This window comes from Heterodontus francisci, chromosome 12, assembly GCF_036365525.1.
Source record: "Heterodontus francisci isolate sHetFra1 chromosome 12, sHetFra1.hap1, whole genome shotgun sequence".
Taxonomy (NCBI): Eukaryota; Metazoa; Chordata; class Chondrichthyes; order Heterodontiformes; family Heterodontidae; genus Heterodontus; species Heterodontus francisci.
Genome location: NC_090382.1, coordinates 14,385,649 through 14,457,737, shown reverse-complemented (window position 1 = coordinate 14,457,737; position 72,089 = coordinate 14,385,649). Strand labels below are relative to the sequence as shown.

The following is a 72,089-nucleotide window of genomic DNA, read 5'->3' as shown; positions in this document are numbered from 1 at the left end:
CACGCACCGCTGAGCCACCATGATCTACCGTATGGCGGCTCATTTAAATACGCGGGTTGGCCCCCCCCCCAATCAGGTGGAGGGGGTGGGGTCTCCGATACCGGGAATGGTATCAACTGCCTATGCGCAGGCGCTGGCGCAATTTTAAAGGGCAGCCAGCCCCCTGCTGGTATACTTAAATTTTTAAAGAGATACCCCACCTCCACTGTCTAATGCCCCTTTCCCATCCCCTGTTAACAATAATGTTAAGAATCTGGTCTCCGCCCCCCCCCCCCAAACACATCTAAATCTATAACAAGGCTTGATCGACCTATTACTATATAAACTAAACACTAAAGCAGATTTTATAAGCTATAATACAGAGTGAGTGAGAGAGACTAGGAGGGGGTGTATCAGTTCAAATAGGACAACTTAATACATTAGCTGCACTAAGTATTATTGGGTTTATCAGTATTTGTAAGGTTTACTAATCGTAGTAAGGTTCATTAGTATTGGCAAAGCTTTGTTATCATTGGTAAGTTATTTTTGACTCACGGTGTGCAGATTCCAAGCTGATTGTGGAGATTTGAGTTTGGTGAGTAGTGAGTTCAGTGACTGGGGAGGAGGTGCTCCATTTTTCTTTTTTTATACTTTTTAACCCTCCAGGATTTGGTTTCTGCTTTGGTAGAGTGGATGGAGCTGATTGGTGAGTACCTGGTAAGCTATTGCATTTATAATAATTTGTAAACTTAAGGTATGGCAGGTCAGCTCGGCCGAGTGGAATGTACAGCCTGTGGCATGTGGGAAGTCATGGACGCACTATATGCCTGAGACAAACACATCTGCAGGAACTGTCACCGGCTGCAGAAGCTTGAGCTCCGGGTTTCGGAACTCGAGCGATGGCTGGAGTCGCTGTTGTGCATCCGCGAGGTGGAGGACTACATTGATAGCATGTTTAGGGAGGTGGTCACACCACAGGTTAGATAGGGCAGGCAGATAGGGAATGGGTGAGCACCAGGCTGAGGTCTAAAGTCTAAGGCAGGTAGTGCAGGAGTCCCCTGATATGATCTCACTCGCTAATCGGTTTTCCATTTTGGATACTGGTGAGGGTGATGGTTACTCAGAGGAGTGCAGTCAGACCCAAGTTTGTAGCACCACAAGTGGCTCAGCTACACAGGAGGGGAGGAAGAAGAGTGGAAGAGTAGCAGTGAAAGGGGATTCATTATTCGGAGGAACAGACAGAAGTTTCTGCGGCAGTAAACGTGATTCCAGGATGGTGTGTTACCTCCCTGGTGCCAGGGTCAAGGATGTCACGGAATGGCTGCAGGACATTCTTCTGGGGGAGGGTGAACAGCCAGAGGTCGTGGTCCACATTGGTACCAATGACACAGGTAAGAAAGGGGATGAGGTCCTGAAAGCAGATTTTGGGGGACTAGGAAGGAGATTAAAAAACAGGACATCAAAAGCAGTAATCTCATGATTTGCTCCCAGTCACACGTGTGAGTGAGCATAGGAATAGGAGAATTGAGCGATTGAACACGACGCTGGAGAACTGGTGTAGGAGAGAGGGCATCAGATTTCTGAGACATTGGGACCAGTTCCGGGGCTGGTGGGACCTGGACAAGATGGACGGGTTGCATCTTAGCAGGACTGGGACAAATGTCCTTGCAGGGAGATTTGCTCGTGCTATTGGGGAGGGTTTAAACTAAATTGTCAGGTGGATGGGAACCTGAGAGAGAGATCAGATTGGAGGGAAGCAAAACTGATAACTAGCCAGAGGTGTGGGAACCAGGAGCAAGTATTAGAGAGGAATACCAAGCAGCACGGAATATTGGGGGAAAGCGTGAGAGTAGGGAATAGTATGATATTAGGTGGAGTCAGAGTAAGGGAGAAAGTAATAAAGACTAAATCAGCGTTAATAGAGTCATAGAGTTGTACAGCATAGAAACAGACTATCTATACTAATCCCACCTGCCTGCATTAATTCCATATCCCTCTATGCCTTGCTCATTCAAGTACCTGTCCAGATGCCTCTTAAATGTCACTACTGTTCCTGCCTCCACCACCTCCTCAGGCAGCTCATTCCAGATACCCACTATTCTTTGTGTGAAAAATGTACCCCTTTGATCCCCTTTAAACCTCCTCCCTCTCACCTTAAATCTATGCCCTCTAGTTTTAGTCACCCCTACCATGGGAAGCAGACTCTGACTATCTACCCTATCTATGCCTCTCATAATTTTATATACCTCTATCATGTCCCCTCTCAGCCTCCTTCGCTCCAGGGAAAACAGACCCAGCCTATCCAATCTCTCTTTATAACTCAAACCCTCCAAACCAGGCAACATCCTTGTGAATCTTTTCTGCACCCTCTCTAGCTTAATCACATCTTTCCTGTCGTGCGGCGACCAGAACTGCACACAGTACTCCACATGCAGCATCACCAACGTTATGTACAACTGTAACATGACGTCCCAACTCTTGTACTCAATGCCTTGGTCGATGAAGGCAAGCATGCCATACGCTTTCTTCACCACCCTGTCTACCTGTGTTGCCACTTTCAGGGAACTATGTACTTGCACCCCATGGTCTCTCTGCTCAACAACACTCCCCAGGGCCCTGCCATTCATTGTATATGTCCTGCCCTGGTTTAACTTCCCAAAATGCATCACTTCACACTTGTCTGCATTAAATTCCATTTGCCAATCCCTTGCCCACTTTCCCAGTTGATCTATATCCTGTTGTAACCTTAGACAACCTTCTTCACTGTCCACTATGCCACCAATTTTGGTGTCATCTGCAAACTTACTAATCATGCCCCTTACATTCACATCCAAGTCATGAATATATATTAGAAACAACAGAGGGCCCAGCACCGATCCCTGCGGCACACCACTGGTCACATGACTCCAATCTGAAAAACAACCCTCCACTACCACCCTCTGCCTCCTATCACCAAGCCAATTTTGGATCCAATTTGCCAGCTCACCCTGAATCCCATGTGTTTGAATCTTCTCGACCAGCCTACCTTGCGGGACCTTGTCAAAGGCCTTGCTAAAGTCCATGTAGACAACGTCCATCGCCCTGCCCTCATCAATCCTCTTGGTCACCTCCTCGAAAAACTCAATCAACTTCGTGAGACATGATTTCCCACGCACAAAGCCACGCTAACTATCCCTAATCAGACCATGCCTTTCCAAATGCATATAAATCCTGTCTCTCAGAATCCCTTCCAATAACTTTCCCACCACTGATGTAAGGCTCACCGGCCTGTAGTTCCGTGGCTTATCCCTGCTGCCCTTCTTAAATAAAGGCACAACATTAGCTATCCTCCAGTCTCCCGGTACCTCACCTGTGGCTAACGATGATACAAAAATCTCTGCCAGGGCCCCAGCAATCTCCTCCCTCGCTTTCCAGAGCATCCTAGGATACACCTGGTCAGGCCCTGGGGATTTATCCACCTTAATGCGCTTCAAGACCTCCAACACCTCCTCCATTGTAATGGTGATATGCTCCAGGATATCGCTGTTCCCTCCCTTGAACTCACTAGCTTCCATGACCTTGGATGTGCATGTATGTGAATGCACAGAGTGTTAAGACTGGTGAGGTACAGGCGCAGATTGCTCTGTGGAAATATAATGTTGTGGCTATAACAGAGACCTGGCTCAAAGAAGGCCAGGACTGGGTGTTAAATATTCCTTGATACAAGGTGTTCAGGAAAGATAGGAAAGGGAAAAAAGGTGGAGGAGTGGCGGTATTGATTTAGGAGAGCATTGCAGTTCTGGAGAAAAAGAATTTCCCAGAGGGGCCGAGGACAGAATCTATTTGGCTAGAACTAAGGAACAAAAAATGTGCGGTTACATTGCTCGGTGTTGTCTATAGGCCACCAGCTAGTCGGAAGGACGTGGAGGAACAAATTTGCAAGGAAATTACAGAGAGGTGCAAAAGGTATGGGGTAGTTATAATGGGGGACTTTAATTATCCAAACATAGACTGGGATAATAGCGGTGTAAAGGGCAGTGAGCAGCAAGAGTTCCTAGAGTGTGCTCAGGAAAATTTTCTACAACCAGTATGTTGCGAGTCCAACAAGAAAGGAGGCACTGCTAGACCTGGTTCTCGGGAATGAGGTGAGCCAGGTGGATCAAGTATCAGTAGGAGAGCATTTAGGGGATACTGATCATTGTATCATAAGGTTTAGGCTGACTATGGAAAAAGACAAAGAACAATCCAGAGTAAGAATAATTAACTGGAGGAAGGCCAACTTCAATGGGGTAAGAATGGAGCTGGGGTGAATAAATTGGAGTCAAAAGCTGGCAGGAAAACCGGTAGCTGAACAATGGGCTACCTTTCAAGAGAAGATAGTTTGGACACAGTCAAAGTATGTTCCCTCGAAGGGGAAAAGTAAAGCAAACAAATCCAGAGCTCTCTGGATGACATAAGAAGTAGAGATTAAGATAAAGAAGAAAAAGTGTGCTTATGATAGATGCTATATAGAAAATACTATTGAAAACCGGACAGAATATAGAAGGTCCAGTGGGGAAGTAAAAAAACAAATAAGAGAAGCAAAGAGAGAGCATGAGAGGAGACTGACAGCTAGAATTAAAAGAAACCCCCAAATTTTCTATTGGCATATAAACAGAAAAAGGGTGGTAAAAGGAGGAGTGGGGCCGATTAGAGATCAGAAAGGGGATTTACACATGGAGGTAGAGGGCATAGCTGAGGTATTAAATTTATACTTTGCATCTGTCTTTACCAAAGAAGAAGATGCAACCCAGGCAATGATGAAAGAGGAGGTAAGTCAGACACTAGAGGGGTTTAAAATTGATAAAGAGGAAATATTCGATAGGCTGTCAGAACTTAAAGAGGATAAAGCACCAGGGCCGGATGAAATGCATCCAAGGATACTGAAGGAAGTGAGGGTGGAAATCGTGGAGGCACAGGCCATAATTTTTCAGTCTTCCTTAGACTCAGGGGTGGTGCCAGAGGACTGGAGAATTGAAGACGTTACACCCTTGTTCAAAAAAGGGCGTAAAGATAAGCTCAGCAACTACAGGCCAATCAGTTTAACTTTGGTGGTGGGGAAACTTCTAGAAAAGATAATTCAGGACAAAATCAATAGTCACATGGTCAAATGCAGGTTAAAAAAGAAAGCCAGCATGGATTTTTTAAGGGAAAATCATGTTTAACTAACTTGCTGGAGTTTTTTGAAGTGGTAACAGAGAGGGTTTTTGAGGGCAATGCTGTTGCTGTGGACTTTAAAAAGGCATTTGATACAGTGCCATACAACAGACCTGTGTGCAAACTTGTAGCTCATGGAATAAAAGGGACAGTAGCAACATGGATAATGAATTGATGGAGTGACAGGAAACAAAGAGTAGTGGTTAGTAGATGTTTTTCGGGCTGGAGGAAGGTTTGTACTGGAGTTCCCCAGGGGTCAGTATTGGGACCCTCGCTTTTCCTGAGATCTATTAATGACCTAGACCTTGGTGTACAGGGTGCAATTTCAAAGTTTGCAGATGATATGAAACTTGGAAGCATTGTGAACTGTGAGGAGGATAGTGTAGAACTTCAAAAGGACATAGAGAAGTTGGTGGAATGGGCAGACAGGTGGCAGATAAAGTTCAATGCAGAGAAATGTGAAGAGACAATATAAAATAAAGGGAACAATTCTAAAGTCGGTGCAGGAGCAGAGGGAACTAGGTGTATACGTGCATTCAGTCATTGAAGGTGGCAGGACAGGTTGAGAGAGCAGTTAATAAAGCATACAGTATCCTGGGTACAAGAGCAAGGAAGTTATGTTGAACTTGTATATGGTCGATGGTGGGAACTGAGGAAATGGCTTATTACCTGCACCCCCTTTTCCCCCATTCCCCTTCCTCCCTTCCACCCCCGCCTTCCCCTTCCCAGCTCCACTCCCTCAGCTCACCCCCCCCCTGCACCCCCCCTCCCCCCTCACAACCCCTTCCCCTTCCCAGCACCCCCCCTCGCACCATCTTCCCCCTGCACCCCCTTCCCCTGCACCCCTCCCACCCCGTTACAGCCCCCTTCCCAGCTCCCCCTCGCACCCACTTCCCTCCACCCCTCTCCCTCGCACTCCCTCCTCCCACTGGAATCCTCCTACACCTGTGTAGGGGCCCTAACAACCCCACTGCCTTGTGGCGTCTCGGGAGAGACCAAGGCTAAGGGAGTAAACCCTAACAGAAAATCCGGAGCGGAACCCCGTAGGCGGTCATGTGTCACCCTTGGCATGTTTCCGGCAGTTCCTGCAGCCATACCGGTGCCAAACGTCGTGCTCTGCACTCCTTTGGACCCCACCAGAAAGGCCAAGAGGGGGGTTTTGACGACTGGGCAACTCACAACCTCCATACATTCGCCCAGGCATGCGCCATGGAGAGGTCACTTCGTAGTTGCCTCACAGCGACTGAAACAACACGGAAGGCAGCAGTTACGGGTATTAAGTCCAGCTCAATTGGTGTAGAGATTGGGCGCCACGGGTTACCTTTGTCGGTGGGAGAGGTCATCGCACCTCACTGGACAGCTACTGCCCGCCTCAAATCAGGCAGCCCCCGGTCAATAAGGTTCTGTCCCGCCACAGTCCACCTGCTTCAATGGGTGCTTGGAGCTCAGGGTCATTGCCTGAAAAGCGGACTGCAACGCAGCACCAAACAAAATGAAAAAAGGAAAGAAGGTACCAGCCCTTCGTTTTGCAAGCTGGAACGTCAGAACTATGTGTCCCAGCCTGTCGGAAGACCTTACACAAATCAACGATTCTCGGAAGACCGCCATCATTAACAACGAGCTCAGTAGACTCAATGTGGACATTGCAGCACTTCAGGAGACACGCCTCCCTGCGAGTGGATCTCTAGCAGAGCAAGACTACTGGCAGGGTAGGGATCCTGAAGAACCAAGACAGCATGAAGTGGGCTTCGCCATCAGAAACGCCTTGCTCAGCATGATAGAGCCACCTTCAAATGGCTCAGAACACATACTGTCCATCCGACTGCTCACCACCTCTGGTCCAGTACACCTACTCAGCATCTATGCTCCAACACTCTGCTCCCCACCTGAAGCTAAAGACCAGTTCTACCAGGAACTACATAAGATCATTAGTAGCATCCCCAACACCGAACACCTGTTCCTGCTGGGGGACTTTAACACCAGGGTTGGGGCCGACCATGACTCATGGCCCTCCTGCCTTGGGCGCTATGGCGATGGAAGGATGAATGAGAAAGGACAGAGACTGCTTGAGTTGTTTACCTATCATAACCTCTGCATCACCAACTCGTTCTTTCACACTAAACCCTGTCATCAGGTTTCATGGAGGCCCCCAAGATCGCGTCGTTGGCACCAGCTAGACCTCATCGTCACAAGGCGAGCCTCCTTAAACAGTGTTCAAATCACACGCAGCTTCCACAGTGCGGACTGCGACACCGACCACTCCCTGGTGTGCAGCAAGGTTAGACTCAGACCAATGTAGCTGCATCATTCCAAGCAGAAGGGCCACCCGCGCATCAACACGAGCAGAATTTCTCATCCACAGCTGTTACAAAAATTTCTAAATTCACTTGAAAAAGCCCTTCAAAACACTCCCACAGGGGATGCTGAGACCAAGTGGGCCCACATCAGAGACACCATCTATGAGTCAGCTTTGACCACCAATGGCAAACGTGCGAAGAGGAATGCAGACTGGTTTCAATCTCATAATGAAGAGCTGGAACCTGTCATAGCCGCTAAGCGCATTGCACTGTTGAACTACAAGAAAGCCCCCAGCGATTTAACATCCGCAGCACTTAAAGCAGCCAGAAGTACTGCACAAAGAACAGCCAGGCGCTGCGCAAATGACTACTGGCAACACCTATGCAGTCATATTCAGCTGGCCTCCGACACCGGAAACATCAGAGGAATGTATGATGGCATTAAGAGAGCTTTTGGGCCAACCATCAAGAAGATCGCCCCCCCTCAAATCTAAATCAGGGGACAAAATCACTGACCAACGCAAGCAAATGGACCGCTGGGTTGAGCACTACCTCGAACTGTACTCCAGGGAGAATGTTGTCACTGAGACTGCCCTCAATGCAGCCCAGCCTCTACCAGTCATGGATGAGCTGGACATGCAGCCAACCAAATCGGAACTCAGTGATGCCATTGATTCTCTAGCCAGCGGAAAAGCCCCTGGAAAGGACAGCATTACCCCTGAAATAATCAAGAGTGCCAAGCCTACTATACTCTCAGCACTACATGAACTGCTATGCCTGTGCTGGGACGAGGGAGCAGTACCCCAGGACATGCGCGATGCCAATATCATCACCCTCTATAAAAACAAAGGTGACCGCGGTGACTGCAACAACTACCGTGGAATCTCCCTGCTCAGCATAGTGGGGAAAGTCTTTGCTCGAGTCGCTTTAAACAGTCTCCAGAAGCTGGCCGAGCGCGTCTACCCTGAGGCACAGTGTGGCTTTCGTGCAGAGAGATCGACCATTGACATGCTGTTCTCCCTTCGTCAGATACAGGAGAAATGCTGCGAACAACAGATGCCCCTCTATATTGCTTTCTTTGATCTTACCAAAGCCTTTGACATCGTCAGCAGACGTGGTCTCTTCAGACTACTAGAAAAGATTGGATGTCCACCAAAGCTACTAAGAATCATCACCTCATTCCATGACAATATGAAAGGCACAATTCAACATAGAGGCACCTCATCAGACCCCTTTCCTATCCTGAGTGGCGTGAAACAGGGCTGTGTTCTCGCACCCGCACTTTTTGGGATTTTCTTCTCCCTGCTGCTTTCACATGCGTTCAAATCCTCTGAAGAAGGAATTTTCCTCCACACAAGATCAGGGGGCAGGTTGTTCAACCTTGCCCGTCAAAGAGCGAAGTCCAAAGTACGGAAAGTTCTCATCAGGGAACTCCTCTTTGCTGACGATGCTGCATTAACATCTCACACTGAAGAGTGCCTGCAGAGTCTCATCGACAGGTTTGCGGCTGCCTGCAATGAATTTGGCCTAACCATCAGCCTCAAGAAAACGAACATCATGGGACAGGACGTCAGAAATGCTCCATCCATCAATATTGGCGACCACGCACTGGAAGTGGTTCAAGAGTTCACCTACCTAGGCTCAACTATCACCAGTAACCTGTCTCCAGATGCAGAAATAAACAAGCGCATGGGAAAGGCTTCCACTGCTATGTCCAGACTGGCCAAGAGAGTGTGGGAAAATGGCGCACTGACACGGAACACAAAAGTCCGAGTGTATCAAGCCTGTGTCCTCAGTACCTTGCTCTATGGCAGCGAGGCCTGGACAACGTATGTCAGCCAAGAGCGACGTCTCAATTCATTCCATTGTCGCTGCCTCCGGAGAACACTTGGCATCAGGTGGCAGGACCGTATCTCCAACACAGAAGTCCTCGAGGCGGCCAACACCCCCAGCTTATACACACTACTGAGTCAGCGGCGCTTGAGATGGCTTGGCCATGTGAGCCGCATGGAAGATGGCAGGATCCCCAAAGACACATTGTACAGCAAGCTCGCCACTGGTATCAGACCCATCGGCCGTCCATGCCTCCACTTCAAAGACGTCTGCAAACGCGACATGAGGTCCTGTGACATTGATCACAAGTTGTGGGAGTCAGTTGCCAGCGTTCGCCAGAGCTGGCGGACAGCCATAAAGGTGGGGCTAAAGTGTGGCGAGTCGAAGAGACTTAGTAGTTGGCAGGAAAAAAGACAGAGGTGCAAGGGGAGAGCCAACTGTGTAACAGCCCCGACAATCAAATTTTTCTGCAGCACCTGTGGAAGAGCCTGTCACTCTAGAATTGGCCTTTATAGCCACTCCAGGCGCTGCTCCACACACCACTGACCACCTCCAGGCGCGTATCCATTGTCTCTCGAGATAAGGAGACCAAAGAAAAAAAAAATAAGACACTAGTTTGTTCTCAGCTGGAGATTGTATGTCCATAGTGAAGAGGAGGCAGTTAGGGCCAGGAAATTGGAAATTGTCAAATGACATAGGGCATCAGAAGAGTCACGGATGTAGGTGGGAAGAGACTGGACCAGCGGAGAAAGGATAGAATCAAGATAGGAAGAAATAAGTTCAGTGGGGCAGGAGCAGGCTGAAACAATGGGTCTGCCAGGACTGTCCTGTTAGTGGATTTTGGGAAGGAAGTAGAAATGGGCTGTCTGGGGTTGCGGGACTATGAAGTTGGAAGCTGTTGAGGGAAGATCGCCAGAGGAGATGAGGTCAGTGACAGTCCTGGAGACAGTAGCTTGATGTTCGGTGGTGGTGTCATATCCTGACTCCACATCCAAAGGATCATCCTTTGCCACCTACGGTGTTATGCCACCACCAAACACATCTTCCCCTCCCCTCCCCTGTCAGCATTCCGAGGCATCGTGCCTGAAAGAAAGAAGGGCACGATGAAGGACCTGCAGCTTGTTGGGTTCTGAGGTACGTTTGTGAGGTCGCAGATCCAGTTCTTTCAGGACCTGGACCATGGATCCCCTTTCTTCTACTCACTGGAAAAAGGCAGGGGAACCATAAACAGCTCTCAGAGCTGGCCGATGATGGAACCCAGGTCTCTGATCCAGAGAGCATCAGTGCTCAGACGTGAGCCTATTACGGGGCTCTGTTCTCTCCAGATGTATCCAACAAGGATGACCATAGAGATTTATGGGACGACCTGCCGAAGGTCAGCCCTGTGGGTGCCAAGCAGCTTGATGGTCCGGTCACCTGGCAGAGCTGACCAGTGCCCTTGTCCAGCTGTCGAGGAGCAATTCCCGGGGCTGGATGGGCTGACCGCGGAATTTCACAGGCAATTCTGGAACATCCAAGGGTGGGGACAACTGTGCGCGCATCCTGGGGGAATGTCTGGCAACCAGAGAGATGCTCCTGTCTTGGCGCAGGGCCATCATTGCCCTGCTGCCCAAGGGGGATGATCTCCACTTGCTTATGAATTGGTGTCTGGTCTCCCTCCTCAGCACGGACTACAAGATCATGCCAAGGCCATGTCTGTTCATACTGACAGCTTGCTGCACACATGATCCATCCTGACCAGTTCTACACGGTCCCAGGCAGAATATCCATGACAACAACCCTGGTCCACCATTCTCAGAGGGCTGGACTACTTCTGAGACAAAAGGATATTCTGGGTCTCTGCCGCATTGCCAAGTCTCCTGCTTAGGGATGGCAGTCAGGGGTTGGTGTGCCTTAGCTCCCAGGCTGTGACTTTCTGTCCTCAGACATTGCAGATCCTCCTAAATGTGGTGAGACCGCTGGCGATTTATTTCTTCCACGAGCTGCATGACCTCAGTTATACCTCACAGCTCCTGTTTGTAAACCTGTGGAGTCACAGTACCGCCTTGTGGGAGTTGCCTGTCTTTTACCAGGAACTGATCAGGATCTGGAACGTGGTCACCTCCAGCCCATTGGAAGTGGTGGCTATTCCTCTGGGAACTGCTGCTCAGGAATCCACAAACTCCATCAATATCGCTTCATATGGCATGTGGAGGAGAGCGCTCTGGCTGCCAAGGTGACTGGAGTCGGGGACATACTGGATGGTGCTGAGCAGCTGGTTGGATCGTGCCGGACATACGAACATATGAATTAGGAGCAGAAGTAGGCCATTTGGCCCCTCTAGCCTGCTCTGCCATTCAATAAGATCATGGCTATCTGTGTGTCTGGAGTTCCACACTCCCATCTACCCCCAATAACCTTTGATTCTCCTGCCGAACAAGAATCTATCTATCCCTGCCATAAAATTATTCAATGACCCCGCCTCCACCAACTTCTGAGGCAGAGAGTTCCAAAGTCGCATAACCCTCAGAGAAAAAAATTCTCCTCATCTCTGTCCTAAAAGGGCGACCCCTAATTTTAAAAGACTGCCCCCTAGTTCTGGACTCACCCATAAGAGAAAATATCCTCTCCACATTCACCTTGTCAAGACCGTTCAGGATCTTATAAACTTCAATCAAGCCTCCCCTCACTCTTCTAAACTCCAGTGAAACAGGTCCAATCTGTAAAACCTTTCCTCATAAGACAACCCACTCATTCCTGGTATCAATCTTATAAACATCCTCGGAACCGCCTCCAATGCATTTACATCCTTCCTTAAATAAGGAGACCAAAACTACACACAGTATGCGAGATTAGGTCTCACCAATGCCCTGTATAACTGAAGCATAACATCCTTACTTTTATTTTCAATTCCTCTCGTAATAAAGGATAGCATTCCATTAGCCTTCTTTATTACTTGCTGTACCTGCATACTAACGTTTTGTGACTCCTGCACTAGAACATCTAGATCCCTCTGCACCTCAGAATTCTGCAGTCATTCTCCATTTACTCTGCTTTTTTATTCTTCCTGCCAAAGTGAACAACTTCACATTTTCCCACATTATACTCCAACTGCCAGATTTTTGCCCACTCATTCAACCTATCTATATCAGTCTGCAACCTCCTTATGTCCTCTTCACAACATACATTCCTACCTATCTTTGTGTCATCTGCAAATTTAGTTGCCATGCCATCGCTCCCCTCATCTAAGTCATTGATATAAATTGTAAAAGTTGAGGCCCCAGCACAGAACCCTGCAGGACTCCACTCATCACATCCTGCCAATCAGAAAAGGACCCATTTAAGCATACTCTCTGTTTTCTGCCAGCCAGCCAAGAGTTGGCTGGATTGTGCCAGAGGTTCTGGCATTGTATGTGCCCTTAGATGACGTCCAGCTCTCAGCCAAAGTCATTGTAACACTGAAAGTGGCCCTCAGCTTGATGTATTGATATGGCTTAAGCGAGAGGAGAGGTCCTGTTGGAGTTGACCCCATTCGGATGGATCTTCACATCAGCACCAGGCCCTGGAAGCTTCCTCGGGAGCCTCAGCCCCAGAACTTGAGCTGCCACTCGGAAATTCCCTCCATTGCACTCTGTGTTGATGGGTTTCCTGTATGGGCTGCTCCTGCACACCCTCCACTTCCTCACCCTTGTCTGCCGTCTTGACACTCTGTGTCGTTCTGTCCTGCCATCCGGAGGAGGTGGGAGGCTCTCTACAGGGCAGCCCTCCCCATGTCCATTGGGGAATTGGTGTGGAGGGTGTTGCACAGAACACCCACATACCCAGGCCACCTGTAATTTCTGAGGCCTGGAGGAGTCCGTGTTTCACGTTTATGTTGATTGTGTGAGGTTGCAGCCACTCTTCCATTATTTGAAGGGGTTGTTCCTTAATGTTTTGCTGCCCTCAGTCCCACACTCCTGATCTTTGGCCAGCCGGTGTGGAGGCAAGCGGGCGGATTGGGGGACCTCCTTGTGGGACTGCTCCTTGGCCTGGCCAAGGTGACCATCAACAGGTCCAGGCAGTGGGTGGTCAAGGGGGTCATTCGGCCTGACTGCCTGCTTCTCTTCTGTGGCTACATCCTTGCTCAGGGCTCCCCGGAGAGGGAACAGATGGTATCCGCTAGTACGCTTCAGGCCTTTCGCGACTAGTGAACACCGGGGGGGGGGGCCTGGAGTGAATCATTAACCCCATGATGTTATTTTAATTTGATTTGTTAAGTTTCCCTTAAAATTTTCCATTTTGGTTCTGTTTATTAGTTGTGTTCATTTCAGAAGGGGGAACTTATATACCTCTTTTAATTGACAAAAGTTTTGATTGATTGAATCTAAGAAGTAGGAATGTGTTTCCATAGTAACTGATCATATTCCAGTGTCTGCCCTGAGTCTCGATAACAATTATCAATAATTAATCTTTACCCATCAGCCTGTTTCTTGAAGCATTTTCTCCTCACAACAACTTTACTTTCTGACACTTGCTGTGAGGTTTAAACCCCTCTCTTTTCATTCTAACTTTGGAGAAAGGGAGGGGTGAACTGATTCAGAATACAGGTGGATATTGACATCAGGACACCAGTTGACAGTCCCAGATTACTGTATCTGTCCCTGCTGGTTCCAACCTGAAAACCATCCCACATTCCAAACTCTGTCTGCACCTCGCTGGATTTATCACAGTGTTGAGCACTGGATCAAGACTGGGCAGGTTATAAAGAACACACGGACCATTAGGATCCATTTTGACTTAGACTCCTCATCAAAGGGAATCAAGGACACTTGAAATGCATCTCCGTATCTGACTGTGTTCAACTCAAATCGTGATGTTTAGGAACAAGGATGAGTTTCTCTAAACTCTTATCTGGTTTAGAGTTTGATAACAGACATGGCAGAATAATTTACTGTAACCCAGCAGTGTTAAAAATCAAGAGAAATATAGGTCACCATCCTAAAATCTCTGTCCTAACAAATATACCAACTCTTTTCCCCCTTGATCGAAGCTGCCAACTATTTGTGAATGGATGTTCTTCCACAAATTCATATGTTATTCCACAGGAAAATAGGGTTTAAAGACATTTACTGGCTTTGACAGAAATTAAACATAAAATAAGCACACACATACAATGATAGCTGTTCAGAATCACACAAATAATTAATCACATAATGATAGCTATTATGAATAACAATCACAGATAATGATTATGAACAATAATCACACATTACTGTTACACATATAAAATGGCAGCTATAATTGATACTAATTACCCACATGATTGAGAATTCACTGGGTCACAGGTTTCGAGCTCGAGGGGATCAGCTGGCCAAACCTTGTCGAATTCTGAAGTATCTATTCTAACAGGCTCTTTTTATACTTTCACAGTGCGAAGAGAAATGCAGACTGGTTTCAATCTCATAATGAAGAGCTGGAACCTGTCATAGCCGCTAAGCGCACTGCACTGTTGAACTACAAGAAAGCCCCCAGCGATTTAACATCCGCAGCACTTAAAGCAGCCAGAAGTACTGCACAAAGAACAGCTAGGCGTTGCGCAAACGACTACTGGCAACACCTATGCAGTCATATTCAGCTGGCCTCAGACACCGGAAACATCAGAGGAATGTATGATGGCATGAAGAGAGCTCTTGGGCCAACCATCAAGAAGATCGCCCCCCTCAAATCTAAATCGGGGGACATAATCACTGACCAACGCAAACAGATGGACCGCTGGGTTGAGCACTACCAAGAACTGTACTCCAGGGAGAATGCTGTCACTGAGACTGCCCTCAATGCAGCCCAGCCTCTACCAGTCATGGATGAGCTGGACATACAGCCAACCAAATCGGAACTCAGTGATGCCATTGATTCTCTAGCCAGCGGAAAAGCCCCTGGGAAGGACAGCATTACCCCTGAAATAATCAAGAGTGCCAAGCCTGCTATACCCTCAGCACTACATGAACTGCGATGCCTGTGCTGGGACGAGGGAGCAGTACCTCAGGACATGCGCGATGCCAACATCATCACCCTCTACAAAAACAAAGGTGACCGCGGTGACTGCAACAACTACCGTGGAATCTCCCTGCTCAGCATAGTGGGGAAAGTCTTTGCTCAAGTCGCTCTGAACAGGCTCCAGAAGCTGGCCGAGCGCGTCTACCCTGAGGCACAGTGTGGCTTTCGTGCAGAGAGATCGACTATTGACATGCTGTTCTCCCTTCGTCAGATACAGGAGAAATGCCGTGAACAACAGATGCCCCTCTACATTGCTTTCATTGATCTCACCAAAGCCTTTGACCTCGTCAGCAGACGTGGTCTCTTCAGACTACTAGAAAAGATCGGATGTCCACCAAAGCTACTAAGTATCATCACCTCATTCCATGACAATATGAAAGGCACAATTCAACATGGTGGCTCCTCATCAGAGCCCTTTCCTATCCTGAGTGGTGTGAAACAGGGCTGTGTTCTCGCACCCACACTTTTTGGGATTTTCTTCTCCCTGCTGCTTTCACATGCATTCAAATCCTCTGAAGAAGGAATTTTCCTCCACACAAGATCAGGGGGCAGGTTGTTCAACCTTGCCCGTCTAAGAGCGAAGTCCAAAGTACGGAAAGTCCTCATCAGAGAACTCCTCTTTGCTGACGATGCTGCTTTAACATCTCACACTGAAGAGTGCCTGCAGAGTCTCATCGACAGGTTTGCGTCTGCCTGCAATGAATTTGGCCTAACCATCAGCCTCAAGAAAACGAACATCATGGGGCAGGACGTCAGAAATGCTCCATCCATCAATATTGGCGACCACGCTCTGGAAGTGGTTCAAGAGTTCACCTACCTAGGCTCAACTATCACCAGTAACCTGTCTCTAGATGCAGAAATCAACAAGCGCATGGGTAAGGCTTCCACTGCTATGTCCAGACTGGCCAAGAGAGTGTGGGAAAATGGCGCACTGACACGGAACACAAAAGTCCGAGTGTATCAGGCCTGTGTCCTCAGTATCTTGCTCTACGGCAGCGAGGCCTGGACAACGTATGCCAGCCAAGAGCGACGTCTCAATTCATTCCATCTTCGCTGCCTTCGGAGAATACTTGGCATCAGGTGGCAGGACTATATCTCCAACACAGAAGTCCTTGAAGCGGCCAACACCCCCAGCTTATACACACTACTGAGTCAGCGGCGCTTGAGATGGCTTGGCCATGTGAGCCGCATGGAAGATGGCAGGATCCCCAAAGACACATTGTACAGCGAGCTCACCACTGGTATCAGACCCACCGGCTGTCCATGTCTCCGCTATAAAGACGTCTGCAAACGCGACATGAAATCGTGTGACATTGATCACAAGTCGTGGGAGTCAGTTGCCAGCATTCGCCAGAGCTGGCGGGCAGCCATAAAGACAGGGCTAAATTGTGGCGAGTCGAAGAGACTTAGTAGTTGGCAGGAAAAAAGACAGAGGCGCAAGGGGAGAGCCAACTGTGCAACAGCCCCGACAAACAAATTTCTCTGCAGCACCTGTGGAAGAGCCTGTCACTCCAGAATTGGCCTTTACAGCCACTCCAGGCGCTGCTTCACAAACCACTGACCACCTCCAGGCACGTATCCATTGTCTCTCGAGATAAGGAGGCCCAAAAGAAAGAAAGAACTATCACTACATGAGGATCTGCATATTTCTGGGAATTTAGAATAGAGGGAATGGAAGTTAAGGCAGTTGTATGTTCCTCCTGCAGAATGTGGGAGGTAAGGGTCGCCAAGAGTGTCCCTGCTGACTGCATCTGCGGGAAGTGCACCCAACTCCAGCTCCTCGAGAAGCGCGTTAGGGAACTGGAGCTGGAGCTGGATGAACTTCGGATCATTCGGGAGGCGGAGGGGGTTATTGAGAGGAGTTATAGGGAGGTAGTCACACCTCAGGTAAAAGAAGTAGGTAGATGGGAAGGGAAGGGAACCAGCAGGCAGTGCAGGGATCCCCTGTGGCCGTTTCCCTCAACAACAGGTGTACCGTTTTGGATACTGTTGCGGGGGATGACTTACCAGGGGTAAGCAATGGGGTACAGGTATCTGGCACAGAGTCTGTCCCTGTTGCTCAGAAGGGAAGGGGGAAGAGGAGCAGAGCATTAGTCATTGGGGACTCCATAGTTAGGGGAACAGATAGGAGGTTCTGTGGGAACGAGAGAGACTCACGGTTGGTGTGTTGCCTCCCAGGTGCCAGGGTTCGTGATGTCTCGGATCGTGTTTTTGGGATCCTTAAGGGGGAGGGGGAGCAGCCCCAAGTCGTGGTCCACATAGGCACCAATGACATAGGTAGGAAGAGAGATGGGTATTTAAGACAGAAATTCAGGGAGCAAGGGTGGAAGCTTAGAGCGAGAACAAACAGAGTTGTTATCTCTGGGTTGTTGCCCGTGCCACGTGATAGCGAAGCGAGGAATAGGGAGAGAGAGGAGTTGAACACGTGGCTGCAGGGATGGTGCAGGAGGGAGGGTTTTGGTTTCCTGGATAATTGGGACTCTTTCTGGGGTAGGTGGGACCTCTACAAACAGGATGGTCTTCACCTGAACCAGAGGGGTACCAATATCCTGGGGGGGAGATTTGCTAGTGCTCTTCGGGGGGGTTTAAACTAATTCAGCAGGGGAATGGGAACCTAAATTGTAGTGCCAGTGTACAGGATGTTGAGAGTAGTGAGGTCAGGGATAAGGTTACAAGGACGCAAGAGGGCACTGGCAAGCAAGAACCTGGTTTAAAGTGTGTCTACTTCAAGGCCAGGAGCATCCGGAATAAGGTGGGTGAGCTTGCAGCATGGGTTGGTACCTGGGATCTCGATGTAGTGGCCATTTCGGAGACATGGGTAGAGCAGGGGCAGGAATGGATGTTGCAGGTTCCGGGATTTAGATGTTTCAGTAAGAACAGAGAAGATGGTAAAAGAGGGGGGGGGGGGTGGCATTGTTAATCAAGGAGAGTATTACAGCGACAGAAAGGACGTTTGAGGACTCGTCTACTGAGGTAGTATGGGCCGAGGTTCGAAACAGGAGAGGAGAGGTCACCCTGTTGGGAGTCTTCTATAGACCGAGTACTTTAGATGGGTCAGTTTTTGTTCAGTGTGTGCAGGAGGGTTTTCGGACACAGTATGTAGACAGGCCAACCAGGGGCGATGCCACATTGGATTTGGTACTGGGTAATGAACCTGGCCAGGTGTTAGATTTAGATGTAGGTGAGCACTTTGGTGATAGTGATCACAATTCGGTTAGGTTTACCTTAGCGATGGGCAGGGACAGGTATATACCGCAGGGCAAGAATTATAGCTGGGGGAAAGGAAATTATGATGCGATTAGGCAAGATTTAGGATGCGTAGGATGGGGAAGGAAACTGCAGGGGATGGGAACAATCGAAATGTGGAGCTTATTCAAGGAGCAGCTACTGCGTGTCCTTGATAAGTATGTACCTGTCAGGCAGGGAGGAAGTTGTCGAGCGAGGGAGCCATGGTTTACTAAAGAAGTTGAAGCGCTTGTCAAGAGGAAGAAGAAGGCTTATGTTAGGATGAGACGTGAAGGCTCAGTTAGGGCGCTTGAGAGTTACAAGCTACCCAGGAAGGATCTAAAGGGAGAGCTAAGAAGAGCAAGGAGAGGACACGAGAAGTCATTGGCGGATAGGATCAGGGAAAACCCTAAGGCTTTCTATAGGTATATCAGGAATAAAAGAATGACTAGAGTTAGATTAGGGCCAATCAAGGATAGTAGTGGGAAGTTGTGTGTGGAATCAGAGGAGATGGGGAAGCGTTAAATGAATTTTTTGCGTCAGTATTTACAGTAGAGAAAGAAAATGTTGTCGAGGAGAATACTGAGATTCAGGCTACTAGGCTAGATGGGATTGAGGTTCACAAGGAGGAGATGTTATCAATTTTGGAAAGTGTGAAAATAGATAAGTCCCCTGGGCCAGATGGGATTTATCCTAGGATTCTCTGGGAAGCTAGGGAGGATATTGCAGAGCCTTTGTCCTTGATCTTTATGTCGTCATTGTCGACAGGAATAGTGCCGGAAGACTGGAGGATAGCAAATGTTGTCCCCTTGTTCAAGAAGGGGAGCAGAGACAGCCCTGGTAATTATAGACCTGTGAGCCTTACTTCGGTTGTGGGTAAAATGTACAGAGGGACATAGATAGGCTGCAGAGCTGGGCTGAGAGATGGCAAATGGAGTTTAATGCGGAAAAGTGTGAGGTGATTCACTTTGGAAGGAGTAACAGGAATGCAGAGTACTGGGCCAATGGGAAGATTCTTGGTAGTGTAGATGAACAGAGAGATCTTGGTGTCCAGGTACATAAATCCCTGAAGGTTGCTACCCAGGTTAATAGGGCTGTTAAGAAGGCATATGGTGTGTTAGCTTTTATTAGTAGGGGGATCGAGTTTCGGAGCCACGAGGTCATGCTGCAGCTGTACAAAACTCTGGTGAGACCGCACCTGGAGTATTGCGTGCAGTTCTGGTCACCGCATTATAGGAAGGATGTGGAAGCTTTGGAAAGGGTGCAGAGGAGATTTACTAGGATGTTGCCTGGTATGGAGGGAAGGTCTTACGAGGAAAGGCTGAGGGACTTGAGGTTGTTTTTGTTGGAGAGAAGGAGGAGGAGAGGTGACTTAATAGAGACATATAAGATAATCAGAGGGTTAGATAGGGTGGATAGTGAGAGTCTTTTTCCTCGGATGGTGATGGCAAACATGAGGGGACATAGCTTTAAGTTGAGGGGTGATAGATATAGGACAGATGTCAGAGGTAGTTTCTTTACTCAGAGAGTAGTAGGGGCGTGGAACGCCCTGCCTGCAGCAGTAGTAGACTCGCCAAGTTTAAGGGCATTTAAGTGGTCATTGGATAGACATATGGATGAAAATGGGATAGTGTAGGTCAGATGGTTTCACAGATCGGCGCAACATCGAGGGCCGAAGGGCCTGTACTGCGCTGTAATGTTCTAATTCTAATTCTAATTTCAGAGTTTTACTTCATCTAATTAGCTGCAATAACTGCGGTTTGAACAAGAATAATTCCCCATTACTTGACTCACTCTGTAATTTTCCAGATCTATGGCAGGTACATTTACAAGACTGGAGCAACAGAGACAGTTTTGTGGCCTCTCCTTATCAGTGAAAACACTGTCTGACTGGAATCCCTTTTTACTAACTGAACATTGCTAACAAAAACTCATTGAAAAACAAAAGTTAACATGAAGTATTTCATTTTGAGTGATGCATTCATACCTGCCACCACTATGATTCACTACTGAGATTAATACAGGCCTGTCTGCTACTACAACAATTTAGATAACTGCATTAATTTAACAGTTTTAATAATTTTCCCCCACAATAAAATGCTGGAAATATGCATTCAGTGAATGTGGTTTGAAATGTGTGTAAATGTGCCAGTGAGTCAGTGACCTGGTAAAATGACACAGTCTCAGCCTCATAGTCCAACTGAACTCGAATTCTACTCTTAGGCTGGATCTGTGGAAGGCTAATGAACCGGGAACTGTGCCAAGCATAGGGATAACCAAAATAACAATATAAACACCAGGATTTACAGCTGTTCCCAAGATAAGAGTTTTCCCCCTCCCTCTCCACACTTCCACACACAATTCCTATTCCCCAGTGATTCCCATCAGTCTCAACTTCCCAGGAATGGGATCCTGAGGAGAAGCCCTGGGAGCAGAGAACTTGGGGATAGTGTTGAAACCTCTCTGGGTGAGGTGGGTAGGGCCGTTCCTGTTCAGTCCATGTCACTGATCTCAGATCATCAGACAGAACCAAGTTCCAATTTGCTGTCTTTGGATCCAGGCTCATCGGTGACCTTTTCCCTAGAGAGGAGAGAAGAGATTGGTCAGACAGGGATATTCCACTCAGATCAATGATTGACAGCTGCAGGGTCGGAGTGTCAGTATTTCCCAGACAGTGTCAGTCCCATATTACCAGTTAGACTGTCTTCTTCCCATGTTAAATAAATGGCCTTCAATCAGAATCCCTGTTAAATAGCAGTGTGTGGGTTGCAGTGCTGTACACTGGGGAGAAGGTGGCATAGTGGTATTGTCACTGGACTAATAACCCAGACACCCAGGGTATTGCTCTGGGGACATGGGTTCAAATCCCACCAAAGCAGAAGGTGGAATTTGAATTCAATTAATAAATCTGGGATTAAAAGCTAGTCTAATGATGGTCATGAAACAATTGTTGTAAAATGCCCTTTAGGGAAGGAAATCTGCTGTCCTTACCTGGTCTGGCCTACCTGTGACTCCAGAACCACAGCAATGTGGTTGACTCTTACATGCCCTCTGAAATGTCCTAGCAAGCCACTCAGTTCTATCAAACCATTACAAAATCAATAAGGAATGAAACTGGACAGTCACCCAGCATCGACCTAGGCACTGGAAGCAACAACTGCAAAGTCCTTCTTACTAACATCTGGGGGCTTGTCCCACAGACTAGTCAAGCAGCAGCCTGACATAGTCATACTTACAGACAATATCCCCGTCACTGCCATCACCATCCCTGGGGAGGTGGCGGCACAGTGGTATACAGTCGGGAGGGAGTTGCCCTGGGAGTTCTTAACATTGACTCCGGACCCCATGAAGTCTCATGGCATCAGGTTGAACATGGGCAAGGAAACCTCCTGCTGATTACCACCTACTGTTCACCACCAACCCCCCCTGCCCCCCTCAGCTAATGAATCAGTGCACCTCCATGTTGAACACTACTTGGAGGAAGGACTGAGGGTGGTAAGGGTGCAGAGTGTACTCTGGGTGGGGGATTTCAATGTCCATCAACAAGAGTGGCTCGGTAGCACCATTACTGACATAGCTGCTAGACTGGGTCTGCAGCAGGTGGTGAGGGAACCAACAAAAGGGAAAAATACATATGACCTCATTCTCAGCAATCTGCCTGTCACAGATGCATCTGTCCATGCCTGTAGGAGTGACCACTGCACAGTCCTGTGGAGACCAAGTCCCCTCTTCACATTGAGGATACCCTCCATTGTGTTGTGTGGTACTACCACTGTGCTAAATGGGATAGATTGCAAACAGATCTAGCAATTCAAAACTGGGCATCCATGAGGCGCTGTGCAGCTACAGCAGATGGACTCAGCTACAATCTTTAACCTCATGGCCCAGCATATCTCCCACTATATCATTAACATCAAGCCAGGACACCAACCCTGGTTCAATGAAGAGTGCAGGAGGGCATGCCAGGAGCAGCACCAGGCATACCTCAAAATGAGGTGTCAACCTGGTGAAGCTACAACCCAGGGAGGGCTACCTGCGTGTCAAACAGCATAAACAGCATGCGATAGACAGAGCTAAGTGATCCCACAACCAATGGAACCGATCTAAGCTCTGCAGTCCTGCCGCATCCAGTCGTGAATGGTGTTGGAGAATTAAACAACTAACTGGAGAAGGTGGTTCCACAAATATCCCCATCCTCAATGATGGGGGAGCCCAGCACATCAGTGCGAAAGATAAGGCTGAAGCATTTGCAACAATCTTCAGCCAGAAGTGCTGAGTGGATGATCCATCTCGGCCTCCTCCTGAAGTCCCCAGCATCACAGATGCCAGACTTCAGACAATTCGATTCACTCCGCGTGATATCAAGAAATGACTGAAGGCACTGGATACTGCAAAGGCTATGGGCCCTGACAATATTCCAGCAATAGTATTGAAGACCTGTGCCCCGAGCCAAGCTGTTCCAGCACAGCTACAACACTGGCATCTACTGGGCAATGTGGAAAATTGCCGAGGTATGTCCTGTACACAAAAAGCAGGACAAGTCCAACCCAGTCAATTACCACCCTAACAGTCTACTCTCAATCATTAGTAAAGTGATGGAAGATGTCATTGACAGTGCCATCAACAACAGCAGCATTTGCTTAGCAGTAACCTGCTCAGTGATGCACAGATTGGGTTCCGCCAGGGCCACTCAGCTCCCGACCTCATTACAACCTTGGTTCAAACATGCATAAAAGAGCTGAATTCAAGAGGTGAGGTGAGAGTGACTGCCCTTGACATCAAGGCAGCATTTGACCGAGTTTGGCATCAAGGAGCCCTAGCAAAACTGGAGACAATGGGAATCAGGGAAAACTCTCCACTGGTTGGTGTCGTACCTAGCACAAAGGAAGATGGTTGTGGTTGTTGGAGGTCAATCATCTGAGCTCCAGGACAAATGTCAGAAGTTCCTCAGGGTAATGTTCTAGGCCCAACCATCTTCAGCTGCTTCATCAATGACTTTCACAAAAATCATAAGGTCAGAAGTGGGGATGTTCGCTGATGATTGCACAATGTTCAGCACCATTCGCGACTCCTCAGGTACGGAACTGAACTGGAGTAGCCATATAAATACCGTGGCTACAAGAGCAGATCAGAGACTGGGAATCCTGTGGCAAGTAACTCACTGCCTGAATCCCCAAAGCCTGTCCACCATTGACAAGGCACAAGTCTGAAATGTGATAGAATACTTTTCAGTTGCCTGGATGGGTGCAGCTCCAACAACATTCAAGAAGCTTGACGCAATCCAGAACAAAGCAGCCTGCTTTATTGGCATCCCATCCAGAAACACTCACTCCCTCCACCATCAACGGACATTGGCAGCAGTGTTTACCATCTACAAGATGCACTGTAGTAACACACCAAGGCTCCTTAGAGAGCACCTTCCAAACCAGCGACCTCTACCATCTAGAAGGACAAGGGCAGCGGATGCATGGGAACACCACCACCTGCAAGTTCTCCTCCAAGCCACACACCATCCTGACTTGGAATTATATTGCTGTTCCACCACTGTCGCTGGGTCAAAATCCTGGAACTCCCTTCCTAACAGCACTGTGCTTTACCTACCCCACATAAACTGTAGCGGTTCAAGAAGGTGGCTCACCGCCACCTTCTCAAGGGCAATTAGGGATGGGCAATAAATGTTGGCCTAAGCAGTGATGCCCACAGCCCATGAATGAATAAAAAAAGCACAGAGCGCAGTCACTGCAGTGAGACACACAGTAGCATCAGTTTAATTACACAAGCCCCAGGTACTGTGCACACATTCTCCCAGACACAATGGAGGGGATTCACAGGAACACAAACACACCCCATAGCCTCACAGTTACCGACCCACAATCTCAGCACTGGCTGTACTGGGAACATACATAAGAAGATAAGAATAGGTGCAGGAATAGGCCATTCGACCCCTTGAGCCTGCTTCACCATTTAATAAGATCAGGGTTCACATGAGTGTTTTGGCCTCTATCCCTCCTGTTACTGTCCCGTTCTGAATACAGCCTGATTAAAGCCTCCATCAGTTTATACACAGCAGTGAGGATTCAGTTGTGAATTGAGATGAATCTGTTGTCCTTCTGTACATTAAACTGTTGCTCTCTGTTCACTCTGAATTCACCAACACCCCGTCCGACCCTGGCTCTGAGACTTGGACAAATTCCAAGCTGTGAGGAGGGAACAGGTGCAGGAACTCAAAGCTGGAATCCCTCGCACTGAACCCAGGCTGAAGAAACATCACAGAAAAAGAAAGGGTAAAATGGACATTAAAAAAGTTTATGATTATAAATGCACCTTGGAATATTCCTGGTCCTCCCGATCCCAGTGGACTGCTCGATGGTGAAGGGTGGGATCCGGGCTGCCCCAGTGGAGTTGGATCTGCCCCTCTCCAGAGCACAGATACTGACAGCCCTGTGAGGGACCTTGTCCCTTTAAGAGACACTGTGATTGACAGTGTGTAACCTCGCCCCTCCCTGACCCATGGTGGGTGAAGCTCTGGCCCATTCCAGTGAGGAATGTTTAAAGCAGGTCTCACTGGAGACTGAGGATTAATCTCAGGCTCCTGATCTACAGACACAGGGAGCTGATATTAATGTTCAGGGATATTCCCAGCTGTCTGAACACAACTAACCCGACCTGCTCTCAGTCCCTTATCATGGAGAAAAGCTGCACGTTCTTACTGATGATTCCCAATATGTCTGAGTGATACTTTTCCCATCCATTCAGCCTCTTCTGGATAAGTTGAGATATATTGGACAGGTTCAGGGTGAGTGCTGGAACATCCGAGTCTGTCACTCTCTGAGTCTCAGTCATTCTGTAATGAAAGAGGAGAGAATGTTTTTATCAGTGAGGACATTTCAGATCAGAAACCCAAAGGGGAACGAGTGATCAGTGCAACAACCTGCACCCCTTCTAATGCTCGTACTAACACCCTGCAGCTACCCATCCTGAAAATGGCATAATTCTGTGAATTTTCCATTATTATTAATGTTTATTATCCTGAAGGTCTCCAGTCTGTGCTCCCCTCTCTCTGCAGGAACACACTCACCACTGTTGTGGGAGCATTCTCACCAGATGAAGTGATGTCGCATCACACCTGACCAGGGAGTTGTGGGTGTAACCTGTGTGTAAGATGTGTGTCGATGTGGCTCCTGTAGTAGCTGTGTATATGTTCTAGTTTATTATAATAAAAACCCACGTATTCTTTGGATATTACTTGTAGTCCTGTTAATCTTACAACACAGACCAAAGGAACAGGTAATATTACATTAGGTAATATTACATGGTGGCAACTATGGGATATATTTTTCTGAAGACCACCAAATATTACATTGTGGCAAAGCTTGTGTTTTTCTTCTGAAGAACACACCCACAAATTACAAGCAACAGCAGCCTGTTAAAAAGGAGTGCAGTTGGCAGGATACCCCACAACAGTGCAGCAAGCTTGGACTGCATACAGGACCCCAGGAGGTGTTGGAACTCTGAGTAAAGCAGGCAAATTGCCAGGAGATTGGAGCTTTCAGCTAATCTGTTAGTGGGCTAAAAAATTTGAAAAGTAGTAGTGCAGCCATTACTGCTTTAGTTTCCCGGTTTTTTACTAGGTGAATGGTGTGCTACAGTATTATGACCTGACCAAAGAGACCACGCTTGAGGTCCCAGAAGTGATTAGGCACCTGCATCTTGCAGGAAGGGAAGCCAATTGCCTTCACATAGAAGAGTTTGTCACAAACCCAATCCAATTATTCTAACATTGAACGTGAAACCTTAGCTCTGGTTTTTGGTTTGGCTACGTTTCACACCTACTTGCTGGGAAAGCATTTAACCATGGAGACTGACCACAGCCACTTGAAAACACATGGTACAAATCACAAATCACGTGGTTGCAGAAACCTTTGTTGTAGGTCTGATATAACTGGGCAGCGAAATGGTAACATCAGACACCCTGAGCAGGTTATGAAAAACAGAAAGTCCTGGAAATACTTAGCACATCAGGCAGCATCTGATGAAAGGTCACAGACCTGAATCGTTAACTCTGCTTCTCTCTCCATGGATACTGACTGACCTGCTGAGTATTTCCAGCAACTTCCTGTTTTATTTAAGATTTCCAGCATCTGCAGTATTTTGCCTTTATTACCCTTAGCAGGTTGCCTAACCCGAATAAAGGTGCAGATGTCTCGCTAGATTTGCACGTCCACAGTGTAGATACTGAGATTGAAGATGTCTTGAAGATCGATCTCATGAGTTAAGCACCCTACAAATGTAAGCAACTAAGAGTTGAGATATCACGTGACCCTATCGTTGTTGTGGAAGGTGATTGTGGAAGGATGGCCTGACAGCATACAGGAAGTAACTGAATGTCTACGCTGTTTCTGGCCGTATCGAGATGAGCTCGATGGATAACAATGGGTGATTTTCAAAGGGAAACGAGACCTGATACCCAAAGCACTGCATTCTGATATTCGAAATCAACTCCAATCAAGAGCATTTAGGAATAGAACGTACCAGACTCCTTGCCAGAGAGATGGTCAACAGGCCAGGAATCAACAATGATGTTGAGATGGTGGTGAAATCCGATGAGGCATGCCAAAGTTGTCAGCCAAATCAACAGAAGGAATCCTTGATTCCACATGAAACGTCTTCATGGGTGAAGATTAACACAGATTTATTTCATGTTCAAGGTAATGATTTCCTCCTTGTTACAGATTACTTCATCAAGTTTCCAATCATCAGGTGGCTATGAGATATATCAAGTGCAGTGGTTGCTAACACTGTTCAGCCTATTTGGCATGCCGAAGGAAATCATCTCTGATAATGGGCTGCAATATAGAGGAAGACCATTCCAAGACATGTGTGCCAGATGGAGAGACCATCACGTGACATCATCACCATATTATCCAAAGTCTAACGGCATGGCTGAATACAAGGTGTGCACCATCAAATCACTAATTTTAAAATGTAGGCCGACAGGACAAGATCTCAAGGTTGCAATGCTGCACCTCCGAGCTACTGGCCTTTATAGCCACTCCAGGCACTGCTCCACACACCACTGACCACCTCCAGGCGCTTACCCATTGTCTCTCGAGATAAGGAGGCCAAAGAAAAAAAAAGACATTGATGTTTGGAAGACAGGTAAGAACTACCCTGCCCAGTCATCATCTCTCTAAGATTTCCACAGGAAAGGATATTGTTACTACCAGGTGAGAAAGATGTCTAGGGGTCTCTTTCAGCCTTCACCTGATCTTATTGTAACAGGATTTAATTTTTAAACACACTGTATTTTGAGCTCCTCCTTGGTGAATCCTTGTTCACCACTTTCCAATTATAAGGTAAAGAAATGAGCATAAACACGTTCTTAGGCTTAAAGAAGAAAAGTGAAATTTTTTAAAACTTAAACTTAATCTCTAATTCGGTTAATGCCTATGGATGCACGTTACGCCCAGACTAGCATGCATATGCAATATGCACATGCAAATCGAGACAGAAAAGAGCAGAAGGAAAATAGAGGAGAAGTTTGAGGCAATCTCTGAAGAGTTTCTTGTTACTGTGCTTCAAGCTCACTGCAGTCCTTTTGTAGGTAATTCTTGCTTGTAGGTAATTCTTGCTTTTCGTTGGGGCCCAGTATTCTTCTTAAACCTTGTTCACTGCAGCAGACATTTTTTTCAAGTGTCTTCAATGGGTCTTCAGTTCTGTGAGAAAGAGATGGGAGCAGACAATAGAGAGACGCTCTCAGTCCAGGAGCGAAGAGCTTTCTGTCTCAGTTCAAAACTCTGTGGCAAGTTCAAATTCCTTCAGCAGCCAGTTAGTCATGTGACTAAACTGGTCTGACCGCGTCTTCTGTGTATTGGGGAAGTAGGGACTGGTTCCTTTGTTCCAACACTGTCTGCTAGTATGCAAAAAAAGTCTTTCCGGCGAGGGGCCTGGCAATTCCTTGTAATAGGCCTTCTTTTCTTCCCAGCAACAATTTTAAGTTTAATGTCCATGTGGTGAAATTATGTGCCTCATTCTTGGCAGGTGGGGGGGCCTGTATGACAATATACTTCTGTCTAAACAAGCCAAGATGAAGGCATCATATGACAGGCAAGCAGGAACAGAATTAGCTCGATTGCGAGTAGGACAGATGGTCAGAGTCCTCACTCTTGCATCGGAAACTTGTTACCCTGCAGAGGTTGCTAGGATATGTGACCAGCCCAGATCATACGAGGTCCAGACACCCAATGGTGCAATTCTCAGGTGGAACCGAAGTCAACTCAGAGAGCTGTACAACAACACTACATGTGACAACCCTGTGGCATCACGGACACGTTCAAAGACAAAGTCTGAAGATGAACATACAGCGGCTCCGAGCACAGAGGAAGAGCATCCGAACCAGAGTTCTGAATCACCAGTGTCTCAGAGGAGTGAGAAAGACGAGCACAGCTCTGGGAAGAGATTTATGATAACAAGATCTGGATGAATAAACAAGCCTCTCCTATGTTTTAGAGAGTGTGAAAGTTGCTTACTTGTAAATTATATTTTGTTTTATTCATGTTTAGTTAGTACGCACCACAACATCATTATATATTGTCCATATGCTTTTTATCTTTGGAAGGAAGGGGGATGTTGTGGGAGCAATTTAAGAGGCTAGAAGTGAAGATCACCAGAGGAAATCATGTCATATCACACGTGACAGGTTAGTTGTGGGTGGAGCCCAACAGAAGGAGATTGTTCAGATAAAAGCAAAATACTGCGGATGCTGGAAATCTGAAATCAAAACAAGAGATGCTGGAAATACTCAGCAGGTCTGGCAGCATCTGTGGAAAGAGAAGCAGAGTTAACGTTTCAGGTCAGTGACCCTTCTTCAGAACTGCTTAGGTGTGTTTAGAATTGTTTAGATGTGCTCGTGCTGTAACTCTTTGTATATACATGTTCTAGTTTATGTTATCATAAAAACTAAGATATTCTTTGGATATTACTTGTAGTCCTGTGAATCTTACAACAGTTCACATACCAAAGGACCGGGTAATACTGCAACTACAATCCATATGAACTGAGGAGAGGAGAAGCAACAGCCTCCCAGGGATCTGGGATCAGTGGGATTCCCTCACAAAGATTCCTATTTTAAATCCCCTCCCACTGACAGGACAGAGAGGGTTGGGGGTGAAAACATTGGGATCGAGAAACCTAACCCAAATCTGACCCCATTCCCACCCGTTCCAATTTTAACAAGGATAAATGAGGCCATCAATGGTGCTTTTGTGAAAGGTAGTCAGGGCCTAATTAACATTGGAAAGTCACGGCCTGATGATATATTGAGGGCGGTGACTGAAATGTGAGTGTAGGTCAGAGGGAGGCCTGCACTGTCGGCTGCCCGGCAGCAGATCCGAGGTGGGAGGAGCCAACTGGCCAAGGTCAGTGCTAAAGATTTGCTCCTTTTAGCACTCCTTGTGGGCCAGGAGGAGCAGGAGACTCCCAGGCCTCACAAGGAAGTCTTCAGCCTCCCCCAGCCCCGATCTTTCAGCCTTCATTCCCAACTGCACAACTTCCTGCTGGGATCGATGGAGTTTCTGCTTCCCTCTGAGTGACAGTGGCGTCCCCACAGGTTAACAGCTGCGTCTCCTATGAGACCTCATTACAGCCTTGGTTCAAACATGGACAAAAGAGCCAAACTCAAGAGGTGAAGTGAGAGTAACTGCCCTTGACATTAAGACAGCAATTGACCGAGCGTGGCATCAAGGACCCCTCGCAAAACTGAAGTCAATGGGAATGAGGGGGAAAACTCTCCACTGGTTGGAGTCATACCAAGCACAAAGGAAGATGGTTGTGGTTGTTTCAGATCAATCTTTTCAGTCCCAGGATATCACTGCAGGAGTTCCTCAAGGTAGTGTCCGAGACCCAACCATCTTCAGCTGCTTCATCAATGACCTTCCCTCCATCATAAGGTCAGAAGTGGGGATGTTCGCTGATGATTGCACAATGTTCAGCACCATTTGCGACTCCTCAGATACTGAAGCAGCCCATGTCCATATGCAGCGAGACGCGGACAACAACCAGGCTTGGGCTCATAAGTGGCAAGTAACATTCGTGCCACACAAGTGCCAGGCAATGATGATCTCCTAGAAGAGAGAATCTAACCATCTCCCCTTGACAGTCAAAGGCAATACCATCACTGAATCCCCCACTGTCAACATCCTGAGGTTACCATTGATCAAAAACTGAACTGGACCAGCCACATAAATATTGTGGTTACAAGAGCAGGTTGGAGGCTGGGAATTCTGCAGTGAATAACTCACCTCCTGACTCCACAATGCCTGTCCACCATCTTCAAAGCACAGTCAGAAATGTGATGGAATACTCTCCACTTACCTGGATGGGTGCAGCTCCAACAACACTCAAGAAGCTCGACATCCAAGACAAAACAGTCCACTTGATTGGCACCCCATCCACCACCTTCAATATTCACTCCCTTCACCACCGATGCACAATGGCAGCAGTGTGTACCATCTACAAGATGCACTGCAGCAATTCACCAAGACTCCTTCGACATCACCTTCCAAACCTACGACCTCGGCCAACTAGAAGGACAAGGGCAATAAATGCATGGGAACACCACCACCTGCAAGTTCCCCTCCAAGTCACAAACCATCCTGACTTGGAACTATATCGCCATTCCTTCACTGTCGCTGGGTCAAAATCCTGGAACTCCCTTCCTAACAGCACTGTGGGTGTATCTACACCAGATGTACTGCAGTGATCCGAGAAGGCAGCTCACCACCACCATATCTCTGGGGCAATTAGGGATCGGCAATAAATACTAGCCTTTCCAGTGGCACCCACATCTCATGAAAGAGTAAAAAACTTGGATTGCTCCCATCAGCTGGCCAGGCCGTCAATCACTTGCTGTCAGGCACAGGTCTGAAGGTTCTTTAAATGAGACCCAGGCGTTAAGATCGACAGGGCCTCCACATCGCCGGCCTTGCCGGGATCTTCCCATGTTAACGGCTTCTCCCGCACCCTTCCCACCTCCCCGTTAGTATCGGGGTCAGAGTGTCCAGTGACACTGACATTACTGGGAAATCTCAGCACCCACTCATTTCTCTGTTAGTGGATAGAATGAGCCAATCACAACACATTTTACTGTCACTCTGACACTGGGAGCTGCCCCTCTCCTCATTTCTCCATGGGCTGGTTGATAGAACAGGCCAATCACACAGCACTTACTGAGCCAATGGAATAAAGCTCTCACTGACACACATGGAGCCTTTAGGAAGCCTCGGTTAGATACAGCTCACTGCAGCTTTCTCTCTCTCTCACTTCCTGTCTAACAGCTTCCTGAGAAACTCTACACACCAATGGAACAGCCCATGTCACTGCCATTTCCCACAGGCTGCCTGAGTCAATAACCCCTCAAACCACAGTTAAACATCACTCAATATTCCCACCATTTCAAAGCACCTTATCTGGGAAGGTTTCCAAGCCGTGATTCTACTTTCACTCTTCTCCCAGATACAGGTGAAGGTTCCCTATCAGCAGCAGGTTCTGTATGACTGAGAGGAACTTACCTGGAAAGGAGCTGCTTCCAGTTCTGTGAATAAAGAGAGGAGATCAAATCAGTCAACAAACAAACCGACACCCAATGGAAGCAAACAGTGAATTTGGGATTGAGAGTAAAGAGTTCAGTGTGTAACAGTAGGTGGGACCCCAGTCACAGGAATGGGGAATAATCCCACATTTCACTGCACTCCATCCTGGGGCAGCAGCAACACTCCGAGTGCAGGGCTGAGGAGGCAACACCAACAGTCCGAGGGTAGGGCAGAGAGGGCAACACCAACACTCCAAGGGCAGGGCTGAGGGGGCAGCACCAACATTCCGAGGGTAGGACTGAGGGGGCAGCACCGACACTCCGAGGGCAGGACTGAGGAGGCAGCACCAATGCTCGGCCCCACCAACAGTCTTCAGACAATTTAGCCTCACACAAGCCTCACTTAAACATCCCATTCCCCAGCCATGGCCCGGTTTATATTGAAGATATACCTGAATAAAGGAGAGAGGGTCCCTCTGTACCAGACTCTGGATTTCTCCATCTATTAATGTAATCTGTTCCATCCTCTTGTTTAATGCTTCAGAACAGTTTCTAATCTGTGAGAGAGCTCGGAGACCCTCCTCATCGATCAGTTTCAGTGTGTATTCTTCATCTTCTTCCAGCTGTCTCCTCCATTCATAGAAGCTGTTCGATAACTTTCCTTTCAGCTCATTGATTTGTGTCTGAAACCCAAACCAACTCTCATTACAAACGGCCCTTCCACACAGCTGTTACCCTGAGCACACGGCACTTTCCAGGGATGGGACAGTTTGTTTAGATCACTACTCCATCACCCATTAAAGATAGACAAGCAGTGGAGGGTGTCTACTGGGAGAGAAAACACACTTTAACCAGGAATCAAAACAAGAAATGCTGGAAATACTCAGCAGGTCTGGCAGCATCTGTGGAGAGAGAAGCAGAGTTGACATTTCAGGTCAGTGACTCTTCATCAGAACCAGTGTTGCCTTTAGCATTGAAGCTACCAGGAGCAGTTGATCAGGCTGTTAAAAAGCAGACGGATGCTTTGGCTTTATAAATAGAGACACAGAGTTAAAGACAGGAAGTGATGTTTACATTTTGGGGGGAATTTTAACACCCAGAAACGGGTGGGTTTGGGTTGGGTGGAAAGCAAAAAGTCAAAATTCTCAAACCCAAACCTGCCCAATCCCTGTTTTAATGGAAGTGGGACAGGGGGTCAGGCTACCAATCTGCTCGGAGGAAGCGGGCCGCTCATTTAAATATTTTAATGAGGCTGAGTACCTTAGATGTTTTTCTTCATTCCAGATTTAATGTTGGCTGGCCGGGTTTCCTGGGTCTCCCGTCTGACAGCTTCCTGAGAAACTCTACACACCAATGGAACAGTCCATGTCACTGCCATTTCCCACAGGCTGCCTGAGTCAATAACCCCTTAAACCGCAGTTAAACATCACTCAATATTCCCACTGTACTGGGAGGATTGCTGCATGGAACAGGGAAGTAATTTTCCAGCATGGCTCAGGAGTGGGGGAGTGTTTCCTCACAGCCCTCCAAATGGAATCTATTATCCTGCCCACTGATTGCCCACCATCAATGTCCATCCCCCTAACCCCTGACCTCTCTGGGCCTCCCCATCAATGTCCACCTACCCCCTCCCTCCTCTCCTTTCCCTGTTGTGGCCTGGTGCCACAGGTCTACCCACCCAACAACAAGCCAGCTTCACAAACTGCTGCTTGCAGCTGGGAAATGGAGTCCATTAATTAATCAGGACCTGACATGAAATCAGAATCCATTCTTTCGGGTTTACCAACCACAAAAGAGAAGACTCGGAGGGCAGAGTTCCGGAGCGGTAAGTATAAAAACCTTACCTAGGGGATTCATGGCCTACATCCAGGGAGAAGACTCAGAGGGCGGAGTTCCGGAGCGGTAAGTATAAAAACCTTACCTCGGGGATTCATGGCCTACATCCAGGGAGAAGACTCGGAGGGCGGAGTTCCGGACCGGTAAGTATAAAAACCTTACCTCGAGGATTCACAGCCTACATCCAGGGAGAAGACTCGGAGGGCGGAGTTCCGGACCGGTAAGTATAAAAACCTTACCTCTGGGATTCGCGGCCTACATCCAGGGAGAAGACTCGGAGGGCGGAGTTCCGGACCGGTAAGTATAAAAACCTTACCTCTGGGATTCGCGGCCTACATCCAGGGAGAAGACTCGGAGGGCGGAGTTCCGGACCGGTAAGTATAAAAACCTTACCTCTGGGATTCGCGGCCTACATCCAGGGAGAAGACTCGGAGGGCGGAGTTCCGGACCGGTAAGTATAAAAACCTTACCTCTGGGATTCGCGGCCTACATCCAGGGAGAAGACTCGGAGGGCGGAGTTCCGGACCGGTAAGTATAAAAACCTTACCTCTGGGATTCGCGGCCTACATCCAGGGAGAAGACTCGGAGGGCGGAGTTCCGGACCGGTAAGTATAAAAACCTTACCTCTGGGATTCGCGGCCTACATCCAGGGAGAAGACTCGGAGGGCGGAGTTCCGGACCGGTAAGTATAAAAACCTTACCTCTGGGATTCGCGGCCTACATCCAGGGAGAAGACTCGGAGGGCGGAGTTCCGGACCGGTAAGTTACCTCGGGTGGAAAAAAAAACTAAAAAAAAACTGAAAAAGTGATGTCACAGGAAAGCTGTGACCTGATTAGCTTGTAGGGAAATTGTACTGAATTTGAAAATAAAACATTGATTAAAACCCTAATTAACTAATTAATTAATAAGTAGAGGAGTAACTAAACTGGAGGGAGGAGATTACTGTATTTAGCATTTAATATTTATACTAGAAATCTAGCGCTAGGGACCATATAGTTAATTGTAACTTAATTTAGTAAGGATATAATAAGTATTTAAGTATTTATCTTATATTAATTTGTTAATTAGTGCTAGAAATGTCAGTTAGAGGGGTGAAGTGCTTCACCTGTGAGATGTGGGAGGTCGGTGACACTTCCAGCGTTCCGGACGACTACATCTGCAGGAAGTGTACCCAGCTGCAGCTCCTCACAGATCGCATGGATCGGTTGGAGCGGCAACTGGATGCACTTCGGAGCATGCAGGTGGCCAAAAGCATCATAGACAGGAGTTTTAGAGCCGTGGTTACACCCAAGGTGCAGGCAGATAGATGGGTGACTGCTAGAAGGGGCAGGCAGTCAGTGCAGGAATCCCCTGTGGCTATCCCCCTCTCTAACAAGTATACTGTTTGGATACTGTTGGGGGGGATGGTCTATCAGGGGAAAACAACAGCAGCAGCCAGAGCAGTGGCACCACGGCTGGCTCTGTTGTTCAGCAGGGAGGGGCAAAGCGCAGAAGAGCAATAGTTATAGGGGGACTCTATAGTCAGGGGCACAGATAGGCGCTTCTGTGGACGTGAAAGAGATTCCAGGATGGTATGTTGCCAGGGCGGCACAGTGGCGCAGTGGTTAGCACCGCAGCCTCACAGCTCCAGCGACCCGGGTTCAATTCTGGGTACTGCCTGTGTGGAGTTTGCAAGTTCTCCCTGTGTCTGCGTGGGTTTTCTCCGGGTGCTCCGGTTTCCTCCCACAAGCCAAAAGACTTGCAGGTTGGTAGGTAAATTGGCCATTATAAATTGCCCCTAGTGTAGGTAGGTGGTAGGGAAATATAGGGACAGGTGGGGATGTGGTAGGAATATGGGATTAGTGTAGGATTAGTATAAATGGGGTGGTTGATGGTCGGCACAGACACGGTGGGCCGAAGGGCCTGTTTCAGTGCTGTATCTCTAAACTAAACTAAACTAAACTCCCTGGTGCCAGGGTCAAGGATGTCTCTGAACGGGCAGGGGGCATTCTGAAAGGGGAGGATGAACAGCCAGAGCTTGTGGTACACATTGGTACTAACGACATAGGTAGGAAGGGTGACGAGGTCCTGCAGGGGGAGTTTAGGAAGTTAGGTAGAAAGTTAAAAAAACAGGACCTCTAGGGTTGGAATCTCGGGATTACTCCCTGTGCCACGTGCCAGTGAGGCTAGAAATAGGAAGATAGTGCAGCTAAGCACGTGGCTGAACAGCTGGTGTAGAACGAGGGTTTCAGATATCTGGACCATTGGGATCTCTTCCGGGACAGGTGGGACCTGTACAAGAAGGACGGGTTGCATCTAAACTGGAGGGGCACAAATATCCTGGCTGCGAGGTTTGCTAGCGTCACTCAGGAGGGTTTAAACTAGTGTGGCAGGGGGGTGGGAACCAGAGCAGTAGGTCGCAGGTGAAATAACTGAGGGGGAACTAGTAAAGAAGGCCAGTAAGACGAAGAGGAAGAGCAGGCAGGGAGATGTTGCTGAGCACAGCGGGACTGGTGGTCTGAAGTGCATTTGTTTCAATGCGAGAAGTATAACAGGTAAGACAGATGAACTTAGAGCTTGGATTCGTACTTGGAACTATGATGTTGTTGCTATTACAGAGACTTGGTTGAGGGAAGGACAAGATTGGCAGCTAAATGTTCCAGGATTTAGAAGCTTCAGGCGGGATAGAGGGGGATGTAAAAGGGGTGGGGGAGTTGCATTACTGGTTAAGGAGAATATCACAGCTGCACTGCGGGAGGACACCTCGGAGGGGTCATGCAGCGAGGCAATATGGTAGAGCTCAGGAATAGGAAGGGTGCAGTCACGATGTTGGGAGTTTACTACCAACAGTCATCGGGAGATAGAGGAGCAGATATGTAGACAGATTTTGGAAAGATGTAAAGGTAACAGGGTTGTAGTGGTGGGTGATTTTAACTTCCCCTATATTGACTGGGACTCACTTAGTGCTAGGGGCTTGGATGGGGCAGAATTTGTAAGGAGCATCCAGGAGGGCTTCTTGAAACAATATGTAGATAGTCCAACGAGGGAAGGTGCCATACTGGACCTGGTATTGGGGAATGAGCCCAGCCAGGTGGTCAAAGTTTCAGTAGGGGAGCATTTCGGGCACAGTGACCATAATTCCGTAAGTTTTAGGGTACTTGTGGATAAGGATAAGTGTAGTCCTTGGGTGAACGTGCTAAATTGGGGGAAGGCTAATTATAACAATATTAGGCAGGAACTGAAGAATTTAGATTGGGGGCGGCTGTTTGAGGGTAAATCAACTTCTGACATATGGGAGTCTTTCAAACGTCAGTTGTTTAGAATCCAGGACCGGCATGTTCCTGTGAGGAAGAAGGATAAGTTTGGCAAGTTTCGGGAACCTTGGATAATGAAGGATATTGTGAGCCTAGTCAAAAAGAAAAAGAAAGCATACGTAAGGGCCAGAAGGCTGGGAACAGACGAAGCCCTTGAGGAATATAGAGAAAGTAGGAAGGAACTTAAGCAAGGAGTCAGGAGGGCTAAAAGGGGTCATGAAAAGTCATTGGCAAACAGGATTAAGGAAAATCCCAAGGCTTTTTATACTTATATAAAGAGCAAGAGGGTAGCCAGGTAAAGGGTTGACCCACTCAAGGGCAGCGGAGGGAATCTATGCGTGGAGCCAGAGGAAATGGGCAAGGTACTAAATGAGTATTTTGCATCAGTATTCACCAAAGAGAAGGACTTGGTGGATGATGAGCCTAGGGAAGGGAGTATAAATAGTCTGGGTCATGTCGTTATCAAAAAGGAGGAGGTGTTGGGTGTCTTGCAAAGCATTAAGGTAGATAAGTCCCCAGGGCCTGATGGGATCTACCCCAGAATAATGAGGGAGGCAAGGGAGGAAATTGCTGGGGCCTTGACAGAAATCTTTGCATCCTCATTGGCTACAGGTGAGGTCCCAGAGGATTGGAGAATAGCCAATGTTGTTCCTTTGTTTAAGAAGGGTAGCAAGGATAATCCAGGAACTTATAGGCCGGTGAGCCTTACGTCAGTGGTAGGGAAATTATTGGAGAGAATTCTTTGGGACAGGATTTCCTCCCATTTGGAAACAAATGAACTTATTAGCGAGAGGCAGCATGGTTTTCTGAAGGGGAGGCCATATCTCACTAACTTGATTGAGTTTTTTGAGGAAGTGACGAAAATGATTGATGAAGGAAGGGCAGTGGATGTTATCTAAATGGACTTTAGTAAAGCCTTTGACAAGGTCCCTCATGGCTGACTGGTACAAAAGGTGAAGTCACACGGGATCAGAGGTGAGCTGGCAAGATGGATACAGAACTGGCTCAGTCATAGTAGACAGAGAGTATCAGTGGAAGGGTGTTTTTCTGAATGGAGGGATGTGACTAGTGGTGTTCCGCAGGGATCAGTGCTGGGACCTTTGCTGTTTGTAGTACATATAAATGATTTGGAGGAAAATGTAGCAGGTCTGATTAGTAAGTTTGCGGATGACACAAAGATTGGTGGAGTTGCGGATAGTGATGAGGACTGTCAGAGGATACAGCAGGATATAGATCGGTTGGAGACTTGGGCGGAGAAATGGCAGATGGAGTTTAATCTGGACAAATGTGAGGTAATGCATTTTGGAAGGTCTAATACAGTTGGGAAGTATACAGTAAATGGCAGAACCCTTAGGAGTATTGACAGGCAGAGAGATCTGGGCGTACAGGTTCACAGGTCATTGAAAGTGGCAACGCAGGTGGATAAGGTAGTCAAGAAGACATACAGCATGCTTGCCTTCATCGGTTGGAGCATACAGTATACAAATTGGCAAGTCATGTTGCAGCAGTACAGAACCTTAGTTAGGCCACACTTAGAATATTGCATGCCATTCTGGTCGCCACACTACTAGAAGGACGTGGAGGCTTTGGAGAGGGTACAGAGGAGGTTTACCAGGATGTTGCCTGGTCTGGAGGGCATTAGCTATGAGGAGAGGTTGGATAAACTCGGATTGTTTTCACTGGAACGACGGAGGTGGAGGGGCGACATGATAGAGGTTTACAAAGTTATGAGTGGCATGGATAGAGTGGATAGTCAAATCTGCACCACACCCCACCCGACCCTCCTCCCTCTCCGCCTCCCTGTTAATATCGGGCCTTTATAAATCACAGATTAGGCCTCAGCTGCAGTATTGAGTCCAATTCTGGACTCTGCACTTTAGGAAGGATGTCAAGGCCTTGGAGACAGTGCAGAGCAGATTAACTAGAATGTTCCCATTGGATACATCTTTCAAAGTACCAGCACAGGCTGAAGGGCCAAATGGCCACCTTTTGTGCTCCACAGAATGGTAGAAATTTACAACACAGAATGAGGCCATTCAGCTCATTATGTCTGTGCAAACTGTAAAAGAGCTTTTCCGTCGAATCCCATTTTCCAGCTCATGTTCTGTAGCCTTGTACGTTACAACACATCAACTGCATATCCAACTGATGATTCCAAAATTCCAGGATTGTCTCCAAGAGGGAGGGTGATTTACAGAAAGACCGGCTGACAGGGACATGATGGAGGTTTTTACAATGATCGAGGGATTATTGGATTCACTCGTTGTGTGAGATATTTGAGATGGATTGGGATGGGATGACCCGAGAGCCTGTGTATAAAATCCACAAACACAGAGTTAGATTAGACACCAGAGTCCTCAATCTCTGCAACAGATTCCCTGAACACGTGGTGGGTATGAAGTCACTACCACCCTTTAAAAGGGAGCTGGAGAGGAATTTCCCAGAGTTTGTCCTGAATTGGCTGCAGGTTCCAGAATAAATCCAATTCCAGTTCCACTTTTCCCTACCTTGATTTCAGATTCTGATCTCCCCAAGTCTCGCTGTTTGCTGGAACAATTCTGCTGGACTCCCCGAAGCTTCTCGATTTCTCTCTCCAATTCTTCCTGCAAAGGCAATTGGAAAGAGCTTAAAATGTATTCAAACTGGAATTTAAAAGGGAAATGATTCTGTTCCAGGAGGGACCCCACTGGGTGTGGATAGAAAGTGGTTTGGGGGGAATCTCAGTGTCTGGGTCCTGAGCAGAAATATTCCTGTTTGTGTCTCTCAGTAAAGAGGTGCTCCCTGTCCTGTATAAACTGAGTAACCACACACACATTGGCTTCTTTTCACTGTGACACACCAGCATTTCTCAAACAACAATTCCCTCTTGTTGTGAGGAACAGTTTTCCATCTAGTCCCTGAGTCTCCCCCCGTGGGTGTCCCTGACTCCCCCACTGGTGATGATCCTCTCCCTGCTGCTCAGAGGGCAGAATCCCCCAGTTTTACACAGGGTACAACATGCTCTGCTCTACAGCCCTATGCCATGGAGTGCCAGTTTTCACAGGTGCCCAGACAGTGAATTACTGAGACATACAGTGCCCTCCCCAGGAGGTGCTGAGTGTGGGTGAGGGGCAGTCACCCTGGGCCACTCTCACAGCCTCCCAGTGCCCACCCTGTTCTCTCAGACATACTGTAAGAGAAAGGGGAGGGAGCAAACCTGTCTGATAAAAATACAAACAGCTGTAAACCCAGACCCAAGACAGCAAGAAAACACAGGATTAAATCAGCACTGTCTGTAATCAGTTCCAATTAATGTTGGTCATTAACAGGAAAACTCTCCCTCACTGTATTTAATATCAGGAACGGTGTCACTCACCTTAATTACAGCTTGTGCCTGATCCAGGCTCACTAGAGTGTGGGATTTATGTTTCCCAGCTAAGATACAGGAAACACAAACGCACTCCACATCATCTTTACAGTAAAACTCTGGGATTCTTTTATGGTCAATGCACTGTCTGTCTGTAAGATTAGTCACAGGCTCAATTAGGATGTGATCTTTGTAGGCCTCTTTCAGTAAATGTGGTTGTAAGTGACGGGAGCAAAAGGATGTTTCACATTTCAGACACGTCTTCACAGCTGGGGTTGGATTCTCGATGCAGTATTCACACACAGCATGGGCTGAATCAGCAGGAGGCTGTGAGCGGTTGTATTTTTCCACTATATTACACAGAGTGAAGTTTCTCTCCAGACTGGGCCTGGGGTTGAATTTCCGGCGACACTGAGGACACTCCAACCCTCCTGGGCCTGTTGTCTGGGCCCAAACTCCCTCAATACATTTCAAACAGAAACTATGCAGACAGGGTAACGCCACAGGATCCTGGTACACGTGGAGACACACAGCACAGGTTAATTCATCTTCTAAATCTCCAGTCTGCATCCTTACAGATCCTGAAGTAGTTATCACACAGCACCAGAGAGAACCAGAGCAGGAAATGAAACTCTTATCAGCACTCAGTGCAGGGAGAGACAATGTTAGTTTCACTTTCATGACTCACTCTGGCTGAAGATTAACCTTTTCAGACCTGCAGTAGTAGTTCAGAATCAAAATTCAAAAAACAAGATTGCAATGTTAAAATATGGAGCCAGAATACAGCAAGCTGGGCTCAGTAAACACAAACCCAAAAATAATCAGCTCAGACCAGACCCAAAATAGTTTAACAAATTAAAACTGATGTAATGAGGAGAAATAATCTTTACAAACCCTGAGAGTTAATAAAACTTAGTGAAATGTGTCCGTTACATTTAAAGTAAAAAAGTTGAGGAATAAAATATCAAACGGTTTAGGAAAGGTTATTTTTTATTCTTTATTTTTGAATAATTAAATTAATGTTTGGGATGCAATGAACAGATGCAGCAATTTAGCAACAGCCCAAAGTGCTTACCTCCAGGAATTTCCTTATCAAAGGGACAGAACAACCATCAGACTTTCCAGGTAAATGCAATGACTTTTTATCCACCTGGATTTGGATGTGTTGACAGTGTAACTGAGTGACCGCTTCACAATAGTTTTCCTGTTTTCCACTGGACATCAGAATGTGTTGAAGTTGTGGCAAACTGACTGTATATAAAATTCTAGCCCTGTGCAGCTGGAACAATGAATTGCTACAACCAGGTGAGAAAAGGGTCTTGGGTTCCCTCTCAGCCTTCACCTGGTCTTACCGTAACAGGGTTTAATTTTAAAAACACCGTGTTTTTAGCTCCCCCTTGGTGAATCCTTGTTCACTGCTTTCCCATTATAAGGCAAAGAGACCAGCACAAACAGGTTTTCTTAGGTTTAAAGAAGAAAGGTTGAACTTTATTAAACTTAAACTCTAATTTGGTTAACGCCTATGGATACGTGACGTGCCCACGCTAGCCTACATACGCGATACACACCTGCGGATAGAGACAGAAAAGAGCAGAAGAAAATAAAGTGGGAAAGTTTGAGGCAATATCCGAAAATTGTTTTGGTTACTGTTCTTCAAACTCACTGTAGTATCCTTGATTGTGGGTAGGTCTTGCTTTTTGTCTGGGCCCAGTATTCTTCTTAAACCGTGTTTGATGTAAGACTTTGCTCTCTTGAGGTTCACGTGTCTTCAGTGGGTCCAGAGGCTTGTGAGAAAGAGATGGGAGCAGACAGGAGAGATCTGCTCAGTCCAGGAGCAAACAGTCGCTCTCTGTTCAAACTGTCTGCACAATTCAAAGAACTCCCCAAGTGGCCAACAGGTTAGTCACGTGACCAACAGCTGTAACCACTTCTGTGTTTGTGAATTCTTTTGTCCTAGCAGACCCTGGAATGTCTCCTCTTACACACAATACATAGAAACATAGAAAATAGGAGCAGGAGTAGGCCATTCGGCCCTTCGAGCCTGCTCTGCCATTCATTATGATCATGGCTGATCATCCAACTCAGTAACCTGTTCCGGCTTTCGCCCCATACCCTTTGATCCCTTTAGACCCAAGAGCTATACCTAACTCCTTCTTGAAAACATACAATGTTTTGGCCTCAACTGCTTTCTGTGGTAGCGAATTCCACAGGTTCACCACTCTCTGGATGAAGAAATTTCTCCTCATCTCAGTCCTGAAAGGTTTACCTCTTATCCTTAGACTATGAACCCTAGGTCTGGACTCCCCCACCATCGGGAACATCCTTCCTGCATCTACCATGTCAAGTCCTGTTCGAATTTTATTGGTTTCTATGAGATCCCCCCTCACTCTTCTGAAATCCAGCGAATATAATCCTAACCGACTCAATCTCTCCTCATACATCAGTCCCGCCATCCCAGGTGTCAGTCTGGTAAACCTTTGTTGCACTCCCTCTCTAGCAAGAACATCCTTCCTCAGATAAGGAGACCAAAACTGCACACAATATTCCAGGTGTGGCCTCACCAAGGCCCTGTATAATTGCAGCAAGACATCCCTGCTCCTGTACTCGAATCCGCTCGCTATGAGGGCCAACATACCATTTGCCTTTTTTACCGCCTGTTGCACCTGCATGCTTACCTTCAGAAACTGGTGTACGAGAACACCCAGGTCTCGCTGCATATTCCCCTCTCTCAGTTTATAACAGTTCAGATAATAATCTGCCTTCCTGTTTTTGCTACCAAAGTGGATAACCTCACATTTATCCACATTATACTGCATCTGCCATGCATTTGCCCACTCACTCAACTTGTCCAAATCACCCTGAAGCCTCTCTGCATCCTCCTCACAACTCAACCTCCCACCCAGTTTTGTCTCATCTGCAAATTTGGAGATATTACATTTAGTTCTCTCATCTAAATCATTAATGTAGATTGTGAATAGCTGGGGTCCTAGCACCGATCCCTGCGGTACCCCACTAGTCACGGCCTGCCATTCGGGAAAAGACCCGTTGATCCCGACTCTTTGTTTCCATTCTGCCAACAAATTTTCTATCCATCGCAATACACTACCCCCAATGCCATGCGCTTTAATTTTCCATGCTAATCTCTTATGTGGGACTTTGTCAAAAGCCTTCTGAAAGTCCAAATAAACCACATCCACTGGCTCCCCCTCATCAACTCTACTAGTTACATCCTCAAAGGATTCCAGTAGATTTGTCAAGCATGATTTCCCTTTCGTAAATCCATGCTGACTCTGCCCAATTCTACCACTGTTCTCTAAGTGCTCTGTTATAAAATCTTTGAAAATGGACTCCAGAATTTTCCCCACTACCGACGTCAGGCTGATTGGTCTATAATTCCCTGCTTTCTCTCTACCTCCCTTTTTAAATAGTGGGGTTACATTAGCTACCCTCCAATCTGTAGGAACTGTTCCAGAGTCTGTAGAATCTTGGAAGATGACCACCAGCGCATCCACTATTTCTAGGGCCACTTCCTTAAGTACTCTGGGATGCATACCATTCGGGCCTAGGGATTTATCGGCCTTCAATCCCATCAATTTCCCCAACACCATTTCTCTACTAATACTGATTTCTTTCAATTCCTCTCTCTCACTAAGCCCTATGTTGCCCAACATTTCTGGTATGATATTTGTGACCTCCTTTGTGAAGACAGAACCAAAGTATGCATTTAGTTGGTCCGCCATTTCTTTATTCTCCATAATAAATTCCCCTGTTTCTGGCTGTAAGGGACCTACATTTGTCTTCACCAATCTTTTTCTCTTCACATACCTATAGAAACTCTTACAGTCAGTTTTTATGTTCCCCGCAAACTTGCTCTCGTACTCTATTTTTCCCTTCTTAATCAATCCTTTGGTCCTCCTTTGCTGAATTCTAAACTGCGCCCAATCCTCAGGTCTGTTGTTTTTCCTGGCAAATTTATATGCCTCTTCCTTGGATCTAATGCTATCTCTAATTTCCCTTGTAAGCCACAGTTTGGCTATCTTTCCCGTTTTACTTTTGCGCCAGACAGGGATAAACAATTGTTGCAGTTCATCCATACGCTCTTTAAATCTTTGCCATTGCCCATCCACCGTCATCCCTTTAAGGAACGTTTCCCAATCCATCATGGTGATCAAAGTCCACTTTAGGATTAGTGGATCAGGGAAGTAACCTCTCTTGTCCCTATTGATATGCAAATGTCCTCCAGCTAAGTATCTGGCAGCACTTGTAACAGGTCTTCTCATCTACCCAGCAACAATCTGAAATTTAATGTCCATATGGCAAAATTAATATGCCTCATTCTTGGCCATTGGGGGCCCAGCACGACAGAATGATGTGACAGCATTTAGAATCATAGAATGGTTACAGTGCAGAGGGAGACCATTTGGTCCATTGTGTCCATGCCCGCTCTCTGCAAGATCAACTCAGCTACTCCCACTCCCCTGCCCTTTCCCCTGTAATTTCTTTTTCCCTTCTGGTGTTTATCCAATACTCTTTTGGAAGCCATGATTGAATCTGCCTCCACCTCATTTTCAGGCAGTATTTTCACGATCCTAACCTCTCACTGTTTAAAAAAGCTTTCCTCATGTCACCATTAAATCTTTCGCCAATCACTTTAAATCTGTATCCTTTGGTTCTCGACCTTTCCGCCAATGGGAAACTTCTATCTACTCTGTCCAGACCCATCATGATTTTGAACACCTCTGCCAAATTTCCTTTGAATCGTCTCTTCTCCAAGGAGAACAGCCCCAGCTTCTCCAACCTATCCATGTCCCTCATCCCTGGAACCATTTTTGTGAATGGGCAGCACAGTGGCGCAGTGGTTAGCACCGCAGCCTCACAGCTCCAACGACCCGGGTTAAGTTTTGGGTACTGCCTGTGCAGAGTTTGCAAGTTCTCTCTGTGATCGCGTGGGTTTCCGTCGGGTGTTTCCTCCCACAGCCAAAGACTTGCAGGTTGATAGGTAATTTGGCCATGGTAAATTGCCCCGAGTGTAGGTAGGTGGTAGGAGAATTGAGGGAAGGTGGGGATGTGGTAGGAATATGGGATTAATGTAGGATTAGTATAAATGGGTGGTTGATGGTTGGCACAGACTCGGTGGGCCAAAGGGCCTGTTTCAGTGCTGTATCTCTCTCTATTCTGTGTCCTTCCTAATGTGTGGTGCCCTGAATTGGACATAGTACTTCAGTTGAGGCTGAACCACTGTTTTATAAATGTTTATTATAATTTCCTTGCTTTTGTACTCTATGCCTCTATTTATAAAGCCCAGGATCCCATATGTCTTTCTAACCACTTTCTCAACCTGCCCTGCCACCTTCAATGATTTGTGCACATACATCCCCAGGTCCCTTGGCTCTTGTACCCCATTTAGAAATGTAGCCTTTAATTTATATTGCTTCTCCTCATTCCTCCTACCAAAATGTATCACTTCACGTTACTCTGCATTAAATTTCATCTGCCACGTGTCTGCCCATTCCACCAGCTTGTCTATGTCCTCTTGAAGTTTATCACTATCCTCCTCACAGTTCACAATACTTCCAAATTTTGTGTCATCTGCAAATTTTGAAATTGTGCCCTGCACACTCAAGTCTAGGTTATTAATGCAGATCAAGAAAAGCAGTGGTCCTGATGCGGACCCCTGGGGAACCCAACTATACACCTTCCTCCAGTCTGAAAAACAACTGTTCACCATGACTCATTGTTTTCTGTTTTCGAGGCAATTCTTTTATCCAAGCTGACCCTGAACCTCCTATTCCATGAGCCTCAATTTTGTTAACCAATCATTTAGGTGATACTTTGTCAAACGCTTTCTTAAAAGCTAGATAGACAGCATCCACCACATTCCCCTCATCAATCATTATTTCATCAAAAAATTTAATTAGATTATGATTAGAGATACAGCACTGAAACAGGCCCTTCGGCCCACCGAGTCTGTGCCGAACATCAAGCACCCATTTATACTAATCCTACACTAATCCCATATTCCTACCAAACATCCCCACCTGTCCCTATATTTCCCTACGACCTCCCTATACTAGTGACAATTTATAATGGCCAATTTAAATATCAACCTGCAAGTCTTTTGGCTTGTGGGAGGAAACCGGAACACCCAGAGAAAACCCACGCAGACACAGGGAGAACTTGCAAACTCAACACAGGCAGTACCCGGAATCGAACCCAGGTCCCTGGAGCTGTGAGGCTGCGGTGCTAACCACTGTGCCGCCCTGGGTTTTAGTCAAACCCAATTTGCCTTTTGCAAATCAGTGCAGGCACTCCCAGTCTATACCTTGCCTGCTCACATGTGAATGGTGGTGGGTTACTGGCACCTGGTGAACTGCACCCCAACAAATAATCAGTGCCTTCAGAAGGAAAAAAAAAACAAATCCCAGGGGCAAAGGGTGAAAGGTTCTAAGTATGGTCAAACACAATGTGGAGCATTGGACAGTTCACTGGAGCTTGATTACTTCAGAGGTTTGGGAAATTTCCTTTGTGGCTGTCAAGCTCCCTCAGAATTGTTTGGGATATTCCACTTTTGTTGAAACAACATGTGGGTCTTTCAGAAGAAGCAGCCTCGATGGACCATTCTTCCCCTGGTCTACTCTGGAATTCAAATCTGCTCAAAGAGTTTCATATTGTTTTGTCATGTTAAATTGGGGAAGAGAAGAAATAGAGATGATCGGATTGGGGAAATATTAACCCCCAAGAAAGAGTGGGTTGGTGATGGGTGCATACTTAAAATAAGAGATGTTTTGATCATGATCACAACCTGGTTCCAGCGCATCAACTCTTGGGTTTAACAGGGGCGCGTTTGAATACCTGAAAGTAAACCACATGCCAAAGTCAGGACGTTAATTAGTGCAGGTGAGCAGGTACTTATCAGATCAATTCACATTGTTAGGATATGTTGATGAGGTCTCAATACATTGAATATGAATTACTTTTAAATGTAACCTCTCCATCACGGGATTCCCAGGGTTTGGGAAACTGACAAGGAAAACAGAGGCAAAATTGAGTCATAGAGAGTCATAGAGTTATACAGCACAGAAACAGGCCCTTTGGCCCAACGTGTCTGTGCTGGCCATCAAGCACCTAACTATTCTAATCCCATTTTCCCATTTCCCATTTTCCATTGAGGCATGGTTCAGGTGGGTTTTTGAAATTGTGATTGTCCCATCTGAATAAAACCTCACTTGTTACACTTTGCTATCTCAGTTCCTGTAGGCAAATGTTTGGCTGAGAGTTCTAGTGTTGCGAAAGCTTTTTCAAATCTTTGGAGCCTTTCATACTGACAAAGATCAGGATGTGGGATGTGCTGGTAATTGGGAGGGAGAGGGGTCCTGGGAAATATTGAGTTATTGCGGGATCAGCAAGGAGGGTGTGGGGCAGCAAACCAGTAATCAAGAGGGAGAGGGGATCTGGGAAATATTGTGGGTTACCTCGGAGTTTGGACCAGTAATTGGGAAGGGGGGAACCGGGAAACATTTTGGTGGATAAATTGGATTATTCCTGAATTTGAGCACAGGGATAAAGCTACACGATCATTCTGTGCCCAATCAAAGTGATGCAGGCAGCATGCAAAGTTTGTCTGATTATTTCCATGATTGTGTCGCAGCCCAGCGCTAAACATGCTGTTCAGTGGCTGCTCACCTCAGCAGGAGACCCAAGTTTGTATGAGGCTCGCACCGATTAAAGCTCGTCTGTACTAATTAAAGCCAGACTGCACCTCGTAACAGTGAGGTGTATTTAAACTAGAGCAGGGAGTGTAATTGAGAGCAAATGTTGTACTCGGAGGCCTTTCAGAAGCACACAATACCTTCACAACATCCAGAACCACTCGATGCTGACTTAACTCACTGTTCAAAAACAACCCAGCCATTCCACCACCTCTGCAGCAGCAAGTATATAATCAAAAGCCACTAACCTGCAAATTACATGGTGATACTATTAAATAGTTCTGGTGTGGGATCTTGCTGTGTGCATTTAAGAGAGGAAGTTAACGAGTGGCAAGGACCAAAATGGCAGGTCATGTGCCAAATTATCTTGAGACACTGACTGATGTCATGACTTGCCTTCGCTGCATGTTTCTAGTGCACACATGAAATCCCTGCGATATTGCCCTCAAAAACATGGTGATCACCATGGATGGAGGCAGCAGATTTCAGGAGTGGCCTCCCCACCCCCATGCCTGCTCCCACTAATTTGCAATTCAACCGAATCCTGAAGCACCGACACCACTGACACTACGGAACCAGATGTTGCAGCCCATGAGTTTAGAGCGGGGAGGGGGTAGGATGAGCACAGCAGAAGATTCGCTTGAGTGGCTGGGGGAAGCTCTCCTGCTCCTTCTGGTAAATAAGCAGTGATATAACAACACTTATCTGATGGATCTGGCAGCTCCCGCCTCCTTTCAGCTGTCAGATTTCCCATCCCCCAGCCATACTTCATCTGTTAGCTCCCCTTTGGAAGTCATGCAAGACAGCCAATTATTGCAGTGTTACAGTAACCTGACAACAAGACAGCCAATTATCACGGTGATACAGTAACCTGACAACAAGACAGCCAATTATCACAGTGCTACAGTAACCTGACAACAAGACAGCCAATTATCACAGTGCTACAGTAACCTGACAACAAGACAGCCAATTATCACAGTGCTACAGTAACCTGACAACAAGACAGCCAATTAGCACAGTGCTACAGTAACTTGACAACAAGACAGCCAATTAGCACAGTGCTACAGTGACCTGACAACAAGACAGCCAATTATCACAGTGCTACAGTAACTTGACAACAAGACAGCCAATTAGCACAGTGCTACAGTAACCTGACAACAAGACAGCCAATTAGCACAGTGCTACAGTAACTTGACAACAAGACAGCCAATTATCACAGTGCTGCCATTACTTCTGGTGTCCCAATGATCTATACATGGCCCCTTCCTATTTCTCATCAACATGCTGCCCCTCGGCAACATCATCTGAAAACATGCCAGTTTTCACATGTATGCTGACACCACCCGGCTTTACCTCATTATGATCTCTCTCAATCCCTCCATTGTCTCTAAATTGTCAGACTGCTTGTCTGACATCCAGTTGTGGATGATCAGTTCATTCCAAACCTCTGCTGCCCCAATCCTCTCCTGCATCAAGTTCCACTCACCCAGCATCCCAGTCCTTACTGATATACATCGGTGCCTAGTTACCCAATAGCTCAAATTTAAAATTCTCATCCTGTGATTGTCTCCATCCATCGCCCTTTCTATTTCTGTAACCTCCTCCATTGTCATAACGCACAGCCCCACTTCCTCAATGCTCCATCCCTCCGAGCCCAACCTCTTGTGCATCTCACTCCTCACTGTGCACTTGGCAGCTGTGCCTTTGACTGGATAGAAATTCTGGAAGCCTCTCACTAAAACCTCCACATCTCCATATCCTTCTTCTCCCTTCCAGCCAGTCTGAAGGCGTGTCTGTATTCCCATTCCCAGAGAAGTTGTGACAGCATTCCCATTCCCCAGACAAGATGTGTCAGTATTCCCATTCCCCAAACACAGGTATTCCAGTCTTGGTGTTCCGTTCCCGACAGTGGAATGGGAATTGGGCAGCAGTTCTGCCCTGTTCCTTTTTGATGGTTCCCACGCAATTACTATTTAAAATTAAAGAGACGGGAGCGGGCATGGGAGACACATGCGATCTCAAGGTGGGGGACGATTTTCATTGGTGTAACCCGACATTATTCAACAATGCATCAGTTACAGACAGGCTATAAGATAGCCTTCAATGCAAACAGGGAGGCTCTGTAGCACGGCTGTGATCCACAGAAAACGTAAATCAAATTAGTTTATTTTTTAGTTCACATAAGCTGTTACTTAGCCTCACCCACCTTCAATCCTATCATACACCATCACAACCTCCCTTATAATTATTCTTTTTTTTTCAGCATCCCCACCATATCTGGAAGCAGGTAGAGACCAGCCTCACAGTTCAGCGATGCCTCCCAGAAGGTTCTCCTGCAGCCCATCAGGGAAAGCTGAGAGGTGTTCTTTCCAACAAATGACATCAAAGGACCCTCCCCTTTGACCAAGGCGGCCTGGACAGAGATGGCGGAGGAGGTGGGGACCACCCCAGAACTTAGCTGCAGTGCAGGAAACAGGTGAATGACCTGCTCAGATCCCTGAGGGTAAGTGCCAGGACCGCATCACAACAAGTGGTCTTTCCTCAGGTCTTCAATACTCTATGTCTGCGAATGGGCATCCATGCCATGCGGGTGAATGTGTGATCAGCCTTAGAGAAACATTGTAATTGAGGTCAAAGTTGTGGTAGTCTGGCATCTGTGTGCGCTTGGATGCAACGTGCGACTGACTGGCCTGTATGTGTGATGGGGTTGCATGCAGACAAGGAGGTTAGGTGTCACTTGACATGTCAGTAACTCAGCACTTTGTCATGCAGGATATACAGACCCATAATGCTTGCGAGAGAGCCAGGACTGGGCATGATGTGGCGGACTTAAGGCTGCTCACCCCAGCTGAGGAGAAGGCAATGCAGATCGCTGGAGAGGAGGGAGGACGAGCAATCGCAGATGGGGAGGCTGGATCGGTGTGGTGTCAGGATGAATAAGCAGCCATACCCGTGGCATATGGGTACACAGGAAGACCATGAGAAAATGTGATGCCCTCATACTGTGGTGATGCTGAATGTGGTTCTGTATGTTCTCCACTGCAGGCGCCTGCAATCCCCCGACAAGGCCACAGACATGCCAGCAGCCTGTGGAATCTGCTTCTGGGAACAGTGATACCAATACCCCAGAGGATGCCCCGTCATCTGCCTCTTCAGCATCCTCCGCCAGCCCAGTCACATCCACATGGTCCGTGGGTGGGGGGAGGTCACATGTAGAATCGGGTTTACAATCTGGTGAGCATGGCACAGACACGCCCCGAGCTGCTGAGAGAGACTGTCACAGCCGGGTCCCCTGACACTCAGAGGACTGCTGGGGACCAGGTCCCTGTTGAGCCCCAGGCTGATGATGAGCCTCTGGCAGTGGCCACATGAAGCCTGTTGGACATGCAGGAAATGATTGGGGAACATGTGTCAGAGATGTCAGAGGTCATGCGCAGTTTCGCGTGAGTGATGGAGGAGTCCATGCAAATCATGACATCTGGCATGTCCCAGGCATGTGAGCGTATGGCTTCCTCAATGGAGAGAGTGGCAACCGCCATGGAGGGCCAGGTCGCGTGCTCAATCCATATGCTTTCTGACCTGCATTCCATTGCTGTAGCCATGGGCTTGATGCAGCAGAGTTTAAGAGAGAGGGGACGAGGAACCCTGACTTCCCTCTGATTGCCCCTTCCCCTCCCTCTCAGGACTCTCTTAGGTAGTCCCTCAGGAATGAGGATGACAGTAGAGTCAACGAGAGAGGGGGACTTGGAATCTGGACCTCCCTCTGGGTGCCCCTTCCCCTCCCTCTCAGGACGCTCTTAGGCAGTCCCTCAGGAATGAATTTGATTTTCTTCCACTCCAGGATTGTCAGTCCTCAGGTGACTGAATAGTCCAATTTTGGATCCACACACTCTACCACAGTTGGGGCAGGTGGTGTTTGGTGAGGTGAGTGAATGAGATGCTCGAATTTCCAAATGCTCCTTCTGCTGTTTATACTTAGTCGCTGCTTGGGCATGTTGTCGTTGTTCGAACTGGCTGGCACCTTTGCGGATGCTTCTTCTCCATTTAGGGCAGTCTCGGGCAAGAGATTCCCATGAATCAGTGAAGATGCCACATATTATCAGGGAGGCTTTAAGGACATCCTTGTAGCGTTTCCTCTGCCCTCCTGGTAGCCTCTTGCATGACGGAGCCTGGAGTAGAAAGCTTGTTTTGGGAGTCTTGTGTCAGGCATGTGGATGATGTGACCGCCCAACGTAACTGAATAGCGATGACCAGTGTCTCCATACTGGGGATGTCGGCCTGAGCGAGGACACTGATATTGGAGCACCTGTCCTGCTACTGAATTTGCAGGATCTTGCGGAGGCACCACTAGTGATATCTCTCCAGGGCTTTGAGATGTCTGCTGTACAGTGTCCATGTTTCTGTTGCAAACAGGAGCGCAGGTAACACTGTGGCCCTGTAGACCATGAGCTGGGTGCCAGGTTTGAGGTCTTGGTCGTCAAACATTCCTTTCCTCTGATGACCGAAGGCTGCGCTGGCACACTGGAGGCGATGCTGAGTTTCATGATCGATGTCTACCCTTGCTGAGAGGAGGATCGCAAGGTATAAGCAGTGATCCACATTGTCCAATGGTTCGCCGTGGATCTTGATAGTCGAGGGGCAGTGTTGCACTGTGGGAGCAGGCTGGTGGAGGACCTTTGTCTTCCGGATGTTTAGCTTAAGGCCCATTCTTTCATACGTCTCCTTGAATGCATCGACGAGGGTTTGCACCTCGGCCTCTGAGTGAGTACATACACAAGCGTTGTCAGCATACTGCAGTTCGATGACAGAGGTTGGAGTGGCCTTGGTTCTGGACTGGAGGCGACGCAGGTTAAATGGTTTCCTGCTCGTCCTGTACAGCAGATCTACTCCGGCAGGGAGCTTCAAGGAGATGAGGTGGAGTGTTGCGGTGAGGAAGATGGAAAAGAGTGTTGGCGTGATGACACAGCCTTGCTTGACCCCAGTTTGCACTTGGATTGGGTCAGTGGCAGATCTGTTGGCAAGGATTACAGCTTGCATGTCATCGTGCAGCAGGCGAAGGATGGTGACGAGTTTCTCTGGGCAGTCAAATTTGAGGATGATGTTCCATAATCCCTCCCACTTGATAGAGCCGATAGCCTTTGTGAGGTCAAAGGCAGCCGTGTATAAAGGTTGCTGCTGCTCCCTACATTTTTCTTGAGTTGTCTTGCTGTGAAGATCATGTCCACTGTGCCTCTTGATGGATGGAATCTACATTTTCAGCCACAGGGAGGAGGCGGTTGAGAAGGCTTTTGATAAGGAGATAAGCATGGGAGATTGGTTAAGAAGGTCCACATCATCAGTGAGATGGTGATTAAAAACCTCTACCTACCCATAGTGCAAATTAAAAAGTGCAAAGAACATCTTAAAACTATGTACAGCAGCTCGAATGTCATTATTTCAGTCCAGTTTCTAATCCATAAATCCACACCATTGGTTGCAAACATCTTGATTTACAACAATGACCCATGGGATCCAAGGCAATTTGGCAAATTGGATCCAAAATTGGCTTAGTGCTAGGAGGCAGAGGGTAATGGTCGAGGGTTGTTTTTGCGAGTGGAAGCCTGTGACCAGTGGTGTACCGCAGGGATCGGTGCTGAGACCCTTGCTGTTTGTAGTGTACATTAATGATTTAGACGTGAATATAGGAGGTATGATCAGTAAGTTCGCAGATGACACGAAAATTGGTGGTGCCGTAAATAGTGAGGAGGAAAGCCTTAGATTACAGGACGATATAGATGGGTTGGTAAGATGGGCGGAGCAGTGGCAAATGGAATTTAATCCTGAGAAGTGTGAGGTGATGCATTTTGGAAGGACTAACAAGACAAAGGAATATACAATGGATGGTAGGATCCGAGGAAGTACAGAGGGTCAGAGAGACCTTGGGGTACTTGTCCATAGATCACTTAAGGCAGTAGCACAGGTAGATAAAGTGGTTAGGAAGGCATATGGGATACTTGCCTTTATTAGCTGAGGCAAAGAAGAAAAGAGCAGGGATGTAATGCTGGAACTGTATAAAATGCTGGTTAGGCCGCAGCTGGAATATTGCGCATAGTTCTGGTCACTACATTACAGAAAGGACATAATTGCTCTGGAGAGCAATTGAGGAACTTAATTGAGGTGTACAAAATGATGAGGGGCCTAGATAGAGTAGACAGGAAGGACCTGTTTCCCTAGCGGAGAGGTCAATTACCAGAAGGCACAGATTTAAGGTGATTGGCAGAAGGATTAGAGGGGACATGAGGAAAAACTTTTTCACCCAGAGGGTGGTGGGTGCCTGGAATTCACTGCCAGGAATGGTGGTAGAGGCAGAAACCTTCAATTCTTTTAAAAGGTACCTGGACATGCACCTGAAGTGCTGTAAACAGCAAGGCTCAGGACCAGGTGCTGGAAGGTGGGATTAGATTGGTCAGCTAGTTTGTTCGGCCGGCACGGACTCGACGGGCTGAATGGCCTCCTTCTGCGCAGTAACTTTTCTATGGTTCTAGCAATGAGCAGACTGCCTCCACCTCAGCTGTTGATATCAATTCTGAGCACGAAAGTGGCACCGGTGTTCAAAACGTATCGCTTGCCCACGTAAATAGGGCAAAATATATTTTTTCTGCTTTAATAATTTGTATATATTCATCAATTCTTGAGACTTGCCTGGTTAGAGAGCTAAATATAATGGCACACCTCACTGCAGGCACCCTTTGATGCTTACAGAGGTGTAACAGAAATGGTCTTTATTGTGGAAGATGTTTTGTTTTTGTGTTCATTCTTCACTGATTGTTAATGTGAGTTTCCAATTTTGCGCTCAAGAGTCTGTGGGCCATTGTTTAATATGCAGGCTCATCTGGCCCTCCCTTCTATGCCTTGTAAAGGAGATTGTCTGAGTCTACTCACAACTTGGAGACTTGCGATGGTGCACGTGCACTCGAAAGACTGTTATGATGGTGCTGGTTCCGACTGATTGATCATGGTTGACATATGTCCAAGTGTGGCACAGATTTCTCCGGATTCAGTATTCATGAGTGAGTGTGTTTATCAAAGCTCCATTCCCCATGGTAACTCCTTTATTCAAAAAGGGAAGGAGACAGAAAGCAGGAACTGCAGACCAGTTAGCTTAACATCTGTCTTCGGGAAAATGTCAGAAGCTATTATTTATTTATTTATTTTTAAAAATTCATTCATGGGATGTGGGCAACGCTGGCTAGGCCAGCATTTATTGCCCATCCCTAATTGCCTTTGAGAAGGTGGTGGTGAGCTGCCTTCTTGAACCACTCCAGTCCATGTGGGGTAGGTACACCCACAGTGCTTTTAGGAAGGGAGTTCCAGGATTTTGACCCAGCAACAGTGAAGGAACGGCGATATAGTTCCAAGTCAGGGTGGTGTGTGACTTGGAGGGGAACTTGCAGATGGTGGTGTTCCCATGTATTTGCTGCCCTTGTCCTTCTAGTTGGTAGAGGTCGCGGGTTTGGAAGGTGCTGTCGAAGGAGCCTTGGTGTATTGCTGCAGTACATCTTGTAGATGGTACATACTGCTGCCACTGTGCATCGGTGGTGGAGGGAGTGAATGTTTGTAGATGGAGTACCAATCAAGTGGGCCGCTTTGTCCTGGATGGTGTCGAGCTTCTTGAGTGTTGTTGGAGCTGCACCCATCCAGGCAAGTGGAGAGTATTCCATCACACTCCTGACTTGTGCCTTGTAGATTGTGGACAGGCTTTGGGGAGTCAGGAGGTGAGTTACTCGCCTCAGGATTCCTAGCCTCTGACCTGCTCTTGTAGCCACGGTATTTATATGGCTACTCCAGTTCAGTTTTCGGTCAATGGTAGCCCCTTGGATATTGATAGTGGGGGATTCAGCGATGGTAATGCCGTTGAATGTCAAGGGGAGATGGTTAGATTCTCTTTCGTTGGAGATGGTCATTGCCTGGCACTTGTGTGGCGCAAATGTTACTTGCCACTTATCAGCCCAAGCCTGGATATTGTCCAGGTCTTGCTGCATTTCTGCACAGACCGCTTTACTATCTGAGGAGTTGCGAATGGTGCTGAACATTGTGCAATCATCAGAGAACATCCCCACTTATGACCTTATGATTGAAGGAAGGTCATTGATGAAGCAGCTGAAGATGGTTGGGCCTAGGACACTACCCTGAGGTACTCCTGCAGTGATGTCCTGGAGCTCAGATGATTGACCTCCAACAACCACAACCATCTTCCTTTGCGCTAGGTATGACTCCAGCCAGCAGAGGGTTTTCCTCCTGATTCCCATTGACCTCAGTTTTGCTAGGGCTCCTTGATGCCAAACTCGGTCAAATGCTGCCTTGATGTCAAGGGCAGTCACTCTCACCTCACCTCTTGAGTTCAGCTCTTTTGTCCATGTTTGAACCAAGGCTGTAATGAGGTCAGGAGCTGAGTGGCCCTGGCGGAACCCAAACTGAGCATCACTGAGCAGGTTGTTGCTAAGCAAGTGCTGCTTGATGGCACTGTTGATGACACCTTCCATCACTTTACTGATGATTGAGAGTAGGCTAATGGGGCGGTAGTTGGCCGGGTTGGATTTGTCCTGCTTTTTGTGTACAGGACATACCTGGGCAATTTTCCACATTGCAGGGGAGATGCCAGTGTTGTAGCTGTACTGGAACAGCTTGGCTAGGGGCGCGGCAAGTTCTGGAGCACAGGTCTTCAGTACTATTGCCGGAATATTGTCAGGGCCCATAGCTTTTGCAGTATCCAGTGCCTTCAGTCGTTTCTTGATATCACGTGGAGTGAATCGAATTGGCTGATGTTTGGCATCTGTGATGCTTGGGACATCAGGAGGAGGCCAAGATGGATCATCAACTCGACACTTCTGGCTGAAGATTGTTGCAAATGCTTCAGCCTTATCTTTCGCACTGATGTGCTGGGCTTCCCCCATCATTGAGGATGGGGATATTTGTGGAGCCACCTCCTCCAGTTAGTTGTTTAATTGTCCACCACTATTCACGGCTGGATGTGGCAGGACTGCAGAGCTTAGATCTGATCCGTTGGTTATGGGATCGCTTAGCTCTGTCTATCGCATGCTGCTTACGCAGTTTTGCATGCAAGTAGTCCTGGGTTGTAGCTTCACCAGGTTGACACCTCATTTTGAGGTATGCCTGATGCTGCTCCTGGCATGCCCTCCTGCACTCTTCATTGAACCAGGGTTGGTCTCCTGGCTTGATGGTAATGGTAGAGTGGGGGATATGCTGGGCCATGAGGTTACAGATTGTGGTTGAGTACAATTCTGCTGCTGCTGATGGCCCACAGCGCCTCATGGATGCCCAGTCTTGCATTGCTAGATCCATTCGAAATCTATCCCATTCAGCACGGTGATAGTGCCACACAACACAATGGACGGTATCCTCAATGTGAAGGCAGGACTTCGTCTCCACAAGGACTGTGCGGTGGTCACTCCTACCAATACTGTCATGGACAGATGCATCCGCGGCAGGCAGATTGGTGAGGACGAGGCCGAGTATATTCTTCCCTCGTGTTGGTTCCCCCACCACCTGCCGCAGACCCAGTCTAGCAGCCATGTCCGTTAGGACTTGGCCAGCTCGGTCAGTAGTGGTGCTACCGAGCCACTCATGGTGATGGACATTGAAGTCCCCACCCAGAGTACATTTTGTGCCCTTGCCACCCTCAGTGCTTCCTCCAAGTGGTGTTCAACATGGAGGAGTACTGAGTCATCAGCTGAGGGAGGGGGGTAGGTGGTAATCAGTAGGAGGTTACCTTGCCCATATTTAACCTGATGCCATGAGACTTCATGAGGTCCGGAGTTGATGTTGAGGACTCCCAGGGCAACTCCCTCCCTGCTGTATACCACTGTGCCACCACCTCTGCTGGGTCTGTCTTGCCGGTGGGACAGGACGTATCCGGGGATGGTGATGGCAGTGTCTGGGACATTGTCTGTTAGGTATGATTCCGTGAGTATGACTATGTCAGGCTGTTGCTTGACTAGTCTGTGTGACAGCTCTCCCAACTTTGGCACAAGCCCCCAGATATTAGTAAGGAGGACTTTGCAGGGTCGACAGGGCTGGGTTTGCCATAGTCGTTTCCGGTGCCTCGGTCGATGCCGGGTGGTCCGTCCGGTTTCATTCCTTTTTATAGACTTCGTAGCGGTTAGGTACAACTGAGTGGCTTGCTAGGCCATTTCAGAGGGCATGTAAGAGTTAACCACATTGCTGTGGGTCTGGAGTCACATTTCGGCCAGACCAGGTAAGGACAGCAGATTTCCTTCCCTAAAGGACATTAGTAAACCAGGTGGGTTTTTACAACAATCGACAATGGTTTCATGGCCATCATTAGACTAGTTTTTAATTCCAGATTTTTATTAATTTCAAATTCCACCTTCGGCTGTGGTGGGATTCGAACCCATGTCCCCAGAGAAATACCCTGGGTCTCTGGGTTACTAGTCCAGTGATAATACCACTACGCCACCGCTTATTATTAAAGACTTATAGCAGGGCACTTAGAAAACTTCAAGGTAATCAGGCAGAGTCAACATGGTTTTGTGAAAGGGAAATCATGTTTAACTAATTTATTGGAGTTCTTAGAAGTAACATGTGCTGTGGATTAAGGGGAACCAGTGGATGTACTATACTTAGATTTCCAGAAGGCATTTGATAAGGTGCCACATCAAAGGTATTGCAAAAAATAAAAGCTCATGGTGTAGGAGGTAACATATTGGCATGGACTGAAAATAGAAGATGGACAGTGGTGCAGTAGTTAGCACTGCAGTCTCACAGCTCCAGCAACCTAGGTTCAGTTCAGGGTACTGCCTGTGTGAAGTTTGCAAGTTCTCCCTGTGGCTGTGTGGGGGTGCTCTGGTTTCCTCCCATGTGCCAAAGACTTGTGGGTTGATAGGTAAATTGGCCATTTAAAAAAAAAATTGCCCCTAGTATAGGTAGGAGAATTGAGGGAAGGTGGGGATGTGAGAGGGAAAAATGGGATTAATGTAGGATTCGTATAAATGGGTGACTGATGGTCAGTGTGGGCTGAAGGGCCAGGTTTGGTGCTGTATCTCTCTATGACTCTAAGATTAGCTAGCTAAAAGGAAACAGAGAGTAGATATAAATAGGTCTTTTTTTTTGTTGGCAAGATGTAACGAGTGGTATGCCACAGGGATCTGTGCTGGGGCATCAACATTTTACAATTTATATAAATGACTTAGATGTAGGGACTGAAGGTAAGGTTGCTAAATTTGCTGATGACACAAAGATAGCTAGGAAAGTAAGTTGTGAAGAGGACATAAGGAGGCTACAAAGGGATATAGATAGGTTAAGTGAGTGAGAAAAGATCTGGCAAACAAAATATAATGTGCGCAAATGTGAAATTGTCCATTTTGTCAGGAAGAATAAAAAAGAAGAATATTATCTAGATGATGAGAGATTGCAGAGCTCCAAGATGCAGAGGGATCTGGGTGTCCTAGTGTATGAATTGCAAATTTAGTATGCAGGTGCAGCATGTAATTAGCAAAGCTAATAGAATGTTATCATTTATTGCAAGGGAAATTGAATACAAAAGTAGGGAGTTTATGCTTCAGCTGTCCAGGGCATTGGTGAGAACACATCTGGAGTACTGTGTACGGTATTGGTCTCCTTGTTTAAGGGAGGATGCAAATGCATTGGAAGCAGTTCAGAGAAGGTTTACTATACTGATACCTGGAATGGGAAGATTGTCTTATGGGGAAAGATTGGACAGGCTAGGCTTGTGTCCGCTGGAATTTAGAAGAGTAAGAGGTGACTTGATTGAAATATATGAGATCCTGAAGAGTCTTGACAGGGTGGATGTGGAAAGGATGTTTCCCCTTGTGGGAGAACCTAGAACCAGGGGTCACTGTTTAAAAATAAGGGGTCGCCCATTTAAGACAGAGATGAGAAGGATTTTTTTCTCTCAGAGGGTCGTGAGTCTTTGGAATTCTCTTCCTCAAAAGGCGGTGGAAGCAGAGTCTTTGAATATTTTTAAGGCAGAGGTAGATAGATTCGTGATAAGCAAGGGGGTGAAAGGTCATCGGGGTAGGCGGGAATGTGGAGTAATCAATTCAGCCTTGAACTTATTGAATGGCGGAGCAGGCTCGAGGGGCCGAGTGGCCTACGCCTGCTCCTAAATTCGTATGTTCGTATGTGCAATTGTCGATGGAAGAAAATGAATGTTTGAGTTTGGCCCTCTAGGGAGGCTGGCAGGGTAGATCTACATCCCAGGAAGGCCATGGAGATCAGACGATGGGAAAATGATCATGTTGGTGCCTCACGCTTGGCTGAAACATGCGAATATAAGATTGTCCCTGATATCCCATGCACATCCCTCCATGGCCTTGGTATCCATTAAAGAGTCATTCACATTTATGGCCTCTTCCTCGGGCTCATCAAATTCATCCACATCTGAGGAGGAGTGGTGCTTCTCCCACTCGGCCTGCTGCAGAATATGTCCATGTTGCATTGCCAGGTTGTGCAGTGCAGAGCAGACTATGACTATTCGTGACACCCTCTGTGGTGCTTACTGCAGAGCCCCTCCAGACCGGTCAAGGTACCGGAAGCGCCTTTTCAGCAAGCCAATGGTATGTTCAATGATGACTCTGGTGGAGGCGTGAGCTGCATTGTATCACTCTTCTGCTGCTCTTTGGGGTGCCGCACTGGTATCATCAACCATGTCTGCAGGGGATAACCCCCTCCACCTCAGCTGCTAATGTCAGCGTAGCACCAGGATGTAGTGGTAGGAAAAGAAAATTGAAACAGTCCTGAGCATGAAAGTGGCACGGGTGAGATAAATATTGTAAATAGATGTATCATTTTTCCAAATACATTTGTTGGCTTTCATGTTTGATCCACTCTCTTACATCATTCAAGGAGTCCCAGCTGAAAAGGAAAATTATTATTGGAGGCCTATGGCTGCATGCATTTATGCTTGCAAAGCTTTTCTGAAGGTGTCCCGTCTGTTTTTATGCTTGACATTTGAGGCTTCAGTCTTCAATGACGGCTGTTTGTCGCTTGATGAATTTTCACTTTATTCCTCAGTAGCATGCCTTCCAATGTGGCCCGTCCCTTACATCCCTTGCATAGGAGCTGTTGCGGCTTCATCGTAACGCAGATCCAATTTCATGTGCTGGTCAGGGCAAAGTGCTGCAAGGTTGTAGCATTCCCTGTGTGAGGGGTGGACGGAGGTCTCAATCTTGGCTGAAATGTGCAAAAATGAGGTTCTCCCTGATGTCCCTTGCATGGCTCTCCATGGACCTAACATCCATCTCAATCTCAATTGCATTGTTGCTCCTCATAGTCGTCCTCATCTGAGGAGGAATGCTGTTCCTCCTGTCCCTCCACATGTAAAATATGTCTGTGTTGCTTTGCCAGGTTGGGCAGTGCACAGCAGACAATGACTATTTGTGAGACCCTCTGTGGTGCATATTGACGAGCCCCTCCAGACCAGTCAAGGCAGCAGAAAGCACATTTTCCACATGCCAATGGTATGTTTGATGATGGCTCTGGTGGATGCATGAGCAGCGTTGTCTCACTCCAGCTGCGCTTTGGGAATGCTGCGCAGGTGTAATTAACCAAGCGGATAATTGTTGACACCCAGGATCCAGTCATCAACCTGGGCTGCAGCTTTGAAAATCCTGGCAGCTGTGATATCTGCAAAATGTATGAGTCGTGACTGCTCCCTGGGAAACGAGCGCAGACCTGCATGACTCTTCTGCTGTGGTCGCAGACCAGTTGTACGTTCAAAGAGTGAAAGGCTTTGCGATTGACAAATGCACAGGCTGGTCCCTGACAGCTCGAATGGCCACATCACAGATTGTTTACAGCACAGAAGGAGGCCATTCATCCCATTGTGTCAGCACTGACTCTCCGAATGAGCAATTCACCTAATGCCACTCCCCTGCCTTCTCCCCGTACCCCTGCACATTCTTCCTTTTCATATAGAAGTCTCATTCCCTTTTGAATGCCTTGATTGAACCTGTCTCAGGCAGTGCTTTCCAGACCTTAACCACTCGCTGTGTGAAAAAGTTTTTCCTCATGTCACCATTGCTTCTGTTGCCAATTACCTTAAATCTGTGCCCTCTCATTCATGATCGGGAACAATTTCTCTCTATTCATTCTGTCCAGACCCTTCGTGATTTTGAATAATTCTATCATATCATTTCTTAGCCTTCTCTTCTACAAGGAAAACAGTTCCAACATTTACTTAGCGATACAGCACTGAAACAGGCCCTTCGGCCCACCGAGTATGTGCCGACCAACAACCACCCATTTATACTAATCCTACATTAACCCCATATTCTCTACCACATCCCCACCATTCTCCTACCACCTACCTACACTAGGGGCAATTTACAATGGCCAATTTACCTATCAACCTGCAAGTCTTTGGCTGTGGGGGGAAACCAGAGCACCCAGCAGAAACCCATGCAGACACAGGGAGAACCTGTAAACTTCGCACAGGCAGTACCCAGAGCTGAACCCGGGTCGCTGGAGCTGTAAGGCTGTGCTGCTAACCACTGCGCCACTGTACCGCCCTTCTTTAACATCTTTAATCTATCTTCATAAGAGAAGTTCCTCATCCCTGGAACCATTCTCATGAATCTTTTCCGTACTATCTCCAATACCTTCACATCTTTCCTCAGGTCCGGCGCCCAGAACTGGACGCAATATTCCAGCTGAGGCCAAACTAATGTTTTATACCCGTTCAACATAACTTCCTTGCTCTTGTACTCTCTGCCCCTATTAATAAAACCCAGGATACTGTATGCTTTATTAACCACTTTTTAATGACTTATGCACATATACACCCAGGTCCCTCTGCTCCTGCATCCCCTTTAGAATTGTACCCTTTATTTTATATTGTCTCTCCATGTTCTTCCTGCCAAAATGAATCACTTCACTTTTCTCTGCATTGAACTTCATCTGCCACCTGTCTGCCCATTCCATCAACCTGTCCTTGTCAACGTGGAAATAGATGAAATAATTTGCATGACGGAATAGGGCATTGGTTACCTCTTTGGAGCACCTTCGGGTCGCAGCCTGCGAGACACCAAATATGTTGCCCGTTGATCCCTGGAAGGCACCGCTAGCAAAGCAATTGAGTTCAGCTGTAACCGTGAGGGCAACAGGCATGAGATTCCCACCAAAATCATGTGCTTGCAGGTCATAGAGTCATAGAGTTATACAGCACAGAAACAGTCCCTTCGGCCCATCGTGTCTGTGCCAGCCATCAGGCACCTAACTATTCTAATCCCATTTTCCAGCATTTAGCCCGTGGCCTTGTATGCTATGGCGTTTCAATTGCTCACCTAAATACTTCTTAAATGTTGTGAGGGTTCCTGCCTCTACCACCACTTCAGGCAGTGTATTCCAGATTCCAACCACCCTCTGGGTAAACAAAAATTCCTCAAATTCCCTCTAAACCTCCTGCCCCTTACCTTAAATCTATGCCCCCTAGTTATTGACCCCTCCACTAAGGGAAACAATTTCTTCCTATCCAACCTATCAATGCCTCACATAATTTTGTATACCTCAATCATGTCTCCCCTCAGCCTTCTCTGATCTACGGAAAACAACCCAAGGCTTTTCAGTCTCTCTTGATCGCTGAAATGCTCCAGCCCAGGCAACATCCTGGTGAATCTCCTCAACACCCTCTCCAATGCAATCACATCCTTCCGATAGTGTGGTGCCCAAACTGTACATGCTGAAAGATCCAACAAATTTCAGTGACCATTTCACATGACATGCTCAGGTGTCTCTGACATTGCCTCTCTGACATCTGAGGGTAATTTGTCCTTGTACTGAAGAAGCAATCACACACCAGCAGCTGTCTTCAATAATGCCATTCCTCAATGATATCATTCTGAGCATCCTCATCTTCTTGATCTGCCTCAGTCACATTCTCTGCTCTTCTTCCTGTGGGTATATGAGAGCCATGCCTTTGCAGCTTTGCAACTGTTGAAATGACAAGAGCATTGGAAATCGGCCTCCTTTTGCCAGCCAACTGAACCATGGAAGTAATGAGCAGATAGTTTTTCTGTGCCCAACAGTGCACCCAGCCGGAAATCTCACCCACCATCATTGTTCTCCTCCCAATCGATTTGCAATCCCTGTTTGACCACGTGGTTTGTGCTCTTTTGAACAAATAGTGTGTGTGAGATTCCTGGCACGTTTCCCTGCCTTCCAACCTCCTCCTGCCAAATTCTAGCCTTCACCCATCACCCTTGACCCATCCCATGCCTTGGACCATATCATAATCAATTTATTCATGTCATCTCTTCCCCTGTTCCCACTCCCAAACCATCCAACTTCTGACCCTTACCCTGACTATATTCCACCTTCAAGTCATTGCTGAGTCCCATTTCCCTCCCTGTGATGTCGTTGAATACCTGATCACGACCTACGCCCTAAGAAATCCACTTGCCCCCGTGCCTGTGACCATTCCCTCTGCCAGCCAGTTCCGTGATTTGACCCCACAGGACCCCAACTTAAACTCACCCCTCCCTTTAGACCCCTCAGGACCATCAGTTTACTGTTACACTCAAATCAATTCCCCAACCCCCACCCTGGCCCCAGCCAGCTTCAGCATCAATAAGCACAGCCTGTACACTGCACTCCTCCCTCCTATGTTCCTCCACCCACCCGGTATCCCTATCCTGTCTTGCCCGAATACCTTTCCTTGTTCCTCCAAGCACCCGAACACCCCACCCTGTGTCCTCTCCATCATGCATTGGCCATCGTAGTAAGCATTGCTTTGTGAGAGGACAGAGGGACCAATAGGCCTCGACATGGAACGTTGGTCTCTAAATACTTTCAGTCGTATGCTGGCATTTCCCATTCAGCTGTAAACACTGCAGATTCCGAAAAACAGCTTCTCACTACCGACCAGAGAGAGTACACAGCCACTCATTACAGTGATGCAGTTACCGGGCATCAGATACTCAATCATCACAGTGTGGGAGTAACCAGGTATCAGACACCCAATTATCTCAGTGCGGGAGGAACCAGGTATCAGATAACCAATCATCACAGAGCTGGAGTAACCAGGTATCAGACACACAATTATCACAATGCGGGAGTAACCAGGTATCAGATAACCAATCATCACAGTGCTGGAGTAACCAGGTATCAGATACCCAATTATCACATTGCGGAAGTAACCAGGTATCAGACAACAATTATCACAGTGCTGGAGTAACCAGGTATCAGATATCCAATTATCACAATGCGGGAGTAACCTGGTATCAGATAACCAATCATCACAGTGCTGGAGTAACCAGGTATCAGATACCCAATTGTCACAATGCGGGAGTAACCAGGTATCAGATAACCAATCATCACAGTGCTGGAGTAACCAGGTATCAGATACCCAATTATCACAATGCGGAAGTAACCAGGTATCAGATACCCAATCATCATAGTGCTGGAGTAACCAGGTATCAGATAACAATTATCACAGTACTGGAGTAACCAGGTATCAGATACCCAATTATCAAAGTGCTGGAGTAACCAGGTATCAGATAACCAATTATCACAGTGCTGGAGCAACCAGGTATCAGATACCCAATTATCACAGTGCTGGAGTAACCGGGTATCAGATACCCAATTATCAAAGTGCTGGAGTAACCAGGTATCAGATAACATTTATCAGAGTGCTGGAGTAACCAGGTATCAGATACCCAATTATCACAGTGCTGGAGTAACCAGATATCAGATATCCAATTATCAAAGTGCTGGAGTAACCAGGTATCAGATACCAAATTATCACAGTGCTGGAGTAACCAGGTATCAGATACCCAATTATCACATTGCGGAAGTAACCAGGTATCAGATAACAATTATAACAGTGCTGGAGTAACCAGGTATCAGATATCCAATTATCACATTGCGGAAGTAACCAGGTATCAGATAACAATTATCACAGTGCTGGAGTAACCAGGTATCAGATATCCAATTATCACAATGTGGGAGTAACCAGGTATCAGATAACCAATCATCACAGTGCTGGAGTAACCAGGTATCAGATAACCAATCATCACAGTGCTGGAGTAACCAGGTATCAGATACCCAATTATCACAATGCGGAAGTAACCAGGTATCAGATACCCAATCATCATAGTGCTGGAGTAACCAGGTATCAGATAACAATTATCACAGTACTGGAGTAACCAGGTATCAGACACCCAATTATCAAAGTGCTGGAGTAACCAGGTATCAGATAACCAATTATCACAGTGCTGGAGTAACCGGGTATCAGATACCCAATTATCAAAGTGCTGGAGTAACCAGGTATGAGATAACATTTATCAGAGTGCTGGAGTAACCAGGTATCAGATACCCAATTATCACAGTGCTGGAGTAACCAGATATCAGATACCCAATTATCAAAGTGCTGGAGTAACCAGGTATCAGATACCAAATTATCACAGTGCCGGAGTAACCAGGTATCAGATACTCAATCATCACAGTGCGGGAGTAACCAGGTATCAGATACCCAATTATCACAATGCGGGAGTAACCAGGTATTAGATACCCAATCATCATAGGGCTGGAGTAACCAGGTATCAGATACCCCATTATCACAGTGCTGGAGTAACCAGGTATCAGATACCCAATTATCAAAGTGCTGGAGTAACCAGGTATCAGATAACAATTATCACAGTGCTGGAGTAACCAGGTATCAGATAACATTTATCACAGTGCTGGAGTAACCAGGTATCAGATACCCAATTATCACAGTGCTGGAGTAACCAGGTATCAGATACCCAATTATCAAAGTGCTGGAGTAACCAGGTATCAGATACCAAATTATCACAGTGCTGGAGTAACCAGGTATCAGACACCCAATTATCACAATGCGGGAGTAACCAGGTATCAGATACCCAATCATCATAGTGCTGGAGTAACCAGGTATCAGATACCCATTTATCACAGTGCTGGAGTAACCAGGTATCAGATACCCAATCATCACAGTGCGGGAGTAACCATGTATCAGATACCCAATTATCACAGTGCTGGAGTAACCAGGTATCAGATACCCAATTATCACAGTGCTGGAGTAACCAGGTATCAGATACCAAATTATCACAGCGCTGGAGTAACTAGGTATCAGATACCCAATCATCATAGTGCTGGAGGAACCAGGTATCAGATACCAATTATCACAGTGCTGGAGTAACCAGGTATCAGATACCCAATTATCACAGTGCTGGAGTAACCAGGTATCAGATACCCAATTATCACAGTGCTGGAGTAACCAGGTATCAGATATCCAATTATCACAGTGCTGGAGTAACCAGGTATCAGATAACCAATCATCACAGTGCTGGAGTACCCAGGTATCAGATACCCAATTATCACAGTGCTGGAGTAACCAGGTATCAGATACCCAATTATCACAGTGCGGAAGTAACCAGGTATCAGATACCCAATTATCACAGTGCGGGAGTAACCAGGTATCATGTGACCAATTATCACAGTGCTGGAGTAACCAGGTATCAGATACCCAATTATCACAGTGCGGGAGTAACCAGGTATCAGATACCCAATTATCACAGCGCGGAGGTAACCAGGTATCAGATACCCAATTATCACAGTGCGGGAGTAACCAGGTAGCAGATATCCAATTATCATGTCTGGGAGTAATCAGATTTCAGATACCCAATAATCACAGTGCTGGAGTAACCAGGTATCAGATATCCAATCATCACGGTGCGGGAGTAACCAGGTATCAGATACCCAATCATCACAGTGCTGGAGTAACCAGGTATCAGAAAACCAATAATCATAGTGCGGGAGTAACCAGGTATCAGATACCCAATTATCACAGTGCTGGAGTAACCAGGTATCAGATACCCAATTATCACAGTGCTGGAGTAACCAGGTATCAGATACCCAATTATCACAGTGCGGCAGTAACCAGGTATCAGATACCCAATTATCACAGTGCAGCAGTCACCAGGTATCAGATACCCAATCCTCACAGTGCGGGAGTAACCAGGTATCAGATACCCAATTCTCACGTGCGGGAGTAACCAGGTACCAGCTACCCAATTATCGCTGTACTGGAGTAAACAGGTATCAGAAACCCAATTATCACAGTGCTGCAGTAATCACATATCAGATACCCAATGATAACAGTGTGGGAGTAACAAGGAATCAGATACAGAATTATCACAGTGCCGGAGTAAACAGGTATCAGATACCCAATTATCAGAGTGCAGGATTAACCAAGTATCAGAAAACCAACTATCACGTGGAGGAGTAACCAGGTATCAGACACACAATTATCACAGTGCGGGAGTAACCCCAAGTATCAGATTCCCAATCCTCACAGTGCGGGAGTAACCAGGTATCAGATACCCAATTTTCACATTGCGGGTGTAACCAGGTATCAGATACCCAATGATCACAGTGCGGCAGTAACCAGGTATCATGTGACCAATTATCACAGTGCTGGAGTAACCAGGTATCAGATACCGAATTATCACAATGCGGGAGTAACCAGGTATCAGATAACCAATCATCACAGTGCTGGAGTAACCAGGTATCAGATACCCAAGCATGGCAGTGCTGGAGTAACCAGGTATCAGATACCCAATTATCACAGTGCGGCAGTAACCAGGTATCATGTGACCAATTATCACAGTGCTGGAGTAACCAGGTATCAGATACCCAATTATCACAGTGCGGGAGTAACCAGGTATCAGATACCTAATTATCACAGTGCGGGAGTAACCAGGTATCAGACACCCAATTCTCACGTGCGGGAGAAACCAGGTATAAGATTCCCAATTTTTTGCTGTACTGCAGTAAACAGGTATCAGATAGACAATTATCACAGTGCTGCTGTAACCACATATCAGATACCCAATGATAACAGTGTGGGAGTAACCAGGAATCAGATACAGAATTATCACAGTGCCGGAGTAAACAGGTATCAGATACCCAATTATCACAGTGCTGGATTAACCAGGTATCAGAAAACCAACTATCACGGGCAGGAGTAACCAGGTATCAGACACACAATTATCACAGTGCGGGAGTAACCAAGCATCAGATTCCCAATCCTCACATTGCAGGAGTAACCAGGTATCAGATACCCAATTATCACAGTGCGGGTGTAACCAAGTATCAGATACCCAATTATCACAACGCGGGAGTAACCAGGTATCAGATAATCAATCATCACAGTGCTGGAGTAACCAGGTATCAGATACCCGATTATCACAACGCGGGAGTAACCAGGTATCAGATAACCAATCATCACAGTGCTGGAGTAACCAGGTATCAGATACCCAATTATCACAGTGCGGCAGCAACCAGGTATCATGTGACCAATTATCACAGTGCTGGAGCAACCAGGTATCAGATACCCAATTATCACAATGCGGGAGTAACCAGGTATCAGATACCCAATCATCACAGTGCTGGAGTAACCAGGTATCAGATACCCAATTATCACAGTGCTGGAGTAACCAGGTATCAGATACCCAATCATCATAGTGCTGGAGTAACCAGGTATCAGATACCGAACCATTATTGTGCTGGAGTAACCAGGTATCAGACACACAATCATCACAGTGCTGGAGTAACCAGGTATCAGATACCCCATCATCAATGTGCTGAAGTAACCAGGTATCAGATACTCAATTATCACAGTGCTGGAGTATCCAGATATCAGATACCCAATCATCACAGTGCGGGAGCATCCAGGCATCAGATACCCAATCATCACAGTGCTGCAGTAACCAGGTATCAGATACCCAGACATCACAGTGCTGGAGTAACCAGATATCAGATACCCAATCATCACAGTGCTGGAGCATCCAGGCATCAGATATCCAATTATCACAGTGCTGGAGTAACCAGCTATCAGATAGCCAATGATCACAGTGCTGGAGTAAACAGGTATCACCTTCACAATTATCACAGTGCTGGAGTAACCAGATATCAGATACCCAATCATCTCATTGCTGGAGTAACGACGTATCAGATGCTCAATTATCACAGTTCTGGAGCAACCAGCTATCAGATACCCAGTTATCAAAGTGCTGGAGTAACCAGGCATCTGATACCCAATTATCACAGTGCTGGAGTAAACAGGTATCACCTTCACAATTATCACAGTGCTGGAGTAACCAGATATCAGATACCCAATCATCTCATTGCTGGAGTAACGATGTATCAGATGCTCAATTATCACAGTGCTGGAGTAACCAGGTATCAGATACCAAATCATCACAGTGCTGGAGTAAACAGGTATCAGATACCCAATCATCACAGTGCTGGAGTAACCAGGTATCAGATACTCAATTATCACAGTGCTGGAGTAACCAGGTATCAGATAAACAATCATCACAGTGCTGGAGTAACCAGGTATCAGATACCCAATTATCACAACGCGGGAGTAACCAGGTATCAGATAACCAATCATCACAGTGCTGGAGTAACCAGGTATCAGATACCCAATTATCACAGTGCGGCAGCAACCAGGTATCATGAGACCAATTATCACAGTGCTGGAGCAACCAGGTATCAGATACCCAATTATCACAATGCGGGAGTAACCAGGTATCAGATACCCAATCATCACAGTGCTGGAGTAACCAGGTATCAGATACCCAATTATCACAGTGCTGGAGTAACCAGGTATCAGATACCCAATCATCATAGTGCTGGAGTAACCAGGTAGCAGATACCCAACCATTATTGTGCTGGAGTAACCAGGTATCAGACACACAATCATCACAGTGCTGGAGTAACCAGGTATCAGATACCCCATCATCAATGTGCTGAAGTAACCAGGTATCAGATACTCAATTATCACAGTGCTGGAGTATCCAGATATCAGATACCCAATCATCACAGTGCGGGAGCATCCAGGCATCAGATACCCAATCATCACAGTGCTGCAGTAACCAGGTATCAGATACCCAGACATCACAGTGCTGGAGTAACCAGATATCAGATACCCAATCATCACAGTGCTGGAGCATCCAGGCATCAGATATCCAATTATCACAGTGCTGGAGTAACCAGCTATCAGATAGCCAATGATCACAGTGCTGGAGTAAACAGGTATCACCTTCACAATTATCACAGTGCTGGAGTAACCAGATATCAGATACCCAATCATCTCATTGCTGGAGTAACGACGTATCAGATGCTCAATTATCACAGTGCTGGAGCAACCAGCTATCAGATACCCAGTTATCAAAGTGCTGGAGTAACCAGGCATCTGATACCCAATTATCACAGTGCTGGAGTAAACAGGTATCACCTTCACAATTATCACAGTGCTGGAGTAACCAGATATCAGATACCCAATCATCTCATTGCTGGAGTAACGACGTATCAGATGCTCAATTATCACAGTGCTGGAGTAACCAGGTATCAGATACCAAATCATCACAGTGCTGGAGTAAACAGGTATCAGAAACCCAATCATCACAGTGCTGGAGTAACCAGGTATCAGATACTCAATTATCACAGTGCTGGAGTAACCAGGTATCAGATAAACAAACATCACAGTGCTGGAGTAACCAGGTATCAGATACCCAATTATCACAGTGCTGGAGTAACCAGGTATCAGGTATCCAATCATCACATTGCTGGATTAACCAGGTAACAGAAACCCAATTCTCACAGTGCTGGAGTAACCAGTTATCAGACACCCAATTATCTCAGTGCGAGAGGAACCAGGTATCAGATAACCAATCATCACAGAGCTGGAGTAACCAGGTATCAGACACACAATTATCACAATGCGGGAGTAACCA

At 46.9% G+C, this 72,089-nt stretch overlaps 1 protein-coding gene across 1 annotated transcript; it reads right to left on the bottom strand.

The window, feature by feature from the left end:
- Nucleotides 1–19,793: 19,793 nt before the first annotated feature.
- On the bottom strand, nt 19,794–41,211 carry LOC137375759 (E3 ubiquitin/ISG15 ligase TRIM25-like). Its single transcript, XM_068043148.1, has 6 exons — nt 40,595–41,211; nt 39,747–39,842; nt 32,562–32,792; nt 32,090–32,112; nt 25,232–25,365; nt 19,794–21,101 (listed from the first exon to the last, which is right to left on the bottom strand). Exons 1-6 carry the CDS (start codon nt 41,153–41,155, stop codon nt 20,581–20,583), a joined length of 1,566 nt encoding a protein of 521 aa, XP_067899249.1. The 5' UTR covers nt 41,156–41,211; the 3' UTR covers nt 19,794–20,580.
- Between the last annotated feature and the right edge of the window lie 30,878 nt (nt 41,212–72,089).

Coding starts and splice junctions, on each gene's coding strand:
- LOC137375759 (XM_068043148.1), bottom strand. CDS start 41,155: ATGCAGACTGGAGATTTAGAAGATGAATTAACCTGTGCTGTGTGTCTC. Junction 32,113..32,561: donor ACCCTCTCTCCTTTATTCAG/GTATATCTTCAA, acceptor CTTTATTCACAG/AACTGGAAGCAGCTCCTTTC. Junction 21,102..25,231: donor AGACATATTGGGAATCATCA/GTAAGAACGTGC, acceptor TCTCCTCTCTAG/GGAAAAGGTCACCGATGAGC.